General features: G+C 44.3%; 1 protein-coding gene and 1 long non-coding RNA gene across 4 annotated transcripts; one reads left to right on the top strand and one right to left on the bottom strand.

Moving 5' to 3' along the window:
- Positions 1 to 25172: 25172 nt before the first annotated feature.
- On the bottom strand, positions 25173 to 68027 carry UBE2D2 (ubiquitin conjugating enzyme E2 D2). Of its 3 annotated transcripts, XM_073356033.1 has the most exons (9): positions 67612 to 68027; positions 53234 to 53365; positions 52531 to 52594; positions 47701 to 47732; positions 47538 to 47615; positions 47347 to 47452; positions 28991 to 29084; positions 28073 to 28149; positions 25173 to 26809 (listed from the first exon to the last, which is right to left on the bottom strand). In XM_073356033.1, exons 2-8 carry the CDS (start codon positions 53237 to 53239, stop codon positions 28101 to 28103), a joined length of 429 nt encoding a protein of 142 aa, XP_073212134.1. In that variant the 5' UTR covers positions 53240 to 53365; positions 67612 to 68027; the 3' UTR covers positions 25173 to 26809; positions 28073 to 28100. The 3 variants fall into 3 exon arrangements, with proteins under 3 accessions (XP_073212134.1, XP_073212132.1, XP_073212133.1); XM_073356031.1 differs by lacking the exon at positions 53234 to 53365 and having other exon boundaries at positions 67612 to 68025; XM_073356032.1 differs by lacking the exons at positions 28073 to 28149; positions 53234 to 53365 and having other exon boundaries at positions 67612 to 68019.
- LOC140915770 (uncharacterized) lies at positions 67493 to 69841 on the top strand. Its single transcript, XR_012160279.1, has 2 exons — positions 67493 to 68222; positions 69543 to 69841. It is a non-coding gene; the product is annotated as an uncharacterized lncRNA (long non-coding RNA).
- The last annotated feature ends 2248 nt before the right edge of the window (positions 69842 to 72089 follow it).

Here is a 72089-nt window from a genome sequence, read left to right as displayed (position 1 = left end):
TGGGCTGGGGCTGAGGCCCAGCCACCTGGAAGAGCCAGCAGCCAGGTGTTTGCAGAAACCCCGTGTCCCGGGCAAACACTGAACACTGGAGTATCTGTGCTCTGACACTGGAGAGCTCACCCTGCGGGCCCGGCCTGGGCCCACCCTGCATTGCCGCCCCGTGGAGCCAGCCCTGTCTCCCAGAGAACGGCTGAGGCCAGCAACATCTGTCAGCCTGAGCTCGGAGACAAGGCCTCTCCTCGCTACCCACATCGCTCACGTGGCTTGTGAGCTGGTCCCCTCCAGCCGCCCTTCGAGCCCCCTCCCTTCTGCTAGGAGCCATCAGCTCTCTCCCCCATTCCCTCATAGTTTTGGGGTCCCCTCCCCCCGTCACTGCTTCCCATCCTGCCAAAGAGGGAAAAGGCTCCTCTGCATTCGCAGCTGAGTGGGGTGCGTCTTCCCCCAGGGGACCCAATCCTGGGCAAGACCAGGGCAAAACTGTCCTTGCTGGTGCAGGAGCAGAGCCCCTATGCACAAGGGCTGAAACACAGACTGGCAGCAGGAAGCCCTCCAGGTGCTCAGTGATGGTTGGGTGCTGATGCCAGGGCATGGAGATAGAGTAGGGCTGCCAACTTTTTCATTGCAGAAAACGCACTGCTACGCCCCTTCCCTGCAGTCCTGCCCCTTCTGAGGCCCCACCCCCCATTCACTCCAACCCCCTCCCTCCATCGCTCACTCTCCTCCACCCTCGCTCGCTCACTTGTTTTCCCGAGACCAGGGCTGGGGGTTGGGGTGCGGGAGGGGGGGTGAGAGCTCTAGCTGGGCATCAGGGATGGGGGGGTACAGGAGGGGGCTCCAAGCTGGGGGTTGGGATGTGTGGGGGGTGAGGACTCCACCTGGGGGTGTAGGCTCTGGTGGGAGCCAGAGATGAGGGGTTTGAGGTGCAGGAGGCAGCTCCGGGCTGGGGCCCAAGGGTTCAGAGTGCAGGAGCGGTTTTGGGCTGTGGGATCTCAGAGGGGAGTTTAGGTGCAGGAAGGGGGCTCAGGGCTGGGGTGCAGGAAGGGGGTAAGGCCTCCAGGCTGGGTGTGCGGGCTCTAGTGGGAGCCAGGGATGAGAGGTTTGGGGTGCAGAAGGGAGCTTAGGGCTGGGGCAGGGATTTGGGGTGCAGGAAGGGGTGAGGGCTCCAGCTAGGTGCCACTTACCTCAGGCAGCTCCAGGAAGTGGCAACATGTCCCTCTGGCTCCTAGGTGAAGGGGCAGCCAGGGAGGCTCCATGTGCAACCCTTGCTCACAGGCGCCACCCTTGCATCTCCCTGGGGCTGCTGTTCCCAGCCAATGGAAGCTGTGGAGCCAGTGCTCAGGGTGAGGGTAGCATGTGGAGCCCCCATGGCTGCCCCTGCGCCTAGGAGCCGGATATGCCAGCTGCTTCTGGGAGCTGCAGGGACCTGCCTTAGCCCCACTGACCAGAATTTTAGCAGCCTGGTCAGCGGTGCCAACGAGACCTGCCAGGGTCCCTTTTTGACCAGGTTGAAAACAGGACACCTGGCAACCCTAGGACAGAGGCTAATCCACACATGCCACTAACCCAGCAGGGAGAGGCTGAGGGAGCAAATAGGGCAGCCCGGCTCACTGGCAGGGGCAGGGAGATCGGGCTCATTTTGAAAAAGTGGTTAAATCAGAGATACAAGGTGGGTGAGGTAATTAGTGGACCAGCTTCTGGTGGTGAGAGAGACCAGTCTTCAAGTTTACACAGAGCTCTGCCACTTCCTCAGAGTGACCCAGCTAAATACAAGGTGGAACAGGATGGTTAGCATAAGCAGGGACCATTCAAGGTGAAGTAGCCCATTAATACACCTCCAGTTGTAGGGAAGAAAGGCGGGGGGGCGGGGTGGTGAAGCATCTGTGGGTCTGTTAGTGGGTTATAGGTTGTTGTAGGAAGCCATAGAGCCAGTGTCTATCATTTATTATTGTATTTAGCTGTGACATTGAGGAAGTTTCTCAGACCTCAAGAGGAGCCCTAGGGGGCTTGACAGCTCCTCTCCCCACACCAGAAATTGCTCCCATAAAAGCTATCACCTCACCCACCGAGTCTAACAACCAAGGACTGACACAGCTACACCACCACCTACAATTTTTGAATCATGTCTTTTTCTGGTGCAAGTCAGCAAAGATGGGCTGGCTTCCACTGCCCAGAAGGGAAAGCATGGTAGCGAATCAACAGAGCCAAGGAGTCAGCAGGTGAGTGGCGGGGAGTACGAAACTGATTCCAAGGTATCGGCCCCTGTCCCCCCTCCCCATCTCTGGGCCAGATTCCAGAGCCTAAACCAGAAGGATCCCCAAGAGCTGGGGTTCTCTCTCCCTTTCTTTGGATAAAGATCCAAAGCAGTGCAGACTGCTGAATGTTCATTTTCATTATCTGAGTCAGATGCCACCACCAGAAGGTTGATTTTCTTTTTCGGTGGTTTGGGTTCTGTAGTTTCTGCATTGGAGTGTTGCTCTTTTAGCTCTTCTGAAATCATGTTCCACACCTCCTCCCTCTCAGATTTTGGAAAGCACTTCAGATTCTTAAACCTTGGGTGGAGTGCTGGAGCTATCTTTAGAAAACTCACAATGGTACCTTCTGTGTGTTTTGTCAGATCTGCGGTGAAAACGTTCTTAAAACGAACAACATGGGCTGGGTCATCATCCAAGACTGCTATAACATGAAATATATGGCAGAATGTGGGTAAAACAGAGCAGGAGACATACAATTCTCCCTCAAGGAGTTCAGTCTCACATTTAATTCACGCTTTTTTTTTTTTTTAAAAAACGAGCATCAGCAGCATGGATGCATGTCCTCTGGAATGGTGGCCAAAGCATGAAGGGGCATATGAATGTTCATCATAGAATATCAGGGTTGGAAGGGACCTCAGGAGGTCATCTAGTCCAATCCCTGCTCAAAGCATGACCAATCGCCAATTTTTGCCCCAGATCCCTAAATGGCCCCCTCAAGGATTGAACTCACAACCCTGGGTTTAGCAGGCCAATGGTATTATCATATCTGGCATGTAAATACCTTGCAATGCCGGCTACAAAAGTGCCAGGCGAATGCCTCTCTCACTTTCAGGTGGCATTATAAATAATAAACGGGCAGCATTTGTCTCCCCTAAATGTAAACAAACTTGTTTGGCTGAGTGATTGACTGAACAAGAAGTAGGACTGAGTGAACTTGTAGGATCTAAAGTTTTACATTGTATTGTTTTTGAGTGCAGTTATGTAACAAAAAAAATCTATATTTATAAATTGCACTTTCATGATAGAGATTGCACTACAATACTTGTATGAAGTGAGTTGAAAAATACTATTTTACCATTTTTACTGTGCAAATATTTGTGATGAAAATATAAAGCGAGAAGTATACACTTTGTATTCTGTGTTGTAATTGAAATCAATATATTTGAAAATGTAGGAAGACATCCAAAAATATTTAATAAATTTCAATTGGTATTCTATTGTTTAGCGCTGAGATTAAATCACAATTTTTTTAATTGATATTAATTTGAGTTAAATCACATGAGTTAACTGCAATTAATCAACAGCCCTATTTACGAGCACTAAAAATACCATCATGCAAGCATGTAGATGATACAATTGTTATTTGCATCACTATAGCACCCAGATAGCACCAGTCCCTTGGCTACAGCCCAGGTGGGTAGCTACGCGTGATCACCTTCCATCTACTTCAATGCCCCAACAGCATCAGCTGACTGGAGCATGTGTGTTCACTAGGGGTGAGCTAACTTGACTGGGGAGCATGGAATGCACTTGGCCTAGTGCATGCGATCAAATCTCCCTTTCATGGCTGGTCTCTGCAAGTAACTGGTTTACAAATATCGCACTGAGCCCAAGTTTGCAGCTGTTCACTGCTGTGCCTCTAGGTGCCCAGCTCAAGACCCCAACACTCAAAAACTGGGAGTCAGGCCCTCTTAAAAAAAAAATATCACAGGACTTAAATAATACCATGTGGGTTCACCTTCACGTGGCTGAGCTTTTAGAGTGCACTCTGGCTGCAGTTTCAAGCTTTTCTCCACAATCACAAGCCTATCACTTTCCTTTAATAGTGAAAGTCACAATTCTCACCTAAGCACAACACTCCAGGAGTCGGGACTTCAAGAAAAACATCAAATATCACAAGACTTGCAATAAAAATCACAAATGTTAGCAACGCTGCCCCTTGGCCTGTTCATTCAGAGCTTCTGAGCACTCCCTGCCCCCACTGATTTCCTCTGGAGCTACTGCTCTGCACCTCTAGAAACCAGCTGCTGGGTGGTATGTATAAGGTGGGCACCCAGGCTGTGTGGGCACTTTTGAAAACATGATGTCTTCTGTGTCTTCACTTTACCCTCTATTACATGAGGTTCTTCTGAGCTTTAATTGTAAATCTCTTGGGGGACCTTAGATGTGAAGTGTTATATACACATATCCAATAGTATTTACCTGTGCGGCAGTGACCTACCTGTGTAGCAGTGACCTCTTGCTTGTTGTGCTTGTGAGTCCCAGTAGTTGAAGTCCACATATGCTTGAGGTCAAGCCACTTGAAAGTAGAGACAGTTAGTTACCCAGAAATGCCTTATGTCTGGGCACACCCTTAGACAGTGGAAGGGCCAGGCCTTTGGCGATCACACAGTCTGGAGAGCCCCAGAGCTGCCAGGAGCTCTAACTCTCACCCACACCAGCAGCCAATGAGACCAATAGAGTGGTACATTTCCATCAAAAACATTGAGCTGTCTGCCACTCCCGCTTGCCTGTGAACTCTGAGTGTTAGCCCACCTGAGGGGTGAACTCCTCATTCCTAGCAATGACTCATCCTCTCTGCCTAGCAGAAAAACTCCATGAGATCTAGACCCTAAAAAGATGTTGAAAAGCATTCCTTTCCCATTGCTTATGGATCATACTACCACAGCCACGAGGGTTTGCAGGTGTTTCAGTTCCCCCTGCTGGTGGTTAAAAATCCGATCGCTTTAAGGTGACCTGAAAAGGGAGAACAGTGTCTGTGCACACGCTCTTGGTTTTGATGCATCAAGGAGGACTGAAAGTTTGGCACTCCCCCTTCCTTCTTTACACACCTTACTCCCCTGCCCCACAGGTTTCATTCCGATACTGCTTGGTTTTTAATGTTCAAAAAATCAGGTCAATTTCCCAATCTTTGCTGGAGTCTGTGGGATACTAAGAGTGAGATTATGACATCACAAGAGATTGAAAACCTAAGACAAGAAGGGATTTTTAGTCATACTGCTTAAAACTCTTTGAAGGTGGTTAATGAAAACAATCAGATACACACAGAGAGGAGAAAAGCTCTCAGCAAGGGCTAAGGGAGCTCCCACTTCAATTCCGCTAAAAGAGTCTTCCAGCAAGAAGGAAAGAAAAGACTTAGTATTCCTGACCTTGGGGAAAAATACCAAAATAAAATTTCAGATATTCATGAAACAACGGCCAGGGGTGGGGTGGGGTGGGGTGGGTGGAGAGTGCAGTGAGGAAGGCAAGTACAGATTTTGCTCCTTAGCAGGTCACCTGCTGGACAACTGATGGCTTAATTCTAGAGCTGTGTTTCTCTTTGCCTGTAGCTGGATGCATCATTTTCTGCTTTGGAATGTGAGGTCCAAATTTTGAACCCGAATCTCAAAGCACAAAAAACTGCTGAGTTTCCTTTTGCTTTCCACTGAAAACCACAAGCCAGCAAACCCCATGAATGTGAGTGTGTATACAGGTTTCAGAGTAACAGCCGTGTTAGTCTGTCTTTGCAAAAAGAAAAGGAGTACTTGTGGCACCTTAGAGACTAACCAATTTATTTGAGCATGAGCTTTCGTGAGCTACAGCTCACTTCATCGGATGCATACCGTGGAAACTGCAGTAGACATTATATACACACAGAGACCATGAAACAATACCCCCTCCCACCCCACTGTCCTGCTGGTAATAGCTTATCTAAAGTGATCATCAAGTTGGGCCATTTCCAGCACAAATCCAGGTTTTCTCACCCTCCGCCCCCGCCCCCAAACTCACTCTCCTGCTGGCAATAGCTCATCTAAACTGACCACTCTCCAAGTTTAAATCCAAGTTTAACCAGAACGTCTGGGGGGGGGGGGAGGGGTAGGAAAAAACAAGGGGAAATAGGCTACCTTGCATAATGACTTAGCCACTCCCAGTCTCTATTTAAGCCTAAATTAATAGTATCCAATTTGCAAATGAATTCCAATTCAGCAGTTTCTCGCTGGAGTCTGGATTTGAAGTTTTTTTGTTGTAAGATAGTGACCTTCATGTCGGTGATTGTGTGACCAGAGAGATTGAAGTGTTCTCTGACTGGTTTATGAATGTTATAATTGTTGACATCTGATTTGTGTCCATTTATTCTTTTACGTAGAGACTGTCCAGTTTGACCAATGTCAATGGCAGAGGAGCATTGCTGGCACATGATGGCATATGTCACATTGGTGGATGTGCAGGTGAATGAGCCTCTGATAGTGTGGCTGATGTTATTAGGCCCTGTGATGGTGTCCCCTGAATAGATATGTGGGTACAGTTGGCAACGGGCTTTGTTGCAAGGATAGGTTCCTGGGCTAGTGGTTCTGTTGTGTGGTATGTGGTTGTTGGTGAGTATTTGCTTCAGGTTGCGGGGCTGTCTGTAGGCAAGGACTGGCCTGTCTCCCAAGATTTGTGAGAGCGTTGGGTCATCCTTCAGGATAGGTTGTAGATCCTTAATAATGCGTTGGAGGGGTTTTAGTTGGGGGCTGAAGGTGACGGCTAGTGGCATTCTGTTATTTTCTTTGTTAGGCCTATCCTGTAGTAGGTGATTTCTGGGAACTCTTCTGGCTCTATCAATCTGTTTCTTCACTTCCGCAGGTGGGTATTGTAGTTGTAAGAAAGCTTGATAGAGATCTTGTAGGTGTTTGTCTCTGTCTGAGGGGTTGGAGCAAATGCGGTTGTATCGCAGAGCTTGGCTGTAGACGATGGATCGTGTGGTGTGGTCAGGGTGAAAGCTGGAGGCATGTAGGTAGGAATAGCGGTCAGTAGGTTTCCGGTATAGGGTGGTGTTTATGTGACCATTGTTTATTAGCATTGTAGTATCCAGGAAGTGGATCTCTTGTGCGGACTGGACCAGGCTGAGGTTGATGGTGGGATGGAAATTGTTGAAATCATGGTGGAATTCCTCAAGGGCTTCTTTTCCATGGGTCCAGGTGATGAAGATGTCATCAATATAGCACAAGTAGAGTAGGGGCTTTAGGGGACGAGAGCTGAGGAAGCGTTGTTCTAAATCAGCCATAAAAATGTTGGCATACTGTGGGGCCATGCGGGTACCCATAGCAGTGCCGCTGATCTGAAGGTATACATTGTCCCCAAATGTAAAATAGTTATGGGTAAGGACAAAGTCACAAAGTTCAGCCACCAGGTTAGCCGTGACATTATCGGGGATAGTGTTCTTGACGGCTTGTAGTCCATCTTTGTGTGGAATGTTGGTGTAGAGGGCTTCTACATCCAAAGTGGCCAGGATGGTGTTTGGGGGTGGAGGGGCAGAAGGAGAGGCCCTGAGATAGGACAGCTGCTTCTGCTGGGCTGAGAGTATAGTTGGATAGGTTAACAATATTGCTGGGTGGGTTGAGGGAACCATTGCTGTGGCCCCTTGTAGCATGTAGTAGTTTAGAAAGTTTAGTGTCCTTTTAATTTTGTAGAGAAGCAAAGTGTGCGTTGTAAATCGCTTGTCTAGTTTTAGTAAAATCCAGCCACGAGGAAGTTTGTGTGGAAGGTTGGTTTTTTATGAGAGTATCCATTTTTGAGAGCTCATTCTTAATCTTTCCCTGTTTGCTGTAGAGGATGTTGATCAGGTGATCAGGTAACTAACCGCTTTCATGTTCTCTCCACAGGTATCGTTGCGGAGAGTGGACCAGATGATATGTCTGGGGCGACAAAGCAGAAGGAGACTCTGCTGGTTGGAAGGCATGAGATGCGCTGTCCTGAGGTTGGGGGTTCCACGACCACCACCCCCAAGAGGAGAAGGCGGGTGGTGGTGGTCGGGGACTCTCTCCTCCGGGGGACTGAGTCATCTATCTGCCGCCCTGACCGGGAAAACCGAGAAGTCTGCTGCTTGCCAGGGGCTAAGATTCGTGATGTGACGGAGAGACTGCCGAGACTCATCAAGCCCTCGGATCGCTACCCCTTCCTGCTTCTCCACGTGGGCACCAATGATACTGCCAAGAATGACCTTGAGCGGATCACTGCGGACTATGTGGCTCTAGGAAGAAGAATAAAGGAGTTGGAGGCGCAAGTGGTGTTCTCGTCCATCCTCCCCGTGGAAGGAAAAGGCCTAGGTAGGGAGCGTCGAATCGTGGAAGTCAACGAATGGCTACGCAGATGGTGTCGGAGAGAAGGCTTTGGTTTCTTTGACCATGGGATGGTGTTCCATGAAGGAGGAGTGCTGGGTAGAGACGGGCTCCATCTTACGAAGAGAGGGAAGAGCATCTTTGCCAGCAGGCTGGCTAACCTAGTGAGGAGGGCTTTAAACTAGGTTCACCGGGGGAAGGAGACCAAAGCCCTGAGGTAAGTGGGAAAGCGGGATACCGGGAGGAAGCACAGGCAGGAATGTCTGTGAGGGGAGGGCTCCTGCCTCATACTGGCAATGAGGGGCGATCAACAGGTTATCTCAAGTGCTTATATACAAATGCACAAAGCCTTGGAAACAAGCAGGGAGAACTGGAGGTCCTGGTGATGTCAAGGAACTATGACGTGATCGGAATAACAGAGACTTGGTGGGATAACTCATATGACTGGAGTACTGTCATGGATGGTTATAAACTGTTCAGGAAGGACAGGCAGGGCAGAAAAGGTGGGGGAGTAGCACTGTATGTAAGGGAGCAGTATGACTGCTCAGAGCTCCGGTACGAAACTGCAGAAAAACCTGAGTGTCTCTGGATTAAGTTTAGAAGTGTGTGCAACAAGAGTGATGTAGTGGTGGGAGTCTGCTATAGACCACCGGACCAGGGGGATGAGGTGGATGAGGCTTTCTTCCGGCAGCTCACGGAAGCTACTAGATCGCATGCCCTGATTCTCATGGGTGACTTTAATTTTCCTGATATCTGCTGGGAGAGCAATACAGCGGTGCATAGACAATCCAGGAAGTTTTTGGAAAGCGTAGGGGACAATTTCCTGGCGCAAGTGCTAGAGGAGCCAACTAGGGGGGGTGCTTTTCTTGACCTGCTGCTCACAAACCGGGTAGAATTAGTGGGGGAAGCAAAAGTGGATGGGAATCTGGGAGGCAGTGACCATGAGTTGGTTGAGTTCAGGATCCTGACGCAGGGAACAAAGGTAAGCAGCAGGATACGGACCCTGGACTTCAGGAAAGCAGACTTCGACTCCCTCAGGGAACGGATGGCCAGGATCCCCTGGGGGACTAACTTGAAGGGGAAAGGAGTCCAGGAGAGCTGGCTGTATTTCAAGGAATCCCTGTAGAGGTTACAGGGACAAACCATCCCGATGAGTCGAAAGAATAGTAAATATGGCAGGCGACCAACTTGGCTTAATGGTGAAATCCTAGCGGATCTTAAACATAAAAAAGAAGCTTACAAGAAGTGGAAGGTTGGACATATGACCAGGGAAGAGTATAAAAATATTGCTCGGGCATGTAGGAATGTTATCAGGAGGGCCAAATCGCACCTGGAGCTGCAGCTAGCCAGAGATGTCAAGAGTAACAAGAAGGGTTTCTTCAGGTATGTTGGCAACAAGAAGAAAGCCAAGGAATGTGTGGGCCCCTTACTGAATGAGGGAGGCAACCTAGTGACAGAGGATGTGGAAAAAGCTAATGTACTCAATGCTTTTTTTGCCTCTGTTTTCACTAACAAGGTCAGCTCCCAGACTGCTGCGCTGGGCATCACAAAATGCGGAAGAGATGGCCAGCCCTCTGTGGAGATAGAGGCGGTTAGGGACTATTTAGAAAAGCTGGACGTGCACAAGTCCATGGGGCCGGACGAGTTGCATCCGAGAGTGCTGAAGGAATTGGCGGCTGTGATTGCAGAGCCACTGGCCATTATCTTTGAAAACTCGTGGCGAACCGGGGAAGTCCCGGATGACTGGAAAAAGGCTAATGTAGTGCCAATCTTTAAAAAAGGGAAGAAGGAAGATCCTGGGAACTACAGGCCAGTCAGCCTCACCTCAGTCCCTGGAAAAATCATGGAGCAGGTCCTCAAAGAATCAATCCTGAAGCACTTGCATGAGAGGAAAGTGATCAGGAACAGCCAGCATGGATTCACCAAGGGAAGGTCATGCCTGACTAATCTAATCGCCTTTTATGATGAGATTACTGGTTCTGTGGATGAAGGGAAAGCAGTGGATGTATTGTTTCTTGACTTTAGCAAAGCTTTTGACACGGTCTCCCATAGTATTCTTGTCAGCAAGTTAAGGAAGTATGGGCTGGATGAATGCACTATAAGGTGGGTAGAAAGCTGGCTAAATTGTCGGGCTCAACGGGTAGTGATCAATGGCTCCATGTCTAGATGGCAGCCGGTATCAAGTGGAGTGCCCCAAGGGTCGGTCCTGGGGCCGGTTTTATTCAATATCTTCATAAATGATCTGGAGGATGGTGTGGATTGCACTCTCAGCAAATTTGCGGATGATACTAAACTGGGAGGAGTGGTAGATACGCTGGAGGGGAGGGATAGGATACAGAAGGACCTAGACCAATTGGAAGATTGGGCCAAAAGGAATCTGATGAGGTTCAATAAGGATAAGTGCAGGGTCCTGCACTTAGGACGGAAGAACCCAATGCACAGCTACAGACTAGGGACCGAATGGCTAGGCAGCAGTTCTGCAGAAAAGGACCTAGGGGTGACAGTGGACGAGAAGCTGGATATGAGTCAGCAGTGTGCCCTTGTTGCCAAGAAGGCCAATGGCATTTTGGGATGTATAAGTAGGGGCATAGCGAGCAGATCGAGGGACGTGATCGTTCCCCTCTATTCGACATTGGTGAGGCCTCATCTGGAGTATTGTGTCCAGTTTTGGGCCCCACACTTCAAGAAGGATGTGGATAAATTGGAGAGAGTCCAGCGAAGGGCAACAAAAATGATTAGGGGACTGGAACACATGAGTTATGAGGAGAGGCTGAGGGAGCTGGGATTGTTTAGCCTGCAGAAGAGAAGAATGAGGGGGGATTTGATAGCTGCTTTCAACTACCTGAAAGGGGGTTCCAAAGAGGATGGCTCTAGACTGTTCTCAATGGTAGCAGATGACAGAACGAGGAGTAATGGTCTCAAGTTGCAGTGGGGGAGGTTTAGATTGGATATTAGGAAAAACTTTTTCACTAAGAGGGTGGTGAAACACTGGAATGCGTTACCTAGGGAGGTGGTAGAATCTCCTTCCTTAGAGGTTTTTAAGGTCAGGCTTGACAAAGCCCTGGCTGGGATGATTTAACTGGGAATTGGTCCTGCTTTGAGCAGGGGGTTGGACTAGATGACCTTCTGGGGTCCCTTCCAACCCTGATATTCTATGATTCTATGATTTCGCACACACACTCTCTCTCTCGGTTCCATTACAGAAAGGTCCTCACTACTCTACTTGAAATTGCCTAGGAACTGCAGAAGGCAGAGCTTTAGGCTTCAATTCAGCATGAGAACGTTGCGGGGTGACTTGATCTCAGACTGTAAGCACCTATATGTGGAACAGAAATTTGATAAGGGGCTTTTCAAAGGTCTGGCAAGCTCCAGTGACTGGAAGTTGAAGCTAGACAAATACAGACCAAAAAAATTGTACCTTATTTCTAAACAGTGCTGGTAATTAACCACTGGAACAGTTTACCAAGGGTCTTCGTGGATTTTCCATCACTGGCAATTTTTAAATGAAGATGGGATATTTTTCTGAAATATCTGCTCTAGTTCAAACAGGAATCAATTCAGGGAAGTCCTAAGGCCTGTATTATACAGGTGGTCAGATTAGAGAATCACAATGGTCCCTTCTGGCCTTATTTGTGAATAAGATACTTAAGTATGTGCCTAACTTTAAGCAGGTGAGTAGTCTTCAATAGGACTTGTGCTTGGAGTTCGGCAGATGCTTCAGTTTATTTGCTGAATCAGGGCCTTATTTAACAATAGATGGTGTGGAATCTAGGGGCTGTGTTCTTAATGGCCCTATCTTTTAAAGCTGTTTGAGATCTTGTCAGTTTCTCCTTGGGCCCATTCCTGAGCCAGTCAAATGTCCCACTGGTTGAGCCCTCCACTGAGGCTAGCTGCTGCTCTATTTGAAGATTCAGCTGAAATGAGCATTAATCAAATCTCTTTCCTGTCCCCCTCCTTGTATTTCCCAGGGAAGATGTGAAGACTGGAGACACTTGCCCTCCTAAATGTAAATGTAAGATGCCTCTCTCCCCAGCCAGCTGAGGGATATGTTCCTCCCTTTCCACACAGTTTAAGTTTAGACTCATACGGGGAGGAAGAGCTGGCCTTAAACTGCGCAGGGCACAAATAGCCCTGTGCTAGCTTCTGCTCCTACCTAATGGTGCTACAGCAATTCATCTGCCAAGCTTGAGCTCTCCGCTCTGGTGTTGCTCCCACTGAACCCTAAATCAAGACAGGAAGCAGCACTCCTCAGCCCCGGGAGGAGTTGGGGGGCACTGATGTAGAAAGGACAGTGTCCCCATTTAAATTTAAAGACATGTCCTGTACATTTATACTTAGCAGATAGTAGGGTGTGTTTTGCCCTGACACCTGAGCAACGCCCATTCAAACACAGGGTGACTCAGGCCAGTGCTAGCTGTGATGCTGGAGACAGAGTGAGCAGGAGAGCCTGACGCTGCATCCTGAATGTAGCCATGAGGGCATGGGTGGGCTGTCCAAGCACTAGGCAGTGCAACTCCAGGCATGAACACTGAGCACTCCAGCAAGCAGCCGCTCCTGGGATGGAGGGAGGAAGAGAAGTGCTGTCTGTCTGTTACCAGGGCTCAGAGCAGGTAGGGGCTCATGGGCTCTGGCCAATACCTTGCATCACAGCCTGACATGCAGTGCCTGGAGCCCTAGCATTATGTGCCGCTTCTAACTTGCTCTGCTCCGAAGGGGGGAGGGATAGCTCAGTGGTTTGAGTATTGGTCTGCTAAACCCAGGGTTGTGAGTTCAATCCCTGAGGGGGCCATTTCGGGATCTGGGGCAAAAATTGGGATTGGTCCTGCTTTGAGCAGGGGGTTGAACTAGATGACCTCCTGAGGTCCCTTCCAACCCTGATATTCTATGAAAGCAGATAAGTTCTGCCCCTCTGCATTCCTGACACTTCAGTGGTAGCCAGAGGTGGAGCACAGTGCAGCAACCCATCCTCAACAGATGTGGGGTAACTGCAGGGAGGCCTGCAGCAGAGAGGAAGGAGCACTGCCTCCTAGCCACCCCTAGAGAGAAACTAAGCACCTTGGTCGCTGTCAGTAGAGTCCTGTGGCTGAGAGCTATACTGAAAAGGGAAGCGATACAACCCCCAAAGCCAGTGCAGATCCAGCTCTTGCCCATCCCTCTAGATGCTCCCCAAAGCAAGTAGCATCACTTCCATCTCCTCTAGGCTAGGCACCTGTCACAGTGCTCTGCTCCCAGTGCCCAGTCATATCACTGGGAAAGCACAGAGACTACAGCCTATGGGTTTGATGAAACAGTTTCCCATCACAATGCCTCATACATCCCTGTGACCTTACCTATACGTTGGGCAGGAAGGGGTGGCAAGATCAGACCCAGTGAATCTTGCACACCAAAGTCTAGGGGGAACCAGCGTTCTAGGATCTCTTTGAGATGAAGGCAGGTTCTGTGTCCTCCCTGAAGAGCAGCTGTGCAAGCTCAAGAGCTTATCTCTTTTCACCAACAGCAGTTGGTCCAATAAGAGATTGCCTCACCCACCTTGTGTGTCTCTAATAGCCAGGGACTAACACAGCTACAACACTGCAAACTTCTCAGCAGCCTCAGGTGAATTAACTCCCAGCTAGTCACATGACAATGGGTGGCTACTTAAACAGTGTCTCAACTGAAGCAAGACAAGCCCTGAACTTGGGTCTTGGTAGGTAGGTAAAGGAAGAAGTGACTTTTCCCCTTTTCCTGTTGTGAAGATGCATGTATTTAGAAGCAATGCCCAGTTCTATCACGCTACCCCTGTATATTTTATGCTTTGAGATATTAAACAGTCCGTACCAATTACGGAAGAGCACTGGGATGGCAACTCTGACCTCAGCAGTTCGTCTTCTATCCACATGACTGGTGTGTGGCTCTTAATCCCGGGATACTTATCTTTACATATTTCAGAGTGGTAGCCATTTTAGTCTGTATTTGCAAAAAGGAGGAGTCCTTGCGGCACCGTAGAGACTAACAAATTTCTTTGAGCATAAGCTTTCGTGTCAGTCTAAGGTGCCACAAGTACTCCTTTTCTTTTATATGCAAGTGAGATTCCTTAGCTCTCTGCATTCTCTTAGGAAAAGGATTTACACATGGCACAGCTATCTACAGTAACCATCTGGCATGCCCATTGTTGGGAGGCATTACTGCCTCGCATGAAAGGCGATTTTTAAAACCTGGAGATTTGAGCTCAGTCATAGTGCCTGGTCTCAGTACTGGGGCAAACTCACAGGCAAAACAAACAAGTTTCCTTTTAAAAGGAAGAAAAGAAAGACTATGAGAAAATCTAACACTAAGGACAGTCTCACAGCTAAATATCTATTTACAATTATCTACAGAACAATGGGTAAAACACACAGTGAGCCAACAAACTCAGACACTGCAAGTTCCAACTCACAGCCATGATGGCAAGAAGGAACTGAGGGGCAGTTGGGGTTGCCCCACCCTTTATGGCCTTGGCAAAAGGCACAAGAACAGTTGGGGTGCAGGCATAGGCCCAATGGACAGCCCTGGCCAAAATCTGACTCCAAACTCAGACAGCAGTGGAATATGGATAAGCACACAGAGGAGGAAAACTTCCAAATGTAACTTGAATATAAACCACTATAATGCTATCTGCCTGCAGCTATAGACAGCTTGAAACAATAGTTCTGAGAGATGTAAACTTCCACCTTCCAGCACTGTGAACTCAAATCTAATCAGAGTATGGCTGGGGTGCTGCTGATTGTCTAAACCTATATTCTGATTTGGCTGGCCGGGCCTTTTGAATGTCGTCACGTCATGCATCAACTCACAGGAGTTTAAAGGTAGCACCTTGGACTCAAACATATAATATTCCTACACTTATTCCCCACAATTCAGGATAACACTTTCGCATGTGCTTAAATGCTACCCTGAATAGGGTTTCTTGAGTCAGGGGCATTATATTTAATGAGGGAGGGAGAGGAATGAGGCCACAGATTTTTAAAAAAGAAAAAATAAAATACTTCCCTCTGTATTAATGATATAAACAATTAACCATTTAGCTGCTTCTGGTTTTCATGAGAGCACTTCTCATTTGATCATTAGCATCCACCATTTTCTCCTCTTACAAAACTGGAGACACAAAGTAACACTGAAGGAACAAAGACTAAATCTTTCAGTTTTTAAGCAAGTGTGTTAACCGGATAGATTAATTTCCCATAAATGGCATTTGGAATTTCCATTGGCAGGAGCATGGAGCCAGTGACAGGGCACGGCTGGAAAAAACAAATATTCTCACTTGTAACATCTCAGGCAGCACCCAGTGAGGATGGGGCTGAAGCGGCAGGTGACAGGGCTGGAATAGTGAGCAGCTGGAAGAGGAAAACAGAGCTTTAAAGTGATCACAAAATGCCAAGCTGCAACAGTATAGTCCTTGAGCCACTTCAAACTCCTTTGCTAGAGTTAAAGCCAAAACCTGGGAGCTGTTCCCTGTTCCAAATTCAGGCTGAGATTTAGAAAGCAACTCAAGGGCTGTAGATATCCAATTTCCAGGCATCCAAACCCCTTTGGCAGCTTTGAAAAATCAGCCTGAACTCATATAAGAGACAGTGCACTACAATTAGTTGCTGGATTACTGCTGAAAAGGGTAGCTGGGATTCTGTGGATACAGGGTGGTGGGATGGAAGGGGGTCCAAATAATACAAGATATCTTAACAAAAGCAAGAAGATTATAAAACAGAAAAAGCACCAATATCTCCAAATTAGCAGAGAAAAATCTATTTTTCTCCAATGATTTTTCAGCATTATTAGGAACTACTTTTCCAGAGTGCAAGTATATTGTATATGTCATATAAAATCCATTCATTCAAATTTATACAACTAGTGAACCACCTAATGACATTATTGCAGGCTGTGCATAAATAGGCTCCTTCCGCTGTCTCTCTCAGCACACCAATGGCATTCAACCCTATCCCACTACTTCCATACTCAGAAGGGCCTTATGGCTCTATTTAAATAGCTCACCATTGTTATCTATTGCACAGCTGTTCATTTTAGTACCACTGGCCAGGGACCATCCTTACTCATTGCTGCTGGATACTGTGACAGATACTGGGGTGGGAAACTGGTTGCTGGAGTGGGGATGAGGACTTCTACACTCTTGTCTGAAAAAAGGAAACAGTCACCTCTGCCCTCGACTAGAGGGAGAGTGAACAAAGAGATGCATCCCCTCCTGAGAATCAAAAGTTTCAATTGATTCCTGGGTACCAAAAAACCAGACCACCTTCCCAGGTGCCTCCTACCATTGCAGGGGCCTCAGGCTCTGCTGCACCTTTTGTCCTCCCTGTTATCTGTTTAAGATACACAATAGTTTAGTCTAATTCTGGTTTGGGAGCTTGGTGTGAGGGGTGGCTAGTTAGTGTTTGGTGGCCTGTGATCTACAGGAGGTCAGACTAGATGATCTGGTGGTCCCTTCTGCCTTAAAACACCACATACAACTTTACTGTCCCCCACGCAGCTTCTTTCATTCCCAAACTTCCATAATACAGTTGTACATTGTCAATATAAAATTCTGCTACACTTACAAATTTTATGTACCAATGGCACTGTCCAGTTTCATGCTGGAGTCAACTATTACCTTGAGTTTGTTTTCCTAAATCTGCCACAAAATTTTTAATCTACTGCCCCCAAGCGCAATGGGAGCCTGGGGCTCTGCAGCAGAAGCTGGGCTTATTTTGCCAAAGAGAACATGGGGCCTTAAGTATAGCTTGTAAGCTAGCTGAATGACATCTAATAAAGTATGTTACTACTGATAAGGAACAACAAAGCCAGTTTAAAAGAAAAAGATACTGCAGCAAAAAAGAAGAGTTGGACCAAATGCACGGAAATCTGAAAGCAGATCTTGACTTAAAAAAATTAAGATGCTCCTAAAGCAGAGAACTTCACATCACAGAGAGCCTTGTCAGACATGGGTTGGGAACAGCCAATTAGGGTCCAGCACCAGAGCCCACTGAAATCAAAGGAAAAATTCTCATTAAGCACTGGATCAGGTCCAACCAGGGAATTCCACATTACCCAACTTACCCATGGAATCCTTTCTTGACATAATGGGTCAATTGCCATTAGCACAGGTGCTGGAGATGCATCTCCCTTGGTAGGCATCGGATGGAGCTGCTCTGCAAGGCGTTCAGTGCCAGGACTCTGGACTTCACTCACTACTTGCTCATCAGAGCTCATATTTGTCCGCCTTTCAGACACACTGCAAAGCCCCTCTCTTCTCTAGAGGATTTGGAGTGTTTGTGCTTGGGGCTGGAAGGTTGTTCCTTACATGCTTACCGTCCACAGAGAGAGAGAGTTCTATTGTGTGTTTTATAAAAGCCAGTTGAACACCCATCAGATGAAATGAGGTATTTGAATATCACAAGATAAACATAGGTGAAGGTTCCAAAGAGTCAGAATTTAAGGCCAGAAGGGATCAGATCATGTAGTCTGTCTGTATGTCACCGGCTATTAAAATTTCACTGTTACCTACAGATCCTATTATCAGTATAGCTGTAGTCTTAACAGCCTTAGTGATGGATCAGGACCCCTCTGGCTAAAGCATATCTTCCAGAAAGGCACCCAGTCTTGATTTGGCAACCAAACTCAAAGGAGTCACATGTTTATAAATCAACAATGCTAGTAACTGATGACTATAAATGTAGCTATTTAATTTCATAGTCAACAGCTACCAGAACGTACTCGAGAAGTAGGACCACCATCTATGCTGTAAGCACCACCTTATCCTCGTAACCAGATTGACTCTCACCTGCCTGTGTACAGTTGAGCTCTGTTCATGCCACAGGTTTAGGTTGTAAAAACCACACAACACAATAGTGTCACCTGTGCTTGTGCATCTACACCAGATACTCTGTTCAACTTTGTGCACGCATCCTGGGAAAATCTAAGCTCTTTGGCTGAGGCACTGTAGGATAAAGAGTGCCTGCAGGCTAGTGGGTGAGTGTACACAAAGTAGCATCAGTAGCGTATCAGGTCACACATTCTGGATGCCGTTCTTCATAGGCAGCTGGGTGGACGGGGGACCAGTCAATATAGTTACACAGGCCTATCTACACTGCAAATCAGTGAGACAACCTGTAAGATAAACAAGCTGCCCAGGAGGACAAAACTATGAGCTGCCATGATTACCCAGGCCCCTACGAAGTTATGTACATGCTTTACTCACCTCCATAGTCCTGTTGACCTCAATGGAACGATTCAAATGCATAAAATAAAGCAGGTGCAGAACACTTTGCAAAGTTGAGGCCTCAGAGTATTATCCACATTGCATGTTGCCACATTTAAAGCAGACCACAGCACTAGCAGCTCAAACACGGTTAAAAGCTGTAGTGAGACAGGGTGTTAGGCAATGATTCAAATGGGGGAATCCCCAAGCTATAGGAGCGCTTTGATACAATATGATAAGCGCCATGTTAATGGAAATCCAACACCCTAGACCAGAGAGCTACTGTGGAATTTTCAAACAAAACCAACCTGTCTGGTTAGAGAGATCCCAGTTTTATTTATAACAAGCACCTCATACTCCTTTCTCTTGCCCAAGGGAACGAGCATTAATACTCTCCACAGCTATGAACAGAATTGCTTCAGACTATTTTCTCAAAATTACTGTACCTCTAAAGAATCTGAGGCACATTGGACCCTTCTTACATGCTAATTTGCTTTCTGTATTTAAAACAGAACAGACCATAGTATTGCAATTTCTCCTGGTTAGGCAACCTGTCAAACAAGAGCCTCAAACCACTTCCATGACCCTAGCTCACTTTTTCCCTGTTTCCCCTCATCAGCCCAGCTGAATGCTGTACAGCTGAGAGAGCCCACAGCACCACACCCAATCCCCTAACGATGATCAGGCTGCTAGCCATCTTGAATTAGTCTTGTGAGTCAGCCTTCAGCTGATTTCAGGGGCAGTAGTGCCTGTAACCATCTGGGCAGGACCCAGAGACCAAATATGCAGTTAAGAGGAGAAATTAACCATACAATGTCTTGTCAAATCAGAGAAAGGGGAAGAAAGATGTATGCTAATGCCAGGGTATGGAGAATGTATCCTGAGTAAGTTCATTGGTGAACCTTTGTATTGCTCTCAGATGCAAAAATAGAGAAGTCACAGGAGATGCCCACTGATTGCCTAATGGGGCTAGAGTCCTCTGCCCACTGCTCTCAAAAAAAAAAAAATTCACTGCTCCTGGAGACTGAGCTTTCCAGGACCCGGAGAGTCTCGAGGGATTTGAGTTTGGCCTCAGCTAACCTAAACAGACCTGTTTACTTAATGAAGTTCCTGCCTCATGCCCCAATGTCAACAGATAGACAACTATCATGTCGGCCAATCTCCCCCCAATGTTCAACTTTTTAGTGATCCTTTAGGACAGGCACCACCAGTATGACAGCATGCAGCTGCAGGTTTGAGTGACAACCCTACACAGTGTGACATGCCTCGACCCTGATAGACCAGCACCTGGAGTAGTTCAAATCATGGTGAGAGCTTACTGAAGGTCATGTGGGGTTCAGCACCACATGAATGAGATCCAAGTTCCTTTCTGGTCTGAATCCTAAGGACTAGTTTTCCCTCAATGCCTCAAAGATGGCTCCACACAACACTTAAATCCATTCATGAAATGGACCCCAAGAAGCAGGTCTAAAAGGGAAACCATTATACCCCCTCACCAAAGAGGGGATGGACAACTAGTCTTGGTCTATCTTTTAAGGTTAAACTGTTTCTCCAGACTTCACCTTCAGTACAAAGGGGGAAAGCCTTTCAGCTGATGGCTCAGACATGTGGAGAGAGTTGCCTAGATGTGGCTCTTAATGGCCCAACTACCCAATGGGAATGCAGAGACCCTGTTTTCCCCCAAGAACAACTGTGAGCATTGCTAGCCCTCTGAATGTTCTTGCAGCTGACAAATGGGAACAACATGATACAGGAAATTCAAGTGGCCCAGGGAGAACTAAAGACTTTTAGTTGGAGATTGCAAAACAGGGGTATGAAAGTAGGGATCCTTCTATGTAGATACAAAAAGATCACCTCTCCCAGCTTGATTCTTCAGGTAGTGGCACAAAGTCTGCATCCAAAGATTCCATTTGGAGAGACCCTGCAAATTTCATGGGGACTAAGTAGCACTGGAACACATCCTCAGGAATTTGTGATTCACTCATGGCTCCAATTTCCAGAAGATTAAAATGACAACTTTTTTCCCCCACCACAGATTAACAGATTTGGGACACGAGTATTGTAGGGGTGGAGAGATGTGCGCACCATGTAAATGAGTTCTATAAAGCAAACTTGACCCATTAAGAATGTCCACTGGCCCCAAAAGAAACAGATCTCCCCTGGGGCGGGCATGGACAGTCAAAAGGACACAGACTAACTTAGGCAAGGGAGAGATGCTAAACTATCAGGCTACTGAGTTATCTATTACACTCATGCCAAATCTCAGACTGATGCCAATACATGACAAACTTTTGAGGAAGAATGGGAACCGTCAGGCAAGAACTCAAACTGTGGTTGGGGGCATCATGAGGCCTGCTGTGGGCACCAGCGATGCCACAGATAGCTCTGTGCTCCAAAGCATGGGTTTACTGCAGTGAGCGGGCCTGTAAAAATTGCCTTATGCTGAAAGGAGAAGGCAGCTATCAGCTCTGGCCTCCCTGCTGCTCACTGGAAAGTAAGGGGTGGTACTAGGGGGTGATGTTGCTCTCAGCTCCACCCCCTTTTCTTCCTGGGGAAGGAGAGCACAGAGCTGGAGGGAATGCCTATAGTAACTCCCCACAGCACAGGGACCAGGCAGAAACTGGATTTACAGGCAGCTAGCTAGTGCTACTGCATTCAGCCCTGGAAGCACTGTTCGTCTTTGAAAGACATCCTAGATTGGGGGAGGAAGTGGAACCAGATTAGGACTGCTGGATATGGCAACACCACCAATGATGGATGAAAGGAAGGAAGGGGCTTGTGATTGGATATAAGTGAATGTAGAGAAGTGAATGGATTAGGTAGAAGAATCTAGTCAGACAGAAGGAATGAGAGACCAGTTTAAAAAAGGAAAACACCAAAGTTAAGCAAAAGAAGCAGTCAAGCCACAGTAAATTTAATGTAATTATTTAATGGAGAGGCATTGTAAGACATTACAATCACACATGCAGATTTATGAACATACTCCCTGATTCAGAGGGGCAGTGACAATAGGGATTTCCCCCGTACTCTGTCTGTGGCTGCTGTTATTCATGCCTGGTTTGGCCTTTGCACCTCCAGAATGCTCAAGATTGTACTAAAATGGCAGGTTCTTTTTAAAATTCCCACAAGAATAACTTTAGATCCTTCAAAAAAAAAAAAAAGTCTTGCTCCTTGTAGCTTTGGCAGAAGTGGTCACCTGGAACAACTTCCATCTACAACCCCAACAGCGAAAAGTGCTCAGGACTCACAGAAGGGATGGAGGGGAGAAGAATCAATTTTGGTTAAAAGTATTAAAGACAGGGGCAATGCATGAGGTAGGGATCTATAGGCGAGGGAATCTAAGAGCTTCGGAGTAGCTAACCCGAGCACGGGTGGGGAGGGGGCAGAAGAGAGAAGACAGGCTTGTTATTCATCGTTTAAAAAGTTATGGAACTAAGATGTTACTGAAGATAAATTGCCATCCTCTGCTAGAAGATGTCACCCACAGGCCTCTGCTAGCTGCACTGTAATTACATTCACTGTCAGCAGCAGCGAAGCTTGTGTCATGCCCTTCAAACTCTCTACAGCAAAGCGATATTTTGACAGATTCCTAACTGCTCTGAGCAAAAAGATGCACTGACTTTTCCACTGCACCTCTCACATGCCCAGGTGCCAGAGCAGGCAGCTAGTGCTGCTCCCACAAGTGCATGTGGGTGAAGTGCGATGGGACAAAGAGGCATATGATCTGTTCTCCACGTCATCAAAACTCCAGGTCAGCAGGGCATCACTGGAGCTGCTTAACTGCTCTAAACAGCAGGAACATGGACTGGGATCATGGAGAAGGCAAGTAGGGCAAGACATATGTCTGTGACTGGCTGCTGCAGTCTGTGTGGAAACCACTACTGCTTGGCCTGCAGTAGCAAGGGCGAGACCACCATTTGCTTAACACCTACTCTAATACAGTGGTGGATATAAGGAAAGAACCTAGATGGACGCTGACAAGGACATTTTATGGTACATTACTTGACTAGTGCAGACAATATTTTAATAGAAAGTCTCTAAACACACACTCAAACATGCAGCTTTAGAGTATCAGCCCAATTACTTAATAGTCTCAGTTGTAAGTGCCAGAGCAGATCATCCTTTAACTACTGTTTGGTAAGAAGCGCAGCAGTGTCCTACAATTTAGGAACAAATTGGAGGATATACCAGATATAACACAGATACCTGTGTTAAAAGTTTAGAACCTACCCTAGAGACAATTTCATCCTGTTACATGCAAATCCCATCTTCTCAAGTTAAGTAACTAGGAAGATTTGAATAGATTTAGGCTAAAATTTGTAAGTTTATTTAGGCATTGCAACACAGAGCACAGCTACACCTGATTTAGAAGCCTACATCTCATTTTCAAAATATCTATATCCCACTGAAGTGCCTAAGCCCCTTTTAAAAATGATTGTAGACTCCTAAATCAGTTAAGCGTTGCAATGCTAAATGTAGCAGTGCCTAGATAACCAAAGCCCAGATTTTTAAAGGTATTAAATATAATCCTTTAAAAGCAAATCCCAGTGTGAAGAGGTTTAAGAATCAGGATTGTTTTAAGCTATCCTACCCCCAAAAACCCTAATGAAAAAACATCCAGATTCATTCCAAGACAAGTATTCCACAATGAAATTCAGACTAAATCATTATAACCATTTAATACAACAGACCAAGTGGAGTTCTTCTGTAAAGTGGAGTTTTCACAATTCAACATCCAGAACTGTGTGATTTAGGTTTATCCAGAAGTGACAGAATAAAGCACCAATTTGACTGAATTCTCAGGAGTTACAATTATAGAACATAACACATTGTTAAAGCTACAGGTAGAGAATTGGCAGATGATTTCATGAGGCTGCTGAAATTAAGATAGCTGGATGACGTTTTAGTGACAGTTCACCAGCTGAAACCATTTATCTTTAATCTGGTTTACTGCAGTATATCCCAGTCTTCATAAAAACATTTAAGTGATTAGCTCGATCAGATATCTTTACAGCCAGAGTTTTCAAGAAGGCTCAGACACCCACAATGTGGCCTTTTTTTTAATATAAGTAAACATTAGCACGCAGCAAAATGGGAACTGTTAGATGCAGAGTGCTTCTGAAGGTACAGCCCTATAAGTCACAGTTGTATCAGTTAAAGTGAACTAGTTAACTGAAACTGTAAAGTCATGACAAGCTCTCTGTTAGCTGCTTGGTTGGGCAAACTGCTGCAAAAAAACCCAGAAACAAAAGCTTCTTGCTACATGTAATGCTTCAGTATAGGTCTACTTTGTAGCCAGGGATGTGAATGCAAGCCCATGTAGACAGACGTTGGTTATCTGTACTCCAATTTGCATCAAGCTAATTTAAGTGTACATCATGGAATGGGCTTTAGCACAGGGTGCACCAGCCTGCTGGCCTCCACAAGTACATGCGTAACTGTGCTGAAGCCCCATGCCATAGCATCCTCACTGCTATTTTTAAATGAGTTAGCTAGAATACAACTAGCATGCACACATCTACACAAGGTGCTATTCACACCTGCGGATGCATGAACTCAGGTCCCAATAGATTAAAAGCCTTCACTTCGCCTACAGAGGGTAGAAGTCACTTTACTACAAGCGATGATATCCATGTGTAAGCTCGAATTTTGCAGAAGATTGAACACCCCCATGATTTTGCATTAGCTTAGATCTTATCTACTTTTACCTAGAACAGACTTCTGCCACCCTTTCTATCACAACTGACCATGCAAGAGCTTCATCACAGCTTTGAAACAGGCTCCCTTTGTTTCTTCATCTCTTCTTATAACCCTCCTCTACCCTTGCCCCTCAATCTCTCCCCCACCACACACACTTTGGTCTTCATCAGTAATTTAATCCATGACCACAAAAAGGATTGATTTAGATTATATATTCCACTCTCTGGCACTTACAGCAGACTATGGAGACTTTATACAAGATACTCAAAACAGATATGCGGTTAAAGGCAAGTAGTTGTTTAGTTATGCTTATCATTGAAGGTGGCAAGGAAGATCAAACATGGTATAGGAAGCTGTGCTGGTGACTTCACAGTACCCTGTGCTTTCCCCCAAGTGCCACAGTAGGTTACCAGCACAGTTCACACTGGAGCTTTTTTTTTTTTTTAAATTACTATTAAATATAAGGCCCCCATTATGGCTCATTTTTCTATGGCCGTAATATCATATGAACATAGGCAAATGCAATTATGCTCTTGGAGAATGCTTCAATAATGCAAGCCTTTCCCAAGTTCTTTTGTCCTTTCAGTGCAAGTTACTTCACATAAAATTGTACACCACTGTACTTTTTCCAAGAAGCAATCTATGTTCTTAGCACATCACCTGTTCAATATATGGCCATACATTCTATAGTTCTCTGCAAGTGAAACTCTGCTCTGTTTCAGAGCCATTTTAATCAGAATACTTCTCTTTTTCCCCATGCAATAACTATAAAAACCTCCAAGTGTAAACCATAGCAGTTACCATGTGCCTGCTATCAAGACTCATTTGTATATGCAAGTTTTTCTTGTAGCCTGCTGCACAGAAAACTCCAGAGGCTGCTAACATTTACATGCAGATGTGCATAACCAAGGACATTGAGAGATGAGACAACTGGAACAAATTTAGACCAAACGCAGTGGACATTTATTCCTCATTTGTGCAAGTGCGTAAAGATGCATTTGAAAATGGATGGGACAGACCCCTGTGGCTGGAGACTATAGCCTCTCCTTCATTTTGATGGCTTGGTTTACAGTTATACTAAAGGAGATAAAATTGCAGACTCACCTACTTCACATGAATGTTGCTGGCAAATACACTTGTTTACAAAGTAAAATTTCAAACTACATTTTCACTAAATTCAAGTGAAGACTTTGTTCAAATAAAAGACACATACAAGTACAATTTAAAACCATATGAACATTTGCAAATGTTTAGTGCAAAGTAAGCATGTAAAAGCTACATTTTATGAAAGTTTGTGCTGATGTGTGATCATTTTTACCCTTTTACATCCATTACTTTTAGTTACATAAGGTTTCACTTACCTACATATGCATTGTGTTAAGTCCCATGCAAATGGGAATAATACCATTAGGTTTTGTAAAATGTTGCTCAGATCTTCATTAAGTAAACTGCTTTTTTGGTTTAACAGTCAAGTTGCTGGCACACTACATCTCTGGAGTTCATGTAAGTGCTTTAACCTTACGTTGGTCTTGTTCAGGCGAATAGCCTTTTCTGATGCAAACTGAATTGCTCCATGATTCTGAAATGCAACTGTTTGTGAATGCAGACATTTAAGGACAAGCCACCATTAATTTTAGCCTGTAACAAACTGGTTTTAAAATTAAAAGCCTATTCACACAAAGTTATATGTAATGACTGTAGTAATCAGTTTATTACACAGATTAATCATTCTTGAACGTACAAGCCCCAGGGGAGCAGTTGGGTCTTTAAATATACACGAGTTTTCTGTCAAATGAATTTTTACCCTTACATCCAGAAAGACCTAAGCAGTTAAAAAAACTTAAGAAAAATAAGAGCTATTAGCTATGTATTAACTGAGAAACCACATACAAACCAAAAAAGTATGAGGGAGGGGAGAGAAGAGTTGAAATAAATCAACATCACTTGATGCACTAATAGCTCCAATCCATTTAAATGTTGACCATTTAAACTTAGACCTTAAACACAGGATGTGGGTACAGGTTAATCTTGTTGGTCGTAATTTTTACCTAAGATGTAGATCCTTCAGAATAAAATGAATACAGAAACAGCTTTGAGTTCTTCACCTTGGTTTTCCATAACTGTTATGAGTTTAAAAGGATTCCATTTAAAAAAAAATCCTCCCACAAGTCAGTGAACTGTCTCCAGAAAAAACGATGAAACCCACCACTCCTCCCCACTCATTTTATTACCCAATTTAAATCATTAAGGAATGCTTTTAGGCTCACAACTAAGTTATGACTGAAGAACTGGCTTTTCACACACACACTTCTTTGCTAGGAGTCAATGTTGGTACGGGGAAATACAGTATTTCTATTTTGTTGTTCCAAGTATGTACAACACGCAGCACTGCTGTATCAGGTAAACATGTGCACAGGGGAAGATGAGGCGTGGGCTCATAGAAAGCAGTCAAATGGAAATCAAAAGGACTTTCTCTTTCAGAGTTCCCCTATCTTTATTTGTAGAGGTTATCCAATAATTTCTTTAATTACATCGCATACTTCTGAGTCCATTCCCGAGCTATTCTGTTGTACCTGTATACATAAAAAGAGGATTTGCTTAACATATATCATCCACTCAAATGCAAGAGCTATTTTTAACTCCAGTGGAATGTTCTACACATGCCTTTCAGTTAAGTTCTCTTCAGCAACATCAGAGCTTTCAGGCAGGTAATTTGAAGAGCAAAATAAAGTTTCATGCAAATAAGTGACACAACTTAACCCTTTATCAGGGCAGAGAGAGTAATCTTTGCTGTGTTTATAATTATTTCAGCAAGCAGCAACAAAACAAAGTCTTTGGGGCAGAATTACATAAAAGATCTAGTGTTTTGACAGGAAGACTTAAATTTACATGTTTTCTAACCACTATCTTTGGGCAACAGTATGTTATTGTTGTAAATTTTATCTTCATAATAGTCTGAAAGCTCAGTATGATGTAATAACTACTTTGCAATGTTTTGCTTCTGCTTTCTCTCCAACCTTCATCAGTTGTAAGGAAAAAGTAATAGTTTCCCATAGATGCTGAGCTGCAAGATATTGCCAGATTCAAAATAGTGTTACAGCATTTGTTTATTTTGCCTCCAGCTATTATGGTTGACTAATTTGACAGAGCAAAAGAGGGACGAAACCTGGGCCATGACAACTTTCAAGGTGCAACCTGCTCCTTACAGACCCAATCCTACAGTCTTTTTGCACCCAGTGCATCCACTGGGGTCAGGAATTATGTACACAGAACATTTTGGATAGAGTCTTCAGTAAAAACTGCAATACCATCATGTTCAATGCACTACTAATATTTGGGACATCTCAATTCCACCTGTCACAAAAAAAGTGAGATATATTTCTTTTGCAAACACTTCACTCTAGAGAGTACATTCTATTAGCTAGAGGACACTTGGCCGCCTTATAATACAGAATTCCAACTGCATCTTTGTTCCAATAAAGCTATTTAGTCAACTTAACCCAAGAATGGTTCTTTGCAACATAACAGGTTTTACTAAGACAACCCATTATATCAACTTCAACATTGTTTAAACTGTTCAAAAGCCAAGTTCAAATGTGTTGATAGCACAAGACTAATATATTTTCATATTCCTTCCCAGAATATATGAACAGAACGGAATATATAAACTCAGCGGATTTGTCACTTTTACAGTTGTACCTCTTGCCGAACTGCTGAATACTAATCACGCAGCTTTGATGGCAGACAAGAATCACTGACTTTGCCCAGTATCTGCTTCTGAATTACCAAACATATTATCCAGAAATTTGCTTAATTTCACCTCCCTCCCTACTCACAGGTTGCTGAAGTGCTGTCTTGACTTCATTAGATGGTCGTGTAAGGGAACTGCTGATCAGTTCTGGAGTGGGAACAGCTCAAGGTGGGGAATTAGTTTACAATCATCATCATCAAGCAATTGCTCAGACAAGAAGTTCCCTTTTAAACTGAAGCAGTTTGAGTTACATTAATGCAATTTTTAATTTTTGCAATTTGCTCCTTAAAAGCTTTTAAGTCTTCCCCACATCTCTCTACCACTTTTATCCTTCCCTTGCACCCTAAGTGTGCTGTCAATGAAGCTGAATCAGAGGTATTGGTTACCTCCGTGTTCATGCCCCACTATCTAGAACATTAGTGCTTCCTGTAATAGTGTTTAGCTTGTTCCTTCTGCCAACTATATAGAATTGAAGCACAGACAGTGAAGGGCTTTTGAAGTGTGTGACTCAAACTGATGCTGCAAAATCTGTATAAAATATGGTTCTTAGTACAGATTACATTTGTGAGATTTTCACAGGTTTATCAGGGTATCAATCATGAAGGTAAACCTGTAGTTAAAGCAACTAAACAGATATAGATTTGCTTATGGGCTGAGAATTTAGTACACGGTTTTGTTTTGTTTTTTTGGTGGGGTGGGGGGTTATGGCTTACTTAGAAGTCCCTCAATACAGACGAACTGGAAATACAGACTTCCCTGTAGCAATGCCATTAGGTACTACTATATTAAGACTAGTGTCAGTGTGCACTGTATCTACAGTGCCTCTTCTAAGCAATATCCTTAGAAGACCAAGGCTTCCAACTGATCAAGACTACTTTAACAAATTCAGAGATTAGTTTTTTGTAAAGTAATCCCATTTTCTTTTACCTCTGGCTCTGAGTACAGATTCTGCTGTTTTCATATTAACTGAAGCATTTAACAGGTTTTTGGCTTCCATACTCACTTTTCTCTATCTGTTTTGTAGATCCGTGCAATCTCAGGCACTAAAGGATCATCTGGATTGGGATCACACAACAGAGAACAGATGGACAAAAGTACTAGAGAGAAAAAAACACTGCATTAGAATTTAAGTGCTGCTGAAAACACCTGTAGAAAGTAAACCTACTTGGTTGCTATTTTAACCCTTGATGTCTGGAGTCAAGATGTGACCACCACAACAAAATAGACATTAAACTCTAATAGTAAATTCCAGAAAATTTAGCCAGATTACTTTATATACTAAAGTAATTACCATTTCACACCTAAACTAAGGCTTTGCAGGACCATAACATTGTTATTTTGAGTACACCAGGCCAGTATGGAGACAGCTGGACAGAACTGTTCAATTACAAGTTGGAATCACCTTTAAAAAGGTGTCATGCAATTAAAAAAAATTTGCAAATATTATGTATAAAATTGCCAGAAAGGTCTTAAGACAAGATTTAAAACAAGAAAAACCACACCACTTAATAGAAATTTAGGTCCTGATTTGCCTGGAAGATAACTGGAGAACTAATGTTATGACATAGTCAAAGAGTGAAAGAGCAACCGAGAAGGGGATGAGATTTTAAGACCAACTGTTCACAACTTCATTTTAATGTTTCAATATTCTTTGTCCATATTGCTACTCATTTAAACTTAAGATTAGACAACTGAGGCCATGTCTAGAACAGGAAGAGCCATCATATTTGCCAACGTTTTGAACAATTTTAAAACACTGCTCTGCATCAAGTGTAAACAGGGAAAATCATATTTAGAATGTAGCACAACCTTCCCTGTTTGAACTAAGTGCAAAGTCGTACTTAAAGCCATTTGCTAAAACTTTCGCTAAGTATTTAATATGACTAATCTTCCAAGACTAGACATAGCCTGAGACATCCAATGGACCCTCCAGCAAAGCCAGGAAAGAACAGAGTTGACATTCTGATATTTCTGAGGTTTAAAAACAAGCAGGAAAAAAATCTTGAACTTATTAATACAGAGGAATAATATTAAGCAAGTTTTTAAAAATACACATCTTTACATCTTGCTATGACCTTGTCCATCTTATCCTTTGATGCTGCCACAGTAGTATAGACAAAGGCTCCCCCTGCCTCCTAGATGTCCCATAATTCCTACCACCAGCTCAGCTCCATTCATGGTAGCAACAGAATGAGTCTTAGTACACACAAGGCCTGCTCTGGGCAAGTTTAGACATGACATTAGCAGTGCTGGAAAATCTTAAACTTTGTATCTACACTAGCAGCTTGGAGTGCAAAATGAAATTAAATATTTGTCTAATCGTACTATTTGATGTTTGCTCCATGATGGTTTTGGAAACTCCTTGTACAAAAGGGTCTTCTACAAGACAGCACATACTGTTGTCCCATACGCTGAGTGCAAGAGTAGGACGGATTTCTCACATTCTTCTTAGCATGACAAATTAAAGATGAACTTCATAGCTAGAGTGAAAAAAGAAATGATCCCAGGTATTTGGGCCAGGTGCTTTCACTAGCAAAGTTGTATTGGGTGGGGATGAGAAAACAAGAGGTGATCACAGATGCTTGAGTTAATGCAGTTTTCACTGTATTATGGTAGACTCTTTACTAGTGGAGTATATTAATGTCAAACTATAATCCCAGGTTTCTAGAACTATTTTAGGAAAGAAATTTATTGATTGGTATAAAATTCAGGTTCTGTATTGGATAAATTCCTGCAGATGTGGGGTCTCTGAAAAGGTCAACCTATTTCTTGTTCTGGGTTAGATTAGTACCTCTTCTCCTCCAGCACCATGTTACAAGTCTACTAAAGGTCACTCTTCAGCCGTTTCCGGGTTATAATACCTGTGATATTCCAACAGATTAGTTGAATTTTCATTGGACACACTATGTTCAGGAAACAAAATCCTTAAAGTAGTTGTCAGTGAGAAAAAGTATGACAAAACAGTATTCTGCATTAACAGAATTTCTGCACCCTCATCAGTATCTGTACATGCAATTTTAAAAACCTTTAAAAAGTTCAGGAATAATCACTGTTTCAGACTAGTGGTCCCAATGGTCCAATATCCTGACAGGCCAGTCAGTACCCGATGTTTTGGAGGAAGGTCCAAGAAATTCCGTAGCAGGCAGTTATGGAATAGGAAAAATACTTCCCATACAAGCAGACTAATACATGTCAGAGGTTGGCTTGACATGACATGGTTTATCCTTTCCAAAAAACTAATATCCTTATTACTGTAAGATCTGGGTGTTATGCATAAAACATCCAGCCCTTTCAGAATTTTGCTAAACTCACCTTGTAGTTCCATAGGCTAAATGTACATTATGTGAAAGAGTATTTCCTTTTATCAATTTTTCAATTTCATTCAATGTTCCCTTATTCTGCTGTTATAAGATGGTGAAAAGCAGTGCCAGTTCCATCTTCTCTATGCCATTGTTCTGAATATCAAGCCCTTTATTCACCTCCTTTCTGAAGTAGTTTGTCTTTTCAATCTCTTCACATGAAGTTTCTGCTTGGCTGTAGTCACTCACTGCCTCAACTTATTCCACTTCCCCAAACCCTCCCCCCCCCCCTTTTTTTTTTTTAAAGTGTGACCTGAATAGAACGCAATATTCCAGGTGAGGTAATCTCATTGGTTTATATAGTAGCTTTATTTTCAGTTTTCAGAGTAGCAGCCGTGTTAGTCTGTATTTGCAAAAAGAAAAGGTGCCACAAGTACTCCTTTTCTTTTTGTTTTCAGTGTTGTCCATCCCTTTCCCCTAAGGATTTTAACATTACCTTTTAATCCTCGCAACAGCAGAGATTGGATTTCAGCTGTCGACAATGGAGAGAGGATAGCTCAGTGGTTTGAGCATTGGCCTGCTAAACCCAGGGTTGTGAGTTCAATCCTTGAGGGGGCCATTTAGGGATCTGGGGCAAAAATTGGGGATTGGTCCTGCTTTGAGCAGGGGGTTGGACTAGATGACCTCCTGAGGTCCCTTCCAACCCTGATATTCTATGATCTTCAGATTTCCCCCCAAATACTTAAGTTGTTAGACAATTTAGAACCCAGCAAGGTTCATGAACAGGTTTTTCCCATTTTGCACCACTGTGCATTTGTTAAGACTTTCATCTGCCATTATGCAGCCCATTCACATCAGTTGGTTAGGTCGGTCTTTGACAAAGACATTTGCAAGTTTTTCTCCCTTATTCTTTGTCTTGATTTTGTAGATCATTCATTACTATAGACACTGGTCTTTGTATAGACCCTTAGGACACCATTGTTAACTTTTTGTTGGTCTTAATCACAATATAGCCTGTAGGCCTTTAAAAGAAAAAGGCAAACCTACACATCTGCCATGCTCCAATCCCTCAGCTGAGTAGCTGTTTTAATGAGGTCATTTGGTTTGCTAGCACTCAAGCACTGCCATTCCTAAGTGCTTTCAGAACTCTTGGATATAGACAAACCTGGTGACTTGTGCTTTACTTTAATCAAGTTGGTGCAGGCACTTCAGTTCTTGACAGCACCTCAATACCTGAGATGAGCGGATATCTCTGAAACTGCAGTGGTAGGGTTCCCCCCTCCAGGATTGTCCTGGAGTCTCCAGAAATTAAAGTTTAATCTTTTTAATTAAAGATTATGACATGTGATGAAACCTCCAGGAATACATTCAGCCAAAACTGGCAACCCTACTCGGTGGTGAACGCTGATGCAAACAAGTCATTTGGCTTCCCTACCATATCCTTCTTGTTCAATTGTTCCGTTTAATCTCTGGAGATCCAGGATACCTCCTAGTTCTCCTGTAAACTTCCTGCTGCTGGTACATTGTTAGCTCATGTAAAAAAGCTTATTTGCTCTTCATAGTCCATTTTAGTTTTCTTAATTTCCTTCCTAGGTGTTTTGTCTACTGAAGTTAAGTGTTCTTCTCTTCACTAGGCTTGGCTTTCATTTTCTGAAAGATAACAGTTTTGCTCAAGTAACCTCTTGAACATAGCTATTTATCCATATTTGTTTACTATGTGGCTTTCCACTTCCCTTTCTTCTTTTTGTTAAGTGTAGGCATCCTTTGTGACACTTATGGTTCATTTAAGAAATCTCCATATCAGTTTCAAGGATGAGGGTTTTGTCTACTTTTTGTTTAGAGGGAATTTAACTTTAATCCCCCTCACTCCCCTTCTAAACTTTAGCATGCTAGTTTGTCATTTTCTTCACTGAAGAGGAACTTAATTATGCTGCAGTCATTATTACCTAGTGCTCAACCATAGTTACTTCCTGAACCAGTTATTGTGTATTACTTTGGACTAAGAAGCAGCTTCTCCTCATACTCTGGAGCTAGCTGTTCTAAAAAAACCATTTAAGGTGTCACAACATTGCTTCTCTATACCACATCAGTTAAAGTATGCTTGATGCACCTGGCAGAATTCCGTTCAATAATTATTTCTTTTTAAGCAAGACCAAATTGAGCACAGCAAAGAATCTGAGTGTTAAAAATTGCAGTTTCTTAATTTGAGGGAATAAGCTCAATTGCGAGGACAACTTAATTTCCTGACTTGAAACTTTCAAGAGTTATAAATTGGAATGTAGTCTACTTTAAATTTGCTATTTTTTTTTTAAAAAAAAACATAGGGGAAGAGTATAGTAGGCTCAACCTACTATATCTGAATCCAGATATTTTAGCCAAGCTTACTTAAAGCAAGCTTCCCATTAAGTAAGATCTCATGTATAGGGAGGGTACACAAAACAAGTCTAATGATATTTTACTGTAGTTTTCATAAGGAAAAAGAAGAGGCAAGAACCAGTAGCTCCAAAATCCTGCTGGATGATGTTACAGTCACTAGGGAAGAGGAAAAACAGATTCAAAACACCCTTCCACAAGCCTAGCAAGCACCAAATTTGAGTCTGAAAATATTCAGGCTTTCAAACTTAGGTTTACAAATTTAACCTTTTCAGGAACAATTTCATGAGGAAATTAACAAGAGGCCATCTGAACAGGAATATGACAAAATGAAATTACTGTCAATTAGGGTTGTATTTCTGCACAGTGATGACGAATAAAATGAAACCCAGATGGATATGATTCAGGGTAAATTCTTTAAGCTCAGAGTCAAAGTGCTTCCATTCAGAGTGCAGGAAATACTTTGTTATGAAGGTCCTATTTCTTGGCCATGATGACCTGTTCAAGAAAGAGAATCCTCCAGCACCATAGCAATCTAACTACTCAGACATCTGTTGGGAAAACAACACAGCAGGGCACAGATTATCCGACAAGTTCTTGGAATGTATTGGAGACTTATTTCAGAAGGTGGAGAAAGCTACTAGGGGAGATGCTGTTCTAGATTTGATTTTGACAAAGAGAGGAACTGGTTGAGAATTTGAAAGTGGAAGGCAGCTTGGGTAAAAGTGATCATGAAATGGTAGAGTTCATGATTCTAAGGAATGGTAGAAGGGAGAACAGTAAAATAAAGACCATGGATTTCAAGAAGGCAGACTTTAGCAAACCCAGGGTGTTGGTAGGTAAGATCCCATGGGAAGCAAGTCCTAAGGGGAAAAACAATTGACAGTTTTTCAAAGACATTTTTAAGGGCACAAGAGCAATCTATCCCACTGTGTAGGAAAGATAGGAAGTATGGCAAGAGATCACCCTGGCTTAACCAGGAGATCTTCAATGATCTAAAAATCAAAAGAGTGTTCTACAAAAAGTGGAAACTAGGTCAAATTACGAAGGATGAATATAGACAAATAACACAAGTATGCAGGGACAAAATTAGAAAGGCCAAGGCATAAAACGAGATCAAACTAACTAGAGATATAAAGGATAAGACAACATTCTACAAATACATTAGAAGCAAGAGGAAAGTCAGGGACAGGGTAGGCCCTTTACTCAATGAGGAGGGGAAAAACAGTAACAGAAAATGTGGAAATGGCAGAGGTGCTTAATGACTCCTTTGTTTTGGTTTTCACCAAGAAGGCTGGTGGAGATTGGATCTCTAACAGTGAATGCCAGTGAAAATGAGGTAGGACCATAGGCTAAAATAGGGAAAGAACAAGTTAAAAATTACTTAGATGATCTTCAAGTCACCAGGGCCTGATGAAATGCATCCTAGAATACTCAAGGAGCTAGCTGAGGAGATATCTGAGCCATTAGCGATTATCTTTGGGGAAAAAAAAGTCTTGAAATACAGGACAGATTCCAGAAGATTGGAAAAGGGCAAATATACTGCTAATCTATAAAAAGGGAAACAAGGACAACCCAGGGAATTACAGACCAGTCAGTTTAACTTCTGTACCTGGAAAGATAATGGAGCAAATAATTAAGCAATCAATTTGAAAACATCTAGAAAATAGTAAGGTGATAAGTAACAGTCAGCATGGATTTGTCAAGAACAAAATCACATCAAATCAACCTGATAGCTTTCTTTGACAGGGTAACAAGCTTTGTGAATAGGGGGGACATGGTATATCTGGACCTCAGTAAAGCTTCTGATACTGTCTCACATGACAGTCTCAAACTAGGGAAATGCAACCTAGATGGAGCTACTATAAGGTGGGTGCAAAACTAGTTGGAAAACTGTTCCCAGAGAGTAATCAGTTCTGCATCTGGTTCTGTTCAATATCTTCATCATGATTTAGATAATGGCATAGAGAGTACACTTATAACATTTGCAGGTGATAACAAGCTGAGAGGGGTTGCAAGTGCTTTGAAGGATAGGATTAAAATTCAGAATGATCTGGACAAACTGGTCTGAAGTAAACAGGATGAAATTCAATAAGGACAAATGCAAAGTACTCCATTTAGGAAGAAACAATCAGTTGCACACATACAAAACAGGAAATGACTGCCTAGAAAGGAGTACTGTGGAAAGAGATCTAGGGTCATAGTGGACCACAAGTTAAATATGAGTCAACAGCGTAATGCTGTTGCAAAAAAAGTGAACATCATTCTAAGATGTATTAGCAGGAGTGTTGTAAACAAGACATGAGAAGTAATTCTTCCACTCTACTCCACGCTGATAAGGCCTCAACTGGAGTAGTGTGTCTAGTTCTGGGCGCCACATTTCAGGAAAGATGGACAAATTGGAGAACGTCCAGAGAAGAGTGACAAAAATGATTAAAGGTCTAGAAAACAATGACCTCTGACGGAAGATTGGGAAAAAAAAGAAAAGGGTTTGTTTAGCCTGGAAAGGAGAAGACCGAGAGGGGACATGATAACAGTTTTCTAGTATATAAAAGGTTTTTATAAAGAGGAGGGAGAAGAACTGTTCTTAACCTCAGAGGACAGGACAAGAAGCAATGGGCTTAAATTGCAGCAAGGGAGTTTAGGTTGGACATGCTCCTTCTCCCTCATTTAACATACAGCAGAACTTCAGCGTTACTAACACTCAGGAATGGAGGCTGTTCATAACTCTGAACAAAACATTAAGATTATTCTTTCAAAAGTTTACAACTGAACGTTGATGATACAGCTTTGAAACTTTACAGAAGAAAAATGCTGCTTTTAAACATTTTAATTTAAATGAAACAAGCACAGAAACTGTTTCCTTACCTTGTCTATTTTTAACCCCCGCCACCCCCTTTTTTTTGTAGTTTACATTTAACACAGGACTGTGCAGTATTTGCTCTTTGTTGTTTGTCTCTGTTGCCTGATTGCATACTTCCGGTTCTAAATGAAGTGTGTGACTGATCTGTCAGTTTGTAACTCTTGTGTTCAGAACTCTGAGGTTCTACTGTATCAGTTTAAAAACTAATGAGTCTCAAATTGTCTAAAGGCATTTTAAAGCTGCCATCACCCATCCTATTAAAGCCTTTTTCCTGCTGCTGTCCACTAGACAGACTGGAAATAAGTTTCCCCAATACAGAGAAGTACAGTGATAAAGTAGCAGAGCACTATTACATTCATCAGCTCTTCTCAGGACAGGCTATTTTTATTCTGCCTACACTGAATTACACTTGCCTGCTATTGACAGTAACTTAAAACCATCCAAGTCCTCTTGAATCTGGCTATGGTCTCACCATTTGTTCCACCCCCAATATCAGTTATAAGCTTACAGATTCCATTCCCACATCCCAGCCAAATGGTTGCATGGTATGACAGCCTCCCTTGCAATTAGATTTTTAGCTATATTTCCAAACCCTCCTACACCAAGTTAAGATACATTTGTGCTATTCTGGCCATGTCCAAGTTACATTCGGAAAGTGAACAGGTTTACTGACCATGTCATGAATTAAAAGGACTTTCAAACAGAGAACAATCCTGGAATCAGAGTCTTGGAATTTAAGGGGAATAAGTTTATGATTGCTGGCATACTATGCTCATTTGTCTAAGGTGAGTATCCAGCCTCTTGTGTGTGTCCATCACGCCCCCAGTTAGACTATTGTAATACACTCTACGTGGGGCTAAAAGACTACATACAAGCTCCAGTTCGTATAATGCAGCAGTTTTTTCCACTTCAGAGGAGAGCTGCTAAGATTATTTTACAAGTGCTCCATGCTCCCCACCTCCCACAGAGGCCTCCCAAGAGTTTCTGGATATAATTAAAAAACTTGATCCTATTCTTGAAGGCCCCAGTGGGCTCTGAATTTCAATGTCAGACCACCATGACATTCATTCCCTACTGGGACAGCTGCACCCACTGCAAATGCTGTAGCAATAAGGGTACAAGGGTGAAAGTTTCAGGAGCTAGCTAGAGGCAGCGTTTTCCTGAAGGCCCTCAAATTCATGGAGCTCTAGTTGAGAGCCTTAGCCAAATGTTGTAACAGAATGATGCAAAAAACCTCATGAATTCATGTTACCGATAACTCAAGCCAAAGGAAAAGTGAACAAAATCTTGGATTATTACTGAAATTCTGTTATAGGTGGGGCAGATAATAATGCCTATAGTAAAGGTTGCCCAGCACTTTCAGTATCAGAAATGGAAAATAGGGTCTTAACTCTGTTAAACCAGCCATTTAGGGTGAAGTTCTTCATGACAGGTATCTGCCTCAAGAGCTGAATGTATTTTCAGTGAGATCTCCAGCTAACAGTTCAGCTATTTATGAGAATGAGATTAGGGGAAAGTTTTGCCTGTGCTTAAAAACATTACAACTACCTCACTGAGAAGTGCCAGTGCCGCCATACTGAAATCTGACAAGGGATCACTTTAATGTCAGTCAAATTTGGGAAGATTTTTATAGGAATGGTGAAAAACCTCAGCTTACACATACTCAGTAAAAACTTGTTAAGAGCATGGCAACTAAATTCTTCAAAGATTTATCTGTAGTGAGCATGCACGTTCCCTAGATCAGCATTTTTCAAAGTTTGGGTTGCGACTCAGTTATAAGGCACTGGGTTGCTCTGGTCAGCACCGCCGACCGGGACATTAAAAGTCCAGTTGGCGGGGCTGGCCAGCTAAGGCAGGCTAGTGCTTACCTGTTCCAACACCATGCTGAACGCTGGAAGTGGTTAGCGGCAGGGCCGGCTTCTAGGCAAGGGGGCCATGGGGCTCTGCATGCTGCCCCCAATCTGAGCACCGCACTCCAGTTCCTGGCCAATGGGAGCTTGGGGGGCGGTAGGGCAGTGTCTGCAGGCGAGAGCCGCTTGCGCATCTCTGCCTAGGAGCTGGACCTGCTGCTGGCCCTTTCAGGTGCAGCGCAGGACCAGGACAGGTGGGAAGCCTGCCTCTGCACCCTAGTTGTGCTGCCAGAGGCAAGTATGCACCCCATCCCTGTGCCCCAATCCCCTGCCCCAGCCCTGAGTCCCCCAAACCTCTTCTTGCACCCCAAACTCCTCATCTGCACCCCAACCCCCCCAAATGCAGAGCCCCTCATCCCTGGCCCCACCCCAGAGCCTGCACCCCAAGCCCAGAGCCCTGTTGCCCTCCTGCAGCCCAAACCCCTGCCCCAGCCTTGAGCCTCCCACACCCTGAACCTCTCATTCCCAGCCCCACCCCACAGATCTGGGCCCCTCCCAAACCCCTTATCCCCAGCTCCATTGGGTCACGGGCATCAACAATTTTCTTCAACTGGGTCCCCAGAATAGAAGTTTGAAAACCACTGCCCTAAATAACGGATTATGCTCCAGCTCAGGGATGCAGGAATGGGATACTCCCTGCAACTGCTCCTCCACACCACTAGGGGCACTGTGGTGCTGGGCACAAGAATGTGCAGTGCTTTCAATGCTTCCCATGCCTGCTAGTACACAGGAACTCACCTAATACAGAGGAGGATTGGGGCAGAAGGGACTACCTACCATTAGAGCCCACCCCCTTCCAGAATTTGCAGTCAAACCCATCATTTCCCAGTTTAAACATTCCTTTGCTGCTGTCAAGCAAAGAGCTGTAAAACCCACTGGCAAAGCGAGAGAGAGCGAGCGCACGCATGCACAGGCTCCATGCAGAGATAGCAGGAGAAAACTTATCAGTTACTTTAATTCGCTCAAATCACAGAACGCTGTGCTGAAGAAATAAAGATCCCAACGCCAGTAATTACTCATGTGAAGGAGAGGTCAGTAAGGTTCTACACAGTTAAAGAAAATCAATTATCTTTTCAAGTTAAGTTTCATACTTAAGAAATTACACAAAAAACTACAGTGAAAAACATTAAGGTTGCTAAATCAACTCAAAAGCTAAGAAATGCCAGAGAATCAAAGTTGCCCATGCAACCTTAGTTCAGCCCCCTTGCGTATATGCATTATGCTAGAATATTTATTAGATGAACACAAAGAATCCCTTCCTCCCATGACCCCTCCCTAATTCAATGCACAGGTACTGTCCTCTGGGAATGAATCAGGGTTGCATAGTGAAGGAGACTGTAGGACTTCTGCTTCCTTTGTTGAGGAAACTGGAAGATGTGTAGTGAATTTGGCAGGATGTTGAAGGAAGAGAGGATGATCTCCTAGTTAAGATAGCTGAATGTTGCCGTAAGGAATTTGTTTCTATTCCTGCATCTGCCACAGAGGTCTTGTGATGCTGAGCAAGAGAAAGTTTTGATGTTTTACAGGTGGCCAATAATTGTGTGTTCATTTTCCAGGTGCCCAATCTGAGAGACCTGAGGTTTGAATTGCAAAAGTGCTGAGTGAGCACTCAACTGCAACTCCCATTGGCATCATTGGAAGCTATGAACATATCTATATATAAAAATTCCAGGATTGTCACTCTGAAGCCTAGAGTGACTGCTGAGTCAGTATGAAGCAATGGAAACAGCTACATTACAGGGGTTCTCAAACTGGGGGTCTGGTCCCCTGAGGGGGGTCAAGAGGTTATTACATGGGGGTCACAAGCTGTCAGCCTCCATCCCAAGCCCTGCTTTGCCTCCAACGTTTATAACAGTGTTAAATATATATATAAAAAAAGTGTTTTTAATTTATAAGGGGCGGGGAGGGTCGCACTCAGTGGCTTACTATGCGAAAGGGGTCACCAGTACAAAACTGAGAACCTCTGAGCTACAAGCATGGCTGAAAGCTCTTTGTTTAGAATATCACCAGGTTCAAACACTGGGATTCATGGTCTGTTACCATCCAATTTTTAAATACTCAGACATTTTGAATTTACAAATTATACCTGTGTGACAGCAGAGACTTTCAACCATTAGTAAAATCATAAAATGCCGAGTATTCTGAAAATTCAGATCCTAGGCTTCTCAAATGGGGCACCCAAAACTAGTGGGCATTAATAATTTTGGCTTTAATCTTTGTGCACCAGTTCCCCATGTATAAAATGGGGATGTCGTCTCACTTCACATGGGTTGTGTGAAGATAACTCATTAAGATACTAAGACAGAGCTTAGTATTCAGTGCAGGTTTTAAATGGTGTGAAGTAATGTGCAGAGCCACACTGAAAAAGGTTAAAGAGAAATATTGAATAGCTACCCATTCAGTGGGTATAGTCCATACCGTGCATTGCATTAGGCAATGATCCTGTGGGACTGTATGTGATCATGTACTTAAAGACTGTAGCAGAATACACACACACACACAGGGACTGAATTAAGATCGCATGGGCAACCTTCACTGACATTTGCCTTAACAAAAAACTCATACATGAAAAGAATGTAATTTGGCAAGTGAAGTCATTGCACTCAGCACATGCAAGAAAAGCCCCAGAAGTGGTTAAAGGGTAAGTTGCATTAAATTTGTCCAAAATAAGAGGTCTTCATTTATCCTTCCCTTATATCCTATGGTGATAGGAATTGCTAATAAGAAAGGAGGTCCACCTATACAGTAGAACTTCAGAATTATGAACACCAGAGTTACGAACTGACAGGTCAACCACAAATCTCATCTGGAACCAGAAGTATGCAATCAGGCATCAGCAGAGACAAAAAAGCAAATGCAATACAGTACTGTGTTAAATGTAAACTACTGAAAAATAAAGGGAAAGTTTAAAAAAAGATTTAACAAGATAAGGAAACTGTTTCCATGCTTGTTTCATTAAAATTAAGATGGCTAAAAGCAGCATTTTTCTTCTGCATAATACAGCTTTGAAACTTTACTAAGTCAATACATTTTTGAAAGAACCATATTGTTCAGAGTTACAAACCTCCATTCCTCAGATTTTCGTAACTGAGGTTCTACTGTAACTGAAATCTACATATCGTTGCTGATGTAACACGCAACTTAAAGAACTTGCAGCCTGAGTCTACAGCTACCATTGTTACTAGACCAAATATTATAAAACAGCTTACAGAAAGCTTCTCCATTTCAGTTTATGAAAAATTAAAGAAAGCTATACAAACAGGGAAGAGAAATTAAGACAAGCCACTGCCCTGCAAGTTGGCAAGACATCTCCAAGGTGTAATACCCAAAAGTACCTTTGGGAACATGCCTGACCAGACCAGTAATGTCTAGCCCTGCAGTCTCATCAGTGCCAGATGACTCAGAACGTTATGTAAGGAGTCTTGTAGCGCAGTTAAGCTAGAACCTGACCTAGGCAAAGATTCTTCCTAACTCTTCCCCTCATCTCCATCAGTTAGTGGTTGGCTTATGCCACGGTGAATAAAGCTTTATACACTATTTTCTGCTAAGCTCTTAACCAATTTGGAACACAACAAACTTCAAAAATGTTGGAATTTCCATGGAACACCTTCTATTTCCTGATGAACTGTACTAATTGTGTACTAAGAACAAAGTTTCTCTAAGGTCCCTGAACGTCTTCCAGGGAACTTAGTCAATTCCCCACTCTGCCTCTACATTGAGAACTGGCATTCAGAGAGGACATGGCAGAGCTAATATTTCCACTGCCTCCTTTTTAGTAGGCATTTGGTGGTTTGTCCTTGTATGACCATTTGGGTAAGCTGTGTAAATTTATGAATTCCAGTTTGGGAGGATGAGCTCTTTATCAAACAACTCCATCTTGAATGTGGGGCTGAATGCTTTGTTGATTTTTACTTCCATGCTAAGCTGAATTTCCAAGGGATATTGACAGGGCTAACAAGGGAGGGTCATTAAATCTTGATGATCTCTAGTCACATGGAGGCTCCCTGGGATAACAAAAAAAAAAAAAAAAAAACCACCAAACAGCTATCACTCAGTAAATCCCAGTTTTTTAAGTCTGGACTCCAGGAGAACATAACTAAACAATAGATTATCTAGTTGGGGACTGCATCTCATGAGACTGATCAGGAGTCCTCTGAAAAAAAGGGGACTGGAAGTTATCAAAGAAAGGATCTCTGGCAATTTTGGAAAGAGATGGAAAAGAGACCAGAGAAATTCCATGTTGCAGAGAAGAAGCCATCTACAGGAGGGCAGAGGTGATAAAAGACTGACTCAAGTCCCAAAGAACACAGAGTGGTGAGGAAACTGAAGAAGGGAAACGCATACACAAATCTGTTAACATAAGAATAGCCATACTGGGTCAGACCAAAGGTCCATCCAGCCCAGTATCCTGTCTGCCAACAGTGGCCAATGCCAGGCACCCCAGAGGGCGTGAACCTAACAGGTAATGATCAAGTGATCTCTCTCCTGCCATCCATCTCCACCCTCTGACAATCAGAGGCTAGGGACACCATTCCTTACCCATCCTGGCTAATAGCCATTAAGGGACTTAACCTCCATGAATGTATCCAGTTCTCTTTTGAACGCTGTTATAGTCCTAACCTTCACAACCTCCTCAGGCAAGGAGTTCCCCAGGTTGACTGTGCGCCGAGTGAAGAAGAACTTCCTTTTATTTGTTTTAAACCTGCTGCCCATTAATTTCATTTGGTGGCCCCTAGTTCTTTTATTATGGGAAGAAATAAATAACTTTTCCTTATTCACTTTCTTCACACCACTCATGATTTTATATACTTCTATCAGATCCCCCCTTAGTCTCCTCTTTTCCAAGCTGAAAAGTCCTAGCCTCTTTAATCTCTTTTCACATGGGACCCGTTGCAAACCCCTAAACCTTTTCTAATGCCACTATCTTTTTTGAGATGAGGGGACCACATCTGTATGCAGTATTCAAGATGTGGGCGTACCATGGATTTATATAAGGGCAATAAGATATTCTCTGTCTTATTCTCTATCCCTTTTTTAATGATTCCTAACATCCCATGTACTTTGACTGCTGCTGCACACTGCGTGGACATCTTCAGAGAACTATCCATGACGACTCCAAGATCTTTCTCCTGATTAGTTGTAGCTAAATTAGCCCCCCATCATATTGTATGTATAGTTGGGGTTATTTTTTCCAATGTGCATTACTTTACATTTATCCACATTAAATTTCATTTGCCATTTTGCTGCCCAATCACTTAGTTTTGTTAGATCATTTTGAAGTTCTTCATAGTCTGCTTTAGTCTTAACTATCTTGAGCAGTTTAGTATCATCTGCAAACTTTGCCACCTCACTGTTTACCCCTTTCTCCAGATCATTTATGAGTAAGTTGAATAGGATTGGTCCTACGATTGACCCTTGGGGAACACCACTAGCTACCCCTCTCCATTCTGAAAATTTACCATTTATTTTGACCATTCGTTCCCTGTCTTAACCAGTTCTCAATCTATGAAAGGAGCTTCCCTCTTACCCCATGACAACTTAATTTATGTAAGAGCCTTTGGTGAAGGACCTTGTCAAAGGCTTTCTGGAAATCTAAGTACACTATGTCCACTAGATCCCCCTTGTCCACATGCTTGTTGACCCCCTCCAAGAACTCTACTAGATTAGTAAGACATGATTTCCTTTTACAGAAACCATGTTGACTTTTGCACAACAATTTTTCTTCTATGTGTCTGACAATTTTATTCTTTACTATTGTTTCAACTGATTTGCCCTGTACTGACATTAGACTTACCCATCTGTAATTGCTAGGATCACCTTTAGGGCCCTTCTTAAATACTGGCATTACATTAGCTATCTTCCAGTCATTGGGTATGGTAGCTGACTTAAAAGGACAGGTTACAAACCATAGTTAATAGTTCCGCAATTTCACATTTGAGTTCTTTCAGAACTCTTGGGTGAATGCCATCTGGTCCTGGTGACTTGTTACTGTTAAGTTTCTCAATTAATTCCAAAACCTCCTCTAGTGACACTTCAATCTGTGACAATTCCTCAGATTTATCACCTACAAAAGACAGCTCAGGTTTGGGAACCTCCCTAACATAGTCAGCCGTGAAGACTGAAGCAAAGAATTCATTTAGTTTCTCTGCAATGACTTTATTGTCTTTAAGTGCTCCTTTTGTATCTCAATCGTACAGGGACCCCACTGGTTGTTTAGCAGGCTTCCTGCTTGTGATGTATTTAAAAAAAACATTGTTATTACCTTCTGAGTTTTTGGCTAGCTGTTCTTCAAACTCCTTTTTGGCTTTTCTTATTACGTTTTTACATTTAATTTGGCAGTGTTTATTCTCCTTTCTATTTACCTCACTAGGATTTGACTTCCACTTTTTAAAGATGCCTTTTTATCTCTCACTGCTTCTTTTACATGGTTAAGCCACAGTGGCTTTTTTTAATTTGGGATATACATTTAAGTTACCCCTCTATTATGGTGTCTTTGAAAAGTGTTCATGCAGCTTGCAGGGATTTCACTTTAGTCACTGTACCTTTTAATTTCTGTTTAACTAACCTTCTCATTTTTGCATAGTTCCCCTTTCTGAAATTAAATGCCACAGTGCTGGGCTGTTGAGATGTTCTTCCCACCACAGAAATGTTATTATATTATGGTCACTATTTCCAAGTGGTCCTGTTATAGGTACCTCTTGGACCAGATCCTGCGCTCCGCTCAGGACTAGATCGAGAGTTGTCTCTCCCCTTGTGGGTTCCTGTACCAGCTGCTCCAAAAAGCAGTCATTTAAAGTATTGAGAAATTTTGTCTCTGCATTTCATCCTGAGGTGACATGTACCCAGTCAATATGGGGATAACTGAAATCCCCCACTATTACTGAGTTCTTTATTTTGATAGCATTTCATCGTCACTATGACTGTTTAGAGATGTATATTTCTTGTACTTATCAATATAAGGAATAATTGCGTTCAAACTCTTTGCAAAGCCTGTGTATTATGTGCTTCACTTATGTGCCCCTGGAGAGGTACTGTAAACTAAAGTGCTCAAAAGGTTGGATTTCTTGAAGGGTGTGCTTGAGCTACTGTGGTATCTTGGGGGTCAGAACAGACCTGGTCCCTAGACCTGCTGGACCTGGAAGACCCACTTCCATGAAGAATTAAACAATCTGTTTGAGGAAGCGTGCAAGGGAATATTGAGCCAGAGATGGTGGTTGGAGCTCACCGAGACCCAGGGAAGCTTAAGAAGTGTATAGGTTCCAATATGTTGGCACCCAAACAGCAGCCTGAGGAGTTTTACCAGAGCTGTCACACCCTGCCTTTTATTTTACACATATTAAACATAAACCAGCCATTTGCAATTGTCCTGTTATCTTATACTTTAAACTGTTTTGTTTCCAGCTTCTCTAGTTTCCTTTTTTCTACTTTATATATGCTATTTATACTCTTTGCTCCTTTTAGAATCCTCCCTGTATAGAGAAAAATGTATTAGCTTTGGAGAAGACTGAGCTCTGTGTGCTAAAGTACACAAAGAAAACTAGATGGTGATCAGAGTTTCTGTAGGCAAAGGTCATAAGTAAGGAAATTGGGATTTTAATTTGACAGTCAGAAGACTGAGATCTAGCTTATTTTCCCTGTTGATGCTGGATCTTCACTTCATAGCAGTGATAATTTAACTTTCAGCTTCATGAACTAATCGTGATCCCTGGTGAGCCAGCAGGTCATGTGGTACTAGCTCTTTGTTTCCAACAGCTTCTGCAAACAAACATACAGGTTCTTGAAGGCCACACTATATATTATAGACTATCTGGAAGTGAGCTAGCCTAACTGCCCCCATTAGGAGCTTCAGTACACAAGAGAAGAGGTAGCAGGAGCTGCCTTCATGGACCACCACCACCAGCATTAGGTGAACATTTAGAGAGAAGGGTTTCCAGGTTCATTCTTCCCATGTAGTGATGTGGGAGAGAGAGGTTATGTCAAATTGAACATGAATAGCCCTTTAACATGTGATGTATTACTTGCCCAATATTTCACAAATTATGATCCTCTAGTTTGAGAGAAAGCAAAATGTGCCCCACACAATGGCATAGATGGTCATAAAAACAGGACATACCAAGCTGAGATTTTTCAGGACACATAGGGCAGTAGTTGAGAATATTGCAAGACAATTTGTTTTCGAACAATGATCTTAGCAAACCCATGCCTCCATGGTTTTATCATCGAGTCACACTAAAAGATAAGAGTTTGTCCCTATGTATGTTTTCCTCTGAATAAAGGAAGTCTGCTTTAAGATGTTTTACTCATGTAAATTGACTTAAGTAGTCTGATTTTAACAGCTTGTTTTGTTAGATATGGCTATATTATTCTAGAATAGCACCTATACACCATGAATTATTCCCTTCCAAGTAAAAAACCTACCAAAACAAGAGACTCTCCAATGCACATGCATCTCCCCATGGAGAAAAGATAAGAGAACCAAAACCACATGACAGATGCATAGTCACACTGCTAAGCACACTATTGGAAAGTGCTTATACTAGTCATCAGTGTAGTATGAAAATTCATCACTACAGGCACTTTCCCGCCCCATGTTCTTAAACTCCTAAACATAAGTTCATTGTTCAAATGGATTTGAACAAAAGCTAGAGACGAGCAAGACTGGGTAATGAGATAAGAGTTACCTCTGCTTACATCACTGGGATAAATCAAGGACTCATTGGTGTAACTGGACCATAGGGACAGTGTTTAAGATTCTATATGAAAAGTATATGCAGCACTCATGGAATTAGATATTGAGCTAGAATTGTTGACCACATGAGTAATCAGTAATAGGCAGGCAACAGTTTTTCACATTAATAAATCCAAATCGATAATTTAACAAAAGTAAGATTACCTCCAATGCTCATTTAGTTACCTTTTGAAATAGTTAGTGCTGGGGACCACTGTGACCGTAGAATATCAAGACAAATGCTGCCATTACTGTTAATATTTGGATGATAGATTCTTGTTGTAAATGCAACCTGCAGAAGAGGGGAAATTTCAGTTTAGGCTCACCGATGTAGGCTATACAACATACCACCATGTAGATTTATAGAAGCCACTCACCTTAGGTGGTTTGAAAGGGTAATCTGTTGGGAAGTGAATTGTCAGGAAAAATACTCCACCCTGATAGGGACTGTCATTCTGTTAAAATAAAGAATCATTATTAGAAGAGAATCAACTTCAAGAGAATCAACTTTACATGGAGTTGTGAAATTCATATACTTACCGGTCCCATTATTGTAGCTTGCCAATGGAACACTGAAAAGAGGAAAACACAAGTTACTTACTATAATTTCTAATCTGAAAAAGTTCAAGTATTTGCCATTAATCACCAAAGCACTGGTCAGTAAACCGTATGCATATGTAAAACTATCTTTTGAAGAAGGGGTAGAGCGGGGGTGGGCAGAGGGCCACATCTGGGAATAGAAATTTCATGGCCCGCCATACATGTTCACAAAATTGGGGTTGGGGTGCAGCAGCGGGTGAGGGCACAGGCTCCAGGGTGGGGACAGAAATGTGGAGTTCAGGGTGCAGGAGTTGGCTCATGCAGGGAAACAGAATGCGAAGGGAGGGGGAGGGCTCCGGATGGGGGTGCGGATTAGGGTGCAGGAGGGTAATCCAGGCTGGGACAGAGGGGTTCAGAGAGCAGGAGGGGGAATCAGGGCTGGGAGAGGGAGTTGGGGCACGCGGAGAGGCTCAGGGATGCAGACTCCGGGAAGCACTTACCTTAAGCAGCTCCTGGAAGCAGTGGCTATGTCTCCACTCCGGCTCCTATGGGGAGCGGTGGCCAGGCAGCTCTGCACACTTCCCTATCCGCAGGCACCACCCCTGCAGCTCCCATTGGCCTCAGTTCCCAGCCAATAGGAGCTGCGGGGGTGGTGCTTGGGGCAGGGACAGTGTGGAGAGCAGAGCCCCCTGGCTGCCCCTACTTGTAGAAGCAGGGTGATGCCGCTGCTTCCAGGAGCAGCCCCAGACCCTGCTCCCCAGCTGGAGCTTGAGGACCGACTTAAAACGGCCTGTGGGCCAGATCCAGCCCATGGGCTGTAGTTTGCTCACCCCTGGGGTAGTGTAGTAAGCCAGGAAACTCCTACATGAAGGCCCAAGACTCCACACTTACATGAGCTGAAATACTTAGTACCACACCAGCAATGCAATCCCTAGAAGTCTAAATCAAACCATTCACATACCATCTATCCATACTCCCATCCTATAAGACACCATACATTTTGCTACAGTACAAATCTACACTGCTACACATCCAATTGTACAAGATCAAGGTCAAATATTCAACTACATAGGGACAGTTGACAAGATTTTTTTAAACTAGTTTTTAAGCTACAAGAGTGAATAATCTTTAAAAAAAATCTAAAGAAAAGTTTGAGCAAGAAAAAAGCCTGACCGACTATACAGGCAAAGAGTGAAACTGACTGTACAAGTTATCAACTGCACAAAGTTAGTACTTTTTGCTAGCTTCTTTCAGTTCTAATGATACTGAGGTATTAATTCTAGTACCATGGTACCAGTACAAGTAACAACTTAGAATACAAGATTCAGACAGACTTAATAAGGCCCTAACAGTGAAACTAGACCAATTTTGGATGTGTAGGGAGGTGTGTGGGAAGACAGTATCTAGACAGAAGCCCTGGGGCTCCAGGCAGGCGTAAGGGTCTGCCTGCATGGGTCTATTTGCAAGCTCTAGGTCTAAGTTTAGTGTTAAGACAATGGCAACAAACATGAAGAGTATGAGTATACGAAAGACTGATATTTCAGAGGGATTGTAAGTTGGCTGTAGATCAAAGAACGTATATGGTTAGTTCAGGTTATGCACTTGACTATTGGTTGTACATTATGTAGAGTGTTTAGAGTTGCCCAGGATAAAAGACTGCTAAAAAGTCAGCAAGTCTCAACATTTGGGCTCAAAATACATTTGTAAACCTTGATGGCTTGTCACAACCCAAAGATTTCTCCCCTGCCGAGGCTACCCCAGACCAGATGTCCCCCCTCCCCTGCAGGGGTCCATCAGGGTGCTCAGAGCTAAGATTCCAGATGCTCTGGCCAGATGTGAACAGCGGAGGACCTCATACAGTGGCAACTGGGAGTGGCAAGCTGAGATACCCCAAAAATAGCCTCTCCCCCATAGCCCAGGGAAGCAAATGGCATTATGGGGCAGGTGAGATTTGGGGACCTGGAGGTGAAGTGGGGAGATTAGGGTATAGTGTGGAAGGAGTTGTGGGTTTGGAGAAGGAATGGGGCAAAGAGGTGGCGAGCCAATAGCTCCTCCCCAAAAAAATACAGCCCCCACATAAGGCCCATGGGGGCAGAGGGTAAAGAGGTGGTATGACAGAAGGAATCATCCAACTATGAGGGAGAACCACCTCAGGGGCTTGGGATGGGGGCAGGCATATGGAAGACTGCCAGGGTTGCAGGGCAGGGGTTACATCGGGGCCAGTATTTCCCAGCTGCCCCCTCCTTGCTCTTGTCCCATGGGTCTGGGTGGGCTCAGCTCCCCGCTTCAGGTATCACAACCTTTGAGGTCACAGCACCACTCAGGTTTGACCCAGATCCCAACAGGAGCTGGCTAGGCCTGGATTGATGAGAGTGGCATTGTGACCTGGCAAAGGGGGTCAGAGCACCACTCACACAAATTTGGCCTGATTTTCATAATGATGCGGAGCCAGAGAGAGAGCTTGGCCAAACCCAAGCAGCGCTGCAACTATGTGCAACAGGTCGCAATGCTCAGAGTAGGGAGCCCAGCTGGTGACTCTCAGGTTGAGAAACCCTGCTATAAAGGAATATAAGACCGCATGCTGTAGGACATAGGCAAAAACTTTATGGGGTTAGAAAGAAGTTTCTCCCACACAGGAGATTTAATAAAATATTCTCTTTGGCATTTCTTGCTTCCTCTGCAAGATGTTAGTCAGAGTTCAAGACAGGACACTGGACTAGACCACCATTAGTCTGATATCCTACCTTCCTGTGAATGTGTATGTTTGTGTGGAAAGGAATTTGTCCAGGAGTCTGTCCTGCCCCCATCGCTCCTCAGCTGGGGGGGGGGGGGGGGGGAAGGGGGTCACTGTATGGGGACCTGCTCCCCCATCCACCCAACCCCAGTGCATCTGGACCCACCTCATACCCAGATTGCCCTGCCAAGCCTCACACCCTGCACCCAGAACCACCACTGACCCCGAACTCACACTGCAACAAGCCTCACCCTCTGCATCTGGAGCTCCCCTGCACCTAGACCCTCCCACCCCTGCCAAGCCCTACCTCCCTGCATCTGGACCTCACCTTGCAGCCAGACTGCCCCCTGCACTCAAACCCCCACCCCAACAAGTCCCATCCCACAGGCACCTGGATGACCCTCACTAGCTCCCCACACACAGACTCCCACCTCACTGAACCCTACCAAGCCAGCACCCAGACCTGCACCTCATCAAGCCAGTGCCTGGACCCCCCCTCCCTCAGCTGAGCCCTCCAAACCCAGACACCACCCCCCACCAAGCCCCAGCCACCTTCACCAGGACCCTCCTGCAGAGCCCTATTGTGTCTGCACTCAGACCCCACCCCCAACGAGCCCGTTCATCCAGATCTCCCCGCGCACTTGGAACCCCACCACCACCAGGCCACCCACAGCCATACTGCCCCACACAGAACCCGGTCACCCGGATCTCCCCTCACTAAGCCCATCCATACTTTGACCCTGCTCGGCTGAGCCTGCCTGCCTGCATCTAGCATGCTTGGCACAGAGGGGCAGGGCCCCAGGGTGTTTCTGGGACAGTCCTGGTCCTTGTACTGTGTCAGGGTCAGGTGCAACTTTACCACTGAACCCATGTTCCGGGAGGGGGAAGAGGGAGCACAGGGTGATCTACCAGTGTAGAGCCAGTGGCCTGTGCTCCCCACTGCCATGCTGGAGCCTCCACATTTATTTACTGACAAATAAAATTTGTCAAATTTTAAAATATGGTGTGCAGAATTTTTTGGCACAGAATACCCTCAGGAGTATATAGAGCAGTATAAACAAGTCACTGACTGTATGAAATTTTAGTTTGTACTGACTTCACTAGTGCTTTTTATGTAGCCTGTTGCAAAAGTAGGCAAATATCTAGATGAGCTGATATACCCCCGAAAGACCTCTGCGTCCCACCAAGGGTACACATACCCCAGTTGAGAACCACTGCTCTAAAAGAAGTCAGACTCCTAGATGTTAACATCCTGTTTTAATATGTATGGTGGATCCCCAATTTTTCTTCCCTACTTTAAAAACAAAACAAAAAAACACAAGTATGACCCAGATATCCCCTTAATACAACCATAGCTTGATGTGGAGATTGAGGATGGAGGTTCTTTCGGTGTCTAAGTTGTTTGACCACACTAAGAATGTGCCCTCACATTCTTCCTCAGAGAGGATGATATGGAGCCCTCTTCAAGGCTAAAGTAGAGGTAACTGGGGATGTGCAATTTGTATCAAACTACAACAATGCATTTCTGTTATTAATGCTTTAAGGGGTTTTTTTAAGCCAAGATTCTTGTCATGCATCTTTTGTGCAAAGGTTATATTATTTTATGTAAGGGTTATATTTAGTGTGACAACCTTATTTCAAAGCTGCTCCTGTATACACCGTAGTCCTGACTGCATCCTCTATATAAAGGCAGATAACGCATCACAAGAGATGTTAAGTCTGGGTATCTTGCTGGTTTAGATAGGAACTCTGATAGCTACTCCAGCATTTTACCTGCTGTTGTAGCAGTAAGTCATGTTTTCCACTGTTCATACAAGAGAATTTAAGATGTCTGCAATAATTAAAGAGTGACTGGAAGATCTCCACTACCAGGAGAAAAATATTAAGGTGTTGGAGTAGTATCTGGAAGCGTACATGGAGTAACATCTAGCATTATTTACGATTTTCCACTCAGATAAGACTTTCTCCAGCTTCAGGAAATACTTGTACTCTTGTGAGTTAGGAATTCCCATTTTAGAGATAAGAAAGTGGAGGCCAGTGCCAGTATTGCCTATGAATGTGCATGCTAGATGCCTTATTACTCAGGCAGTACTTACTGTCATCTCCAACAGGCCCTGCTGAACACTGTGCTGGGGGATCACGTGCCAGGTCATTCAACTCCTAAAAGAAAGAATGGATGGACAGTTGATGTTTCACTTAATCCAAAAATCAAATCACATTTTGCCTCCCTAACAAAAGACTGACGGTACTTCAGCAGCACTTTTCCCTCAATGGTGTATTCCTAAACTTCAAATGAAACTTTGTTTATCTGGTGAGGATAATTTCTTACTATGTGAAGTTGGTTTTGAAGTTTAACCAAAACCTACACTCATGACATCAATCTTTTGTCCCCTGTAAGCAGTGCTGAACTAGCTTCCTTTTCAGCCAACATACTCAGAAGACCATGTTCCATCTTAGCCTTAAATTCCTTGCACTTGCATCTTCAGTTCCTTCCTTTAGATTGTTCTCTACCATTTTAATAAATTAGGGATAGGATCTCAGATAATATAGAAACTAATCAGGTCTGAAAAGTCGATTATCCTGCTTCAAGTTATTTCCATTTAGCTATTTGTGCTTTGATAGGGCATTCTTAAATGTTCACAAAGTTAAAATAGGTGACATTAAATCCCACTTTTTAAGCCTGGGCCATGTAACAAAAAGGACGTTAGGAACACAGCCTTAATCCATACCAGACCTCCCAAAAATCAGACCTTTACCCAAAAGGTAAAAATGGCCTACGAATAGGGAAATGAAAGTTACCTGCATGCTTCTGCTGTAGTGACCAGCAGCTATTAGTTCAGTGTATGAAGTAGCAGTACCTTCCCTGCACGATCTACAGCATTAAGGACAGAGATACCTTTTTGCTGGCCCATCCTCCTTCACTCCCACAGACTAGGGAAAGAATGTTATCTTCAGAATTTGAACTTGTTATGCATGAAGTTGCTGACAAGCATGTAGCCCTCAAACTTAAAGAAAGTAAAGAGTGTGTACTAAATGCCCAACCAATGGTCAAGTTAGACTGAAGACTCTCATTTTGGAAGTCTCAGGCTCCCATGGGCGCTGGAGTCAGCGTTTCATGGTTCAGAACATTTCTGAAGGAATTTCAATACAGTTTTAAGTAGCCACAGAATTTTGAACTTCAGTCCAGAACACAAATAAAAAAATCCTAAAAGTTGCATGCTTTATGAAGATTTCCAAAAATGACTATTACAGATTTACATTTTATGTAAGTAATAGATTATCATGGATAATCCAAATGTTAACAAGTTGGTCCCACTAGATTTTCCTAGACATCTTACTGTGTTTGAGACACTTTCTCTTACAGTTCAGGGTATTGGGGATTTAAGCAGGAAGCAGTGCCGCCCAGTAGACAGAGCTACTAACAAACTCAGATGTGGGTTCTATTTCTGACTCTGCCACAGACAAGCTAGGTGACCTTAGGTCTCTGACTCAGCTTCCCCACCCGTGAAATGGGGATAGATACTGACTTCCTTTGTCAAGCACTCAGATCTACTGAAGAAAGGTGCTATGAGCTAGGTGTTAGGTAGATTGGAGAGGTTTAGTGCCAAAAGGGGTTCTTGTTACGAGTTTCCCTGCATTTACTGAACTCCTTAATTTCAAGGTGTTATAAATTAGCTGTTTTGATTAAGCATTAAGGTGGTTTTGAGAATTTTAGGTTAGGGTATTGTGCTTTTAGTTAACTTTTGGAAGCATTGGTTTATTGCCTAGAATGCTACATAAACATCATGAAATTATTTTCCATTTGGAACATCTACCACGCTTCTTTCTAGTCAGACTATGCTTAACCAAGTACCAAGATCCAGCACACTCTACCCTACCCCATAAACAGAGGGTTCATTGTGTGTGTGTGTAAAGAGAGGTCAGTCTTCCCCTTGGAACTTCTGCTCCTTCTCATACCCAAGTCTGGAAAACTCAGAGCTCCCAAGCCCCTACTGCTGAGAGAAGTGCAGCATCTGACTATTGTTTTCTGGATGACAACAAATTTGGGGAGAGGAACAGAGCTTCCTTTCCTCCTCACATCCAGGGTTTTGTGCCTCCTCAGAAATTCAGTTATACCTCTGCTGCTTACAGTTTTCCATGAAATTTACAGAATATAAATCATCTTTTGCTGAAGTATTGTTCAGGTTGTAACAGCCAAGAACAAGTGGAAAAGAAGCATCGCCCAGGAAGCATTCATATGGAAACTCAGCTTTAAGAACCTTCTACTATTTGCAAGTTTCTGGCAAATCCAGAAGTTACACCTCTACCCCGATATAACGCGGTCCTCAGGAGACAAAAAAATCTCACGGTGAGACCGTGTTATATCCAACTTGCTTTGGTCCTTCTGTTCCTTGTTCCCTGACCGCCCCCTCCAGAGACCCCCATCCCTAATCACCCCCAGGACCCCACCCAACCCCCCACACCCTGCCCCCTGATTGCTCCAACCCCTATCTACACCTTCCCCCCCCGCCCCAACAGGCGCTCACCAGCAGCGCTCCACTCCGCCACCTCCCAGCTGCAGCACTCCGTTTCCCGCCACCAGTGAGTGCAGGGAGGTTGGGGAAAGGAAGACCTCTGCACTCACCGGCGGTGGGAAGCGGAGCTCTGCTTTTCTTGCCCCAGCCATGTCACTTGGTGGTTGTGGTGGTGTGAGAGAGAATTGCATTGGGGATAGGTTCCACACCCACCTGCGGCGGGAAGTGGAGCACAGCAGCTGGGAGCTGGCGGAGTGGAGTGGGCTGGGGCCAGGCTGCTCCGCTTCCGATGAGTGCAGGGGGGAGAAATCCCTGAGCGACACAGCCGGGGCAAGGGAAGCGAAGCGGACTGCTCCCAGCCCCCCGCTAATCCCCTGGGCCACTCTGGGACTGCGGGGCCCCCAAAACTGCCCCCCCCCAGGCCCTGGGGGCGTGGGGAGGGGAAGAGAGCCCCTGACTGCCCCCAACACCGTCTGCCCCTTAGCCAACCCCTTGGTCCCGGCCCAGCACCCTTAACATGCTGCTCAGAACAGCGTGTTGGAGCTTTACCGCGTTGTATGTGAACCCGTGTTATATCAGGTTGCGTTGTATCGGGGTAGAGGTGTATTGTGGGTTTTTAATCTAATCAATACTTTGACACTGGATTACATTTTTAGCTACAACTGAACTGAAACCAGTCATCTAATAAATCAAGAAATATTCGCATTAAACAGTTCCATCAAAGATTTACTTACAGTAACCTATTTACGCACGTTTCCTCTATAAATGTCACTAGAATAGGTCTCTAAAATAAATCCTTTATGACTTAACTTCTACCTCCCATAGCACAGCCTGCCAGGGTTTATACACAAGCCTTAAAAAGAGGCCTTGAATCAAAACTGGCTCCACTAAAACTTTCATTCTGGTTCTTAGTAGGACTAACCCACATTTGAATATCTATAGTCAGATCACTGACAGTATTTGAGGCCTATGTGGAAACAGTGGTATTGAAGAGCAAGAATCAAGATAGGTAGCTGTAATGGGAGGAAAGCTTGCAATGTAAATGCCACCAATGGATATATAGCTAATACCTTTTCAAAAGTTAAAGTACATTTTAAAATCCCTATCTATCCCCTACCTACCATCTTTGGAGAGGCAGTTTAACAAAGCCCACATCTAATTAAGGGTCAAATATACTACTTAACAAAAGGAAGTGAAGCTTTATTTAGATTTACTTGCTGTTTCATTTCTGTACTGTGACTTTGCAACACAAGGGGCAAATAAAGGCTTTTAGATCAGATCCTGTTCTCAAGTATTCCACAGTTTAAATGCTTCCAAAATTGGATTAAGTCTCTCCTAGGCTGTATGTACATACCTACACAGGGACTCCCATGGCTCCACTTGTGCTTGGGGCAGTGGTAGTTTGCTTAAGTGATCTCTACCATCTGCTGGGGAGCCTACAACCATTCCTCAGGCCAGGCTGAGGGGTTTCCAAGATGTGCTGCTCATCAAGCTTGTGCCCCTTCAGGAAAAGCAATGCTTCAGCCCCACTCCATGCCAGCAAAAGGACTTATGCACCTCATGCTGTCTGAAAACAACTCTGGAGTCGCATGGGACTGAGGTCCCATCCCTGCCCCTCCATCTCCTTGACTGGACAGAAGAGGGAGCTGCAGGGACTCCGGCCAGCCTGAAGACAAGCAGTAGAAAACCCACTGCCTGTTGTCAGTGGAGAGATTAAAGAGGCTAGGACTTTTCGGCTTGGAAAAGAGGAGACTAAGGAGGGATACAATAGAGATATATAAAATCATGAGTGGTGTGGAGAAAGTGAATAAGGAAAAGTTATTTACTTGTTCCCATAATATAAGAACTAGGGGCCACCAAATGAAATTAATGGGTAGCAGGTTTAAAACAAATAAAAGGAAGTTCTTCTTCACACAGCCAATCTGTGGAACTCCTTGCCTGAGGAAGTTGTGAAGGCTAGGATGGGTAAGGAATGGGGTCCCTAGCCTCTGATTGTCAGAGGGTGGAGATGGCTGGCAGGAGAGAGATCACTTGATCATTACCTGTTACGTTCACTCCCTCTGGGGCACCTGGCATTGGCCACCGTCAGTAGACAGGATACTGGGCCGGATGGACCTTTGGTCTGATCCAGTATGGCCATTCTTATGTCCTGTACAAGAAAGGCCCCTTTATGCACCACTACAGCAGAACCACCAATGCTTGAATGGTATAGTGTTGGCAGCCCACAATAAAGCCCTATAAGTATTAGTGGCTGCATGCCCCTGCCACCCTAACAGCAGCGTCACACAACTCTGCCCCAGCCACTGTAACTGCAGCAGCAGCCCTCAAACTCTCAAGTGCTTAGCTGAATGCCTGAGCCACCCAGGCCTCCTGCACTGCAGACTGCTCTGATGCAAGCACTGGGCTCGATCCACACCATTCAGGCTGTATGTGATGATACCCCATGACCCCAATCCCAGCGAGGACCCTAGGGGTTAATACAATCCTGACTATCTCACTTTGAAATAGATATTAACCCAAAACAAAGACTAAAGACTGAGATACCTTTAAAGTGACAGGGGGTCTATATCATGATGGTGTCATTATTTGAATGAGGTAACTAAACCAATCTAGGACTGATCATACTCAAAATTAAGCCCCACAACCATATCTTTTACCCCAGACTAGACCTCCCTCTTACCACTCTTCAACCCATCTACTCCATCTTAGCTATGCACTTGTATAGCTGGACCACTACTATACCTCCCTCACAAACTACAACGCCTTATTTGAGTTTTCACATACAGGCCATAAACTACTGGGGCAGTCTGATGCATAAATTCACTGAAACTGGTAAATGTAAGTAACCCAAGTCCTTTATTTCAGACCTTGCTTCAGCAAAAAGTAATATCACAGTTCTTGAAGCTTTAGAATGATAAATATGAGGAATTAACGTCCACAAGACATTCTCTTTAGAGATCTGGTCATATTAACATCAGTAGGCAAATGACTGACTTTGAACCCTGAAGAGACTAAGATTACAAGATCTGCTGGGAAAGCAGAGGCACTAGTAATCTTTATGTGCCACTGTGTTCGTACCAGCATGCTGGCAGTTTGATTTCCACTAATCATTTTCCCCACAATTGAGAGGAGCTGCATTTGCCCATGCAGTTACAATTGCACATGAAACCAGTGTTGGTGGGTGCTCATATTTTTGGCACACTTAAGAAATGGGCCTGCCCCAAGTGGTTGTCTGCCTTTTGAAAACATGGTGCACAATACTTAAAAAGCACTTCCAGCAAAGTTCCAGAATTTAGAATCTGTGCATCATTTCTAGATGCCTTTGACTTTTCAAGTCTGAGAATCTGTTTGGGCTTCCATGACCTAAAATGAATGATTCAAGACTATAAAGCGTGATCTTAACTCGAGATGCTCAAAGTACTCAGTTATGGGTCAATTGGCACAAAAATTGTCACCACGTATGCCAGAGACTTACATGTGATACAAGACCCACTAAAGCCTCCAGCAGTTTCTAAGCACCTTGATCCAAGATGAATGAATAATGAAATCTGCCATCTTGCTGACACTAATTCTAAAACTAATTCCTGACAAATGGTTCTTGAGGGTTACTAGCTTTAGCAGAGAGGTAGTCGTGTTAGTCTGTATCCACAAAAACAAGGAGTCCAGTGGCACTTTAAAGACTAACAGATTTATTAGGGCATAAGCTTTCATGAAGTGGGTTTTTTACCCATGAAAGCTTATGCCCAAATACATCTGTTAGTCTTAATGATGGCACTGGACTCCTCATTGTTTTAGCTCTACTAGTTTACCTGCACTACGTGTAATAAACCCTCAGATGAAGGGCTGATGGAAATAAAGTTCATCTTTATAACACCTTTTAAGAACCCTCTAGCCTCCAGGAGGAATGTGGTTTCAAGTTCTGCCAGCTCACCTGCAAGAGATTCCATGAACCACTAGTCCTAAGTTAAATCCTCATAACTTCTGAAAAACATCAAGAGCTTGATCAAGGTTAACGTCTATCTAGAACAGATGTAAAAAGACCAGACGTATTCTGCAACTTAACCCACAGTCGTACAGTCCTATCCCAAGCCCCAAAAACATAATAGTGGTGTCTCTCCTCTAACTAGGGTGACAAGGTCCCTCACCAAAGCCTCTTAAGTAAAGTAAGCAGTCATGGGATAAGAGGGAAGGTCCTCTCACGGATTGGTAACTGGTTAGAAGATAGGAAACAAAGGTTAGGGATAAATGTTTAGCTTTCGGAATGGAGAGAGGTAAATAGTGGTGTCCCCCAAGGGTCTGTACTTTGATCAGTCCTATTCAACATATTCATAAATGATCTGGAAAAAGAGGGAAACAGTGAGGTGGCAAAATCTGCAGATGATACACAAGTACTCAGTGTGGTTAAGTCCCAGGCAGACTGCGAAGAGCTACTAAAGGATCTCTCATAACTAGGTGATTGGGCAACAAAATGGCAGATGAAATTCAATGTTGATAAATGCAAAGTAATGCACATTGGAAAACATAATCCCAACTATTCATATAAAATTATGGGGGTCTAAATTAGCTGTTACCACTCAAGAAAGATCTTGAAGTCATTTTGGATAGTTCTCTGCACACATCCACTCAATGTGCAGCGGCAGTCAAAATGTTGGAAATTATTAAGAAAAGGATAGATAATAAGACAGAAAATATCATATGCCTCTATATAAATCCATGGTATGCCCACATCTTGAATACTGCATGCAGATGGTGGTAGCCCGATCTCAAAAAAGACATATTGGAGTTGGAAAAGGTTCAGAAAAGGGCATCAAAAATGATCAGGGGAAATGGAACGGCTTCCGTATGAGAAGAGATTAATAAAACCGGGACTTTTCAGCTTAGTCGTCTTTTCCAAGGAGGGATATGATTGAGGTCTATAAAATCATGACTGGTGTGGAGAGAGTAAATAAGGAATTGTTATTTACTCCTTCTCATAATACAAGAACTAGGGGTCACCAAATGAAATTAAGAGGCAGCAGGTTTAAAACAAACAAAAGGAAGTATTTCTTCAACAATGCACAGTCAACCTATGGAACTCTTGGCCAGAGGATGTTGTGAAGACCACGACTATAACAAGGTTCAAAGAAGAACTAGATAAATTCATGGAGAATAGGTCCATCAATGGCTATTAGCCAGGATGAGCAGGGATGGTGTCCCTAGCCTCCGTATGCCAGAAGCAGGGAATGAGCGACAGGGAATGGATCACTTGATGATACCTGTTCTGTTCATTCCCTCTGGGGCACCTGGCATTAGCCACCGTAAGAAGACAGGATACTGGGCTTTCGTCTGACCCAGTATGGCCGTTCTTATGCAAGTCACAGGGTCCACCAGTTTTGCTGCTAAAACCACATTAATACCATCAGCTGGAGATATGAGCTTCTTTGCCAACATATACTATTTGTAAGAGTTAGGAACCACATTTATTTCTCGTAGAAGTTATAAGCTCTGCATGTGCCTAGCTGTCAATAATCATATCTACTTCTCTGTGTGCTTTCAAACTCTACCAGCTTTGCCAGCAAAGCTTTAAAGTACTATGTACTATAAACCTCAGAAAATTTACAGTTTGCTGTCATAGCTCATGATCACCATGAAACATCCCTCATGGGACATAAAGCAAATTCTCTTTTCACCTTCATCTGTAGCTTTGACTTACTGAATTTCAACCCCACAGATATTCGAGTTACTGTTCACTTTAACAGAATTTAAACAAGATCTATGAAGATAATAGGTGCAGCTGTTTAAAGTTATGCAGCCAAAATAACTAAATTGTTCCCCACACAGCCTTAGTAAAGAGTAGCTCTCATTAAGGATTTAATATTAGGCAAGTGTGAAGTTTAGGCAAAGTTGCTGGTATGGTAAACAGAATAGTGAGGGAAACTTGCCTGTACCTTAAAATTGGTCAGAGCAACTTCCAACTTTCTGAAAAACATATTCTCTGGAAAGAAGAGATAAGGGATTACATACCAGTTGTATTACTTGTACAGAAACTATTTCATGTGCCTGGCCACAGAACATCGACTATTAGTTGACAGTATATGGGCACATTACCAGGACAAGCCCTACATTCTATAGGTTGAGGGTATAACAAATAACCTTCCTTCTCCCACTGACTCAAGTTACTCTACACCTGTAAATGCCTTTGGACCTGGATTCCAGAATGGAGGAGTGGGAAGAACAGATTATTTCCATATAGACATCTTGTTTTGATGAATACTGCTGCTTTGGTCCGTTTTTAAATTTTATCACCTGCTTGTATAGGTCTCAATATATGTCAAGAATGCACATGGCTTTATATAGTCTCCCTTTGGTGTTGAATTTTAATAAAATTGAAGTCTAAATAACCAGTTAATGCTTAACCAGTACAGACTTATCTGAATCTACACTGACACCAGTTCAGATGATATGGTTCACTTAGTCCTTCCACTACTGTCCCACAATACATCAGTGGCCTTCTGAAGTCTCCCAAAATGCACTGCTTCTGGAGCAGAATTGGAGTTGTAGGATAAGTACCCACAGGGTATTACAAGTGAAAGTGTTTGAGTATAGTGTGAACACAGGACAAAATTTAAATTCATTCAGCACAGTTAGTGCACACAGTGATTTGCGCTTGAGCTAACTCAAGCAATTCATTCAGTTACCAGTGATTCAATTCTCTGGTTACAACAAGGTCTGATGGTAGCACCTTGTGCTGGCAATTACTGTTGTCCACTTTGAATCAGAGCTGGTACTTGAGCCTTTCCGTGCTTCCACATGTTAAGTTACCTCCAAAGCAGAGATGCCCTAAAGCTGTCCTTCGGGTGGGTTGTAGGTATTATCCTCTGCAAAGAAGCTACAGATTTTGATTTCTTCAGATGTTTGCAGTGATCCAGAGTCTAGCCACAGACTACTGATCCTCTTGGGGATAAGGAAATACTAGAATAAAAGTCCTTTCCCTTTGTAAAGCTCAGGCATCGCTTCTAGAGTTTTTCTTCAACAGAACTAAGATCATTTCTCAATGTTTCCCATAAGGAATCCATGAAAAGCAGATGAGCTAGAATTTGGCACACTACTGTGAACAGGACGTCAAGCAAAATATTTTCCCTTGCCTGAAAGAGTTGGGACAAGTGTTCCCCAGTTAGTGGGGAGGAAGGAGGAGACTCTGGATCTCCTGACCAGTTTGAGGTCATCCTGCACATTCTCAGGTTTGTCCTAAGATCAGCTTCTTCCAACAGGGAAGTGCTTCCCAAACTTTCTAGATATGTAAGCCAGCAGGCATATAGATAAGGTCTGCTGAGATTGCCCCTTGTGCAACCTGAAGGAAAATTTTCTGCAAGGAACAGACTAACACAACCCAAGAGATCTGACAGTTTATCTTATAGCCTTTAATTTATCCAAGACTTCATCTGTTTTAGGACTAACATTTCTTCAAAGCACTCTGACTAGAGAATACAGAATTCCAAAGCAAGTCTCTCTCGTGGATACGAGCTGAATGAGATGTGAACACTGTATCGGATTTCATACTTCATATAAGACCTTCTAGGAGCATCTACAACTCCTGACAGTCACGACTTCAAGCAACTTTGCTTTTCCCTCTGAAGTGACCCGACTCCCAAGAGGCCATCTCAGGCCATAACCCCACCAGGGGACTGTCCTTGTAAACTGATCAGTGGCTTCAACTTTTGGATCACAAACATAAGTACCATCACAGGGCCTAATAACATCAGCCACACTATCAGAGGCTCGTTCACCTGCACATCCACCAATGTGATCTATGCCATCATGTGCCAGCAATGCCCCTCTGCCATGTACATTGGTCAAACTGGACAGTCTCTACGTAAAAGAATAAATGGACACAAATCAGATGTCAAGAATTATAACATTCATAAACCAGTCGGAGAACACTTCAATCTCTCTGGTCACGCAATCACAGACATGAAGGTCGCTATCTTAAAACAAAAAAACTTCAAATCCAGACTCCAGCGAGAAACTGCTGAATTGGAATTCATTTGCAAATTGGATACTATTAATTTAGGCTTAAATAGAGACTGGGAGTGGCTAAGTCATTATGCAAGGTAGCCTGTTTCCTCTTGTTTTTTCCTACCCCCCCCCCCCCCCAGATGTTCTGGTTTAACTTGGATTTAAACCTGGAGAATGGTCAGTTTAGATGAGCTATTACCAGCAGGAGAGTGAGTTTGTGTGTGTATGGGGGTGGGGGGGATGTGAGAAAACCTTGATCTATGCAGGAAATAGCCCGACTTGATTATGTAAAGAGTTGTCACTTTGGATGGGCTAGCACCAACAGGAGAGTAAATTTGTGTGGGGGGGTGGAGGGTGAGAAAACCTGGATTTGTGCTGGAAATGGCCCACCTGTTGATCACTTTAGATAAGCTATTACCAGCAGGACAGTGGGGTGGGAGGAGGTATTGTTTCATGATTTCTGTGTGTATATAAAGTCTGCTGCAGTTTCCACGGTAAACATCTGATGAAGTGAGCTGTAGCTCACGAAAGCTCATGCTCAAATAAATTGGTTAGTCTCTAAGGTGCCACAAGTACTCCTTTTCTTTTTATAAGTACTTCTGTAACTCCCATCCCCACAGTATCAGAATGTATCATTAGTGAGCTGACCACCCAACCCCCCGCTTCAAGGCAAGGACAAATTAGACAAATTGACTTTGCCCAGTGTCACAAAGAAATTCTGTGGCAGAACTAGGAACTGAACCTTGATATCTCAAATCCCAGTTCACAGCACCTTACCTACAATGAACATCTTTCTACAGGCCAGAGACCGATACCCCTATTTCCTAATGTAGCTAAGAACTTTCATCTTCCTTACCCCATACTCCAAAGTCTATGGACTGCTGCTACATTAGCCACTTCTCACAACTTTCTCCTCTAGTAAAGTTTGAGAGAGAGAATTTGCTATTCCAGCTTCTGAGGTGGTTTTTAAGGGAGGTCTTCTCCATGAAGAATTCTGCTGCTTCTCCAGGACTACTTCAGTGCAAAGTACAAACCTTTATGTTAGCGTCTGCAGCATCAACACAGGAATTACTGCACAGCACTTTAGCGCACACTGCTATTCACTCCCCATGGTCCAAACTGCAAAGCACTACAGACACGGCCTAAGCGTCACAATATTTTAAAGCGCTAGAAACTTTTTCAATAGAAGCTTGAATTCTGTAGAAATTTATGGCTTAGGAGCCCTTCCCACACAAAGGGATTTGGTTTCCCTCCCAACAACCCCCTATTTAAAGTTAGCATTTTAGAATGTGCATTTCACTCTACTGGAATGCCTCCTATGTTAGAATAAAAAGGCTATATGTAGTTTTAGTTGCTATAGAGATAAATTGTCTATGGCCAACATTTGGCTTATATGGCTATTTTAAAGTGCCCCATCCTTCCCCAAAATTATAATTATCTTGGAATATGAGACCAGCATTCATGGGCAGCCACCATACCAACACCCTCCTGAACAGATGAAACAACAGTTATTCAGTTTCAGTCTTCCATCTGTTACAAGGACTGAAATTTCTTCAAGTCTTGAGTTGTTAAAACACAAAGAATTAAAGGTTGAGTGAATGAGCCATGTTATGACCTAACCACTTCAGCCTAGACTTCAGCATTGAAAGTGCCAAGTACAAATGATAAAGTCTACACTAACCATGCCTACTAGTGTTCTGCATGATATTTACGCTAGTGCTGTTCTACAGTTGGCCAGAACTCCCTCTGGGTACGTCTCAGTTCCTGACACAAATCCGCAGAGACAGTGGACTCTTGAGTCTAGGAGACTTTGAAAAGGCCACTGGGAGAGAACTGTCTGAACCACTTGTCATTTTAGTGCTTTCTACAGGGGCATTAGACTGGTGCAGACTGAAATGATACCAATTAAACTGGAATTTAACCCAGCTGAAAGCAAAGGTAATCCAAATGGTATTTGACAGGTGTATCAGTTTGGTGAACATGCGTAGACCCAGTGCTACCCTTAGCATATCTGCAAAGTCACAGACATTTTCAACATGGGAAATTATCAGCTAACTATAGTGGTTTAATTCCAGAAGAAGAGTGCCTTTTTCCAAGTTATCTTAAGACACAAAAGTTCCGCCAAAGCAACATACGCTATACCAGAAGAAGGCACTCTTACTCCTTAAGTACAGGTCCACATGGGGGAATTATATTGCTGTAGGTAACCTGGTATAATTATGCCAATAAATTTCCCCATGTAGACATATCTTAAGCTTACAAGCTTTTTCGAAGTGGTGCTTTTTGGCACTCAATGAGCTACTTTAATTTGATCAATGGAAGACATTAAAAGAAAGCTTCCTGAACACTTACAAATGCCATGCAATGACAGCAGAAAAAAGTTAGTCTGCATCTGTGATGCAAGTCCACTGCTCGATGCATCAGAACAGAAATGGCATCAAAGATCTCCACATCAGCCACCAGCTATACGCTAAAAGAAAAGGAGGACTTGTGGCTTGTTTCATGTTCTCCGTGTATATAAATCTCCCCACTGTATTTTCCACTGAAGACATCCGATGAAGTGGGCTGTAGCTCACAAAAGCTTATGCTCAAATAAATTTATTAGTCTCTAAGATGCCACAAGTCCTCCTTTTCTTTTTGCGGATACAGACTAACACGGCTGCTACTCTGAAACCAGCTATACACTTTATCCAACTTTTGAGTTAGAATTGAAACACATAATCCACACTTGAAAACACACAGGAAGGTTGCACACATGGGGCTTGGACTTAAAAGTCAGTTCAGGGCTGGATTTTGTTTTGGAGAAGTGTTCCATTTGTTTGGCAGACTAAGTAGGGTAGCAAAAGATTCCTCAATAGTTTACTCTTGGATAGCTGTCCTTTGCAGATCTTTATTAGGTACTATGGGGATGACTACTTAAGAATTTAAACTTGTAAACGAACAATAGCATTGTACTATTATGTCTAGCTGAATGAATTCAGCTAATCAGTTTGACAACTATGGTCACTTCACCCTCCACTAACAGACAACCCAGTAGTGGTATAGGGGATGAAAAGGGAGGAATAGATTATGAAAATCCACCTTCCAAAATACAAGAATCTGATACAGCGTAGCCTCTGATTAACAGAAATTAAAACTGAAACTGTGCAGACCCAAAATGTTTGTGCAGAGTAACAATATACTAGATACAACAGTTACAAAGCTCAATTAAGGCTTTCCCTAGAAGGTTTAAAATTCTTACTGGGTAAATTTTCCAGCTGAGGAAAAATACAAGCTCATACAGCAAGTACATGTGCCTATTAATGTTGCCACACTCAACACTGAAGTTAAACAAAAGCAAACTTACACCTGTGAAGGACTTCCTGAGTTCTAGGGTTTGGGGTTAGATAACTCCTACAAAAAGGATTACCTTCACCCTCAAAAGAAAACTCCTGGGCAGCACCTTACATGTCCTCCATGGAGGAGGGAGACTTTTGGGGCCTTCCTCAGATCCTAACAGGCTTTCTGCTTAGAATGACTAAAAAATACTGCCTTCTTACTCAGTATTCTTACTCCCTGTATTAGAGTTTTATCTGTTTAACTTTAATAATCAAAATGAGTTTACTTTTTACACTTGAGGATTACGCAGAGATCATGTAACTAAGTGAGCAAACAGGATTCTCTTCTGCCTCAGATTTTGTCACCCAGTTTAAAAAAAATATAGTTGATTTTGGTCCTTCAACTCATAAAAGATCAAGAGGTTTTTCTACTTGTTTACCATTACAAATTTCAGCTTCTGTGGGTGCATATTTGAGCACTAACCCCCTAATAGAAGGCAAAGCGTTCAAGATTTAATAATGGCTCTCTTTAGTCAAGAAAAGTTATTGACCTTAAATACGTGTTGATAAAAACGCAGGTTTGAGGAGTCTGGCTACAATCCCTCAGCGTCACTTTTTCAGCTTTCGCTTTCTGCTCTAACAATGTCACTCCTCTCTCTAGGCTACGTTTCTCTCGCTACTTGGGTCTTCAACACTCCAAACAACAAAGAGATGCAAAAGCCCCAAACCGCCCCGTGCAGGGGTCCCTTCAGGCCAGCCCGGTTCGCCTCGCGATGGCTGAGAAGGGACGGCCCAGGGCCAGCCAGAGCCCGCGGGGCTGACAGCGACAACGAACACCTCTACTTCGGCCACGCCAGTCGGCTGGCTCCCGATTCAGAGCCGCCTGCGCGGAGCCCCGCTCGGGGGCTGCGGGAAGCCCCTTCCCGAGTAGGCTCCCTCTCGGCGCAGCTCACACGGGCCGACGGGCAGCCGGGGAGGCCCAGCTCCTGCGCGGGTAGCCCCTGCCAGCGAGGTTACGTAAGGGGGGGCGGGGTGCCCCCCACCCGGCCTCCCTCCCCACGAGGCCGCCTCCAGCCCCCTGATGGGGAGCAAAGGAGGAAGCCAGGGAGCACCCCCCGCCCAATACACGGGAGCCGGATCCCTGCGCTCCCCGGGGGGCGAGGCCAGGCCCTTCGCGGGGCCTACCGCACAGCCGAGGCCCAGCCCCTAGCTGCGGCCTGAGCTCAGCCGAGAGGGAACGAGAAGCCCGAGGTGGCGGCCGGGAACAGGAGAGAGCCGCTCTCCTGGGCGGCCGAGCCGGAGCCCGACCGGGCCCTGCCTGCGCGCGACACCCCAGCCCGGGAGCCCTTACCTTATGGATTCTCTTCAGCGCCATTGTGTGTGTGAGGGGCTCGGCGCGGGGAGGGGGGCGCGCGGCTCGGGCGGTGCGGGGGAGGGAGGGGAGCTCGCTCGGGATTATTTCGCGGGGGGAGGGGCGCGGCGGTGGCGGCGCTGTTGGGAGGCGGCGCGGCGGCTATCTCGGTGCGGCGGGCGGGCCTCACTCTCTGTTTCCCCGGCAGCCGCTGGGTTCTCGCTCGCTGCCGCAGCTGCTACCGCATCACACCGCGGGCCCTTTATGCGCTGCCGCCTCCGAGGCCGTATCACTCCGCCACCATCCCAATAGTCACCAGCGGGGCAGCCGGGCGGAGGAGCAGCAGCACCTGGTGATGGGGCCCGCTCGGGCACAGGGACTATTTCCTCACTCTCCTTTCACACAGAACTCTCCAGAAAGGGGCTCGGAGAAGCGGAAGGATACGATCAGGGAGGGAAGGGGGTGGAGTGAAGTAACTGCTCGCGAGAAGAGAAATAAAGAGGTTCCGGATAGTAGAGGGGCAGAGTAGCGGAGAGACTTAGAGCGGCTGCGCGGTGCGGGGGGGCCGGGCCGGGGGCCGGTTGGCGGCTGTAGCCGCGCGCATGGCTGCAGTACGTATCGGGACCTGGCGCTGCAGGGAAAGGGGAGAGCCGACTCCTCCCCGTCCGGGGACAGGTCCCGTCCTCTCTCCGGCCTGGGCCCATGCCCCTGCCGCTACCCTTTCCCCTCCAGGAGCCCCCGTCCCCTCCTCTCTCCGGCCTAGGCCCGTGCCGCCCCTCCCCCTTCCCCCCCAAGGGCCCCCTTCCCCTCTCTCCGGCCTGGGTCCGTGCCGCCCCTCCCCCCGTCTCCCTTTCCTTTCCAGGAGCCCCCGTTCCCTCCTCTCTCCGACCTAGGCCCGTGCCGCCCCTCCCCCCATCTCCCTTCCCCCCCCAGGGCCCCCGTCCCCTCTCTCCGGCCTAGGCCCGTGCTGCCTCTCCCCCTCAGGGCCCCCGTCCCCTTTCTGCAGCCTGGGCCTGTGCCGCCCCTCCCCCCGTCTCCCTCCCCCCCCGGGCCCCCGTCCCCTCTCTCCGGCCTGGGTCCGTGCCGCCCCTCACCCCGTCCCAGGGCCCCCGCGTCCCCTCTCTCCGGCATAGGCCCGTGCTGCCCCTCACCCCGTCCCAGGGCCCCCGCGTCCCCTCTCTCCGGCCTGGGTCCGTGCTGCCCCTCACCCCGTCCCAGGGCCCCCGCGTCCCCTCTCTCCGGCCTAGGCCCGTGCTGCCTCTCCCCCCCCCAGGGCCCCCGTCCCCTTTCTGCGGCCTGGGCCCGTGCCGCCCCTCCCCCCGTCTCCCTTCTTCCCTGCCCCTGTCCCCTCTCTGTGGCCTGGGCCTGTGACCATCCTGCCTCCCTTGCCTTTCCCCAGGGGGCCCGTGCTGCCCCCGCTCCCCTCTTCCCCGTTCCCCCTGGCCCCCTGCTCCTCGCTTTCGGGCTGGAGGCCATGCTCTAGCTCCCTGAGCAAGTACCTGCATGCACTAGGGTTCCTTCCCCCTGGCTCCTGCCAGGGCCTGTGCCCAGAGGTGCTGGTGGGCAAGGTCAGGTGCACTTTGGCCTACCCCTTAAGGGCTCTGAATGGTAAGCCTTTGGCCCTGCCCTCTTGGCTGGTAAACCACAACACGATCTAAGCCATGGAGGTGACAAGGGAGATAGATCCTCTCATAGACTTTCTCTGAAAGTCCAGCTGAAAGGAGAAGTTGGAGGTCTCTAGGAGTAATGGGCGTCTGCACAAAGGCTGGTCCTGTGAAAGTCTAGACTTTCTGCTCTACAGGCAGTACTGAAAGGACTTGAGGCCTAGTTGGGGACAGGGGGTGGGAGGAGGTTCATCTTTAAATGTATGTTCTAAAGGCTGTAATAATACTTGTTTGTTCTTCTCCTTACCCCTCCCCCCATGGTTGTAGGTAACCTTGCAGTAGGGAAAAGCAGGAATAGGGGAGCCTGTCATCATGCAGACCAGGCTGAGAAGCTATCTTTTCTTCCACATAGCATAATTTCTTGCCACTCAGCTGAAAAAATGTGAAATGTCTGGAAGAATGCATCTTTGGGTTGCTCTTGTTCTCTGTGCCTCTCCTTTTCCTGCTTTTCTGTTGCTTGCCCTCTTTGATGTACATTTGGTGACTTGTTCATAGTATGCCATGTATCAGTATTTGCAAGTAGTTTAAAATGAGTTAAAAGAACACATTAAAAATCATGCAATTGAGTACCTGAAGGGATAAATTCATAGCAAAGTTTGAGCTGTTAAATACACACAGAAAGCCATGTGGCACTCAGTCTTCTGGCAAATTGTTCTCAACCATAGTTCTACAGTATTATTGAACAGTAATTCATCTCATTTATTACAGCAGTGCCTTAGGGCCAGTGGCATTGTACAAACACAGTAGTCAATTCCTGCCCTGAAGAGTTAACAATCTAAATAGATAAGACACTTGCACTGGGAGGGAAGGGCTAGGACATGCACGGAGAGTGAACAAGGTGATGGCAGCAAGTGTCATGTTCTGTGATTTTTGGAGTGGGATGGGTTTACTTAGGAGGGGATAAACTAAATGAAAAGGTAATCGGGTGGGGAATGGGACAGGTGAGAGGAGCTGAGGTGAAGAGTGAGGGAGAGGGAGCAAACAGCCAATTAACACAAGGCAGAGAAAGTCCAGTTGAAAGTGTAGAAAGTGCTGCTATAGTTTAAATTATAGCATGGACAATTTGTCATCAGCAGCTTTGGAGAAGAATAGCTACCACTAGGTATTTTCTCAGCTTTGTCATGTGCTGTATGGAAATAAAACAGCAATTCCAGCTATTTAACCAGCTGCCTAGCTGGAAGTATCTTTTTTTTTTTTAACTGATTGTGTAGCAACAGTTATTTTCTGGTTTCAGAGTAGGAACCCTGTTAGTCTGTATTCGCAAAAAGAAAAGGAGTACTTGTGGCACCTTAGAGACTAATCAATTTGAGCATAAGCTTTCGTGAGCTACAGCTCACTTCATCGGATATGATTTTTCTGTGATATTTTCTGTGATCCTAGCACTTCCACCACTAACAGTGGAAATCATGACTTATTATATATTATGAGTCACTACATTTGCATAAGGAAAAGAAAAACAATCAAATTGCTTTATTGGTCTTACCATTTGATTCTGTATGATTTCTGGTTAGGGGCATGCAATCCTATCACTACTTACTTTAGTGGTGTCCTTCTGCAAGGGAGCCACCATGGTGCTTCAGGAAGAAGATACTTCCCTTGCAAGGATCCTCCTCCTATGTGACAGTTGCAAGCCAGCTGGAGACCTAAACCTGAGGAAATGGCTCATTAGTTCAAGTGAGCTGGTAGATGAATCATTGTCATGTAATCGACTCTTGCTGACACACAATTGGGAGGATTGGACAAAACAATGTGGAAACTTCCTTAATCACACTCTGCCTAATACAATCCAGGTTAAACGTTCCCCACCCTTGCAGGATGGGGCTGTAACAACTACAGCCCATGCTCACTGGGGACCCCATCCTGAAAGAAAGCTTTCCTGAACTAGAGATGTAAAATATTAAATGGTTAACTGGTAAGCATTAGTCTTACTGGTTAACCCACCCTAACCGTTAGCACCCTGAGCCGCGCCAGCCAGAGCAACCACAGCCCCGTGCCAGTTGGTTAGAGCAGCCCTAGCTGCGCCTGCCAGCCCCAGCCAGCTGGAGCAACCCCAGCCCCTCTCCCTTATATTGGTTAACCAATTCAATTTTAATTGTTTAAACGGTTAACTTTTTAAACAATATTTACATCCCTATCCTGAATCCCTGCTTCTGGTCTTCAAACCCTCAAAGGCTGGGGGAAAACCGACAGGTGTGGAGGAGCATGTGGTTCAGATAGAGACATCCTTTAGGGGAGGATCTATTAATGGAAATTCTCTATGTCCTAGTAAGGAGGAGAGGATGGAAGATGACAAAATACAGGTAGGATCTGATGAGAAACAGTCAAATGAAAAATCCCATTCAATGACATCATGTAATGGCAGACAGCTAAAAAGTGACAAGATTTTAAAGTGCTTATATACCAATGCTAGAAGTCTAAATAAGATGCGTGAACTAGAGTGTCTTGTATTAAATGAGGATATTGATATAATAGGCATCACAGAAACTTGGTGGAATGAGGATAATCAATGGGACGCAGTAATATCAGGGTACAACATATATCAGAAGGACAGAACTGGTCTTGCTGGTAGGGGAGTGGCATATGTGAAAGAAAGCATAGACTCAAATGAAGTAAAAATCTTAAATGAACCAAACTGCACAATAGAATCTCTGTGGATAGTAATTCCATGCTCTAATAATAAAAATATTACAGTAGGGATATTTTTACCAACCACCTGACCAGGATGTTGATAGTGACTCTGAAATGTGCGGGAGATTAGAGAGGCTATTAAAATAAAAAAAAAATGGGGGATTTCAGCTATCCCCATATTGACTG

This window comes from Lepidochelys kempii, chromosome 8, assembly GCF_965140265.1.
Source record: "Lepidochelys kempii isolate rLepKem1 chromosome 8, rLepKem1.hap2, whole genome shotgun sequence".
NCBI lineage: Eukaryota > Metazoa > Chordata > Testudines > Cheloniidae > Lepidochelys > Lepidochelys kempii.
Note: the sequence above shows the minus strand (reverse complement) of the source record. Positions and strands in the feature narration are given on the sequence as shown.

Excerpts from the sequence above, each read along its gene's own strand:
- UBE2D2 (XM_073356031.1), bottom strand. The coding sequence starts at position 67,635 with ATGGCGCTGAAGAGAATCCATAAG. Across the intron at positions 47,733-52,530 it reads AGGGCCTGTTGGAGATGACA|TGTTCCATTGGCAAGCTACA; the intron begins GTAAGTACTGCC and ends TCCTCTTTTCAG. Across the intron at positions 28,150-28,990 it reads TACAAAACAGATAGAGAAAA|CTGTTCCCACTCCAGAACTG; the intron begins GTGAGTATGGAA and ends CCCCACCTTGAG.